The following is a 72,089-nucleotide window of genomic DNA, read 5'->3' as shown; positions in this document are numbered from 1 at the left end:
TCTGCTTTCAACTTTTGATCAGAGTAAACGCCTGTTTTCAATTTTGAGTTAGAAATGAAAGGTTTTTGCTCTTCAAGGATGCTAAATCCACACTTAGTTTGGCTGCATGATCTGTATATGTGGTTTTACATTCTTCATTTGTTTCTCACTCTGTGCAGTAAAATATTCATGATTTTGGTTGGCTGTACGATGCCGTAAGATGTCCCAGGGTGAGTGAGGGAAAAGAACCATGCACGGTTCTACCTTGTAAGATACGTCAGGGACAAATTTCTTTCTACTAATGCAAACTCGGATGCACACAGAGATAATGCTACCATTTTTGGACTTTCCACATTTTTAAGTTAATTGACTGTCTCTGGTAGTTAAGTTGTCTCTTGGTAAAGATGTGCCTTAGAAGATACAAGATGAGAAACTCAACTCTGTTGCTGACTTTGGAGCAAAACTGAGTTGGATTAGCATTAATGACTATATGTGAATTCTTTCTGACAGAATTGCCTGGTTCTTATGTAAATTGGTATATGTTGTTGGTGCCTGTGTACAGAAAGAAAAAAGAATAGAATCTAAGCCATAGCAATGAATGACAGAGATCTAGGGTTAAAAATCACTGATGGTTATAAAAGGAAGAAATTATTCTTTTTACTTGATGACCACAATGGAGGAAGACAAGACTTTTGAGTGGTGGGAATGGTTTTGCTAGAAGACTCTGAGCTAGCATGGGTGAAGCTCACGCGGCAGTATAGAGTGATGTGGGTCTCAGGTGCAGCATCTTACAGCCTTGTGTCCTGGATTAAAGCAATCAAAGTTCATCATGTGGTGTTGCATATTCAGCACCGTGCAAAATTACTGCTGTCTCCCATGGCACCAGATAACAGTAGTCTTCATCATATACAGGCTTATGAGGGAGCTTATCGGAAGTCAACTTCCAAGTTAAGATACCTTGGGAAACATTCTTATGGTATCGATTTCTTTGCATATTTTTAAGACTGGTGCTTCCACCACTCAGGAGAAATACTTTCATACCATAAGGTAGAACAAGAGTCATTAAGGCAGAATTGAAGTTCACCACTGAATAGGGGGTATGAGGTGAAGCTTGCCACTTTAAGTAATTGCAGAAGTCTCCAGATGAATGATATATTGCAGATAACAGATGTGTTTCTTCTTTGATGATTCCTGGTGAACTGGAAAGCTTCCAGAAGATTAGAAATAAGTAAAATACCCCACATTGAAAAGCAGGCAGAGAAATATAAATTATATATAGACAAGTATTTATACTAGATAAATATACTAGATAAATATACATATGTATATAAATATATATATGCATATTTCTAACAGCAAGACCTTAGAACAAATTATAGACTAGAGTCATGGGACCAGGGAGGTAAGGTTGTGTCACTGGCAGTCATCTTGTGCACATCAGATAATAAACAGTGACAAACTAACCTCATAGCACTTTTTGATAGTGTTTAATATACTGATAACTCCAATGGAACAACACAGACATCCTATTTTTATTTCAGCAAGGCTTGTGGGCATACCACAGATATGGAGGAAATCATAATCGATTGATCAGGAGGAGGATGCAATAGTGAAATTGGCTGTCTTGCAAAGTGCTGAACCTCCCGTCATTGAATGTAACCAAACAGATGCTAAATGAGAACGAGGGAAATCTCTTACTCTTCCTGTGTAGTGAGCTTTCGTACTGGAAGTTCCATAAAGGAAGGTATTTAACTAAGTTACTAGAATAGTTTGTGCACTCAACAAACATATTTGCTGAATAAACGAACATCAAGATTCAAGAAGGAATTGGATTTCAGCCTTTCCTAATGTTCAGATCTCAACTCTTAAATAACTTTGATTTCTATTGAATTAGATATTGTTTGCTTAATGTAAAAAATATTAAAGGCAAGATAATGGAGACAATAAAAAGATTAGTGGTTGCTGAGAGAAGTGGAAGTGTGGGAGATGAATGCACAGAGCACAGAGGATTTTAGGGCAGTGAAAATATTCTGTATGAGATTATAATGATAAGTACCTGTCATTACACATTTGTGCAAACCTATAGAACATAAGACACCAAGAGTGAACCCTAATGTAAACTATGGACTTTGGGTGATTGTGGTGTGTCAATATAGGTTCATCCTTGTTAAAAAAAAAAAAAAAAGTACCATTCTGGTGAGTGGTGTTGATAATGGGAGAGGCTACACATATGTGTGAGCAGGCTGTATATGGAAAATTTCTAGCTTCCTCTCAATTTTGTTGTAAACTTAAAACTAATTTAAAAATATAAAGTCTTTTGAAAAATATTCCGCATTTTTAATGAATATAATTACTTGTTCCCCAAAGTCTACCTTACATATTTTATCAATATAATAACCATGTAATGAAAGGAATCTAATTTTACTTGATACTGGGAAGTTTTGGTTGTTAATTTTCTTAACGTTTAAAACCTGATGTGTTGGAAGGAAGCTTAGGAATGTATTAGTAAATGAGCAACCAGGGCTCAGGATTTCTGCCATTTGAATTTGGGGTTCTATTACTAATGTCATCCAGTAAGAGTATTGCTAGTCTCAAGGTTATATTGTCTATATAACCTTCCCTTGAATGGAAAATAAGTAAGAGCACTGAGGAGAAAATGCTTGGAAATGTAAATGGTTTTTATAATATGGGTTTGAACCAAAGTTAAAATGTTTGCTATCTCAGTTAGCAGAATAATTTAGCTACTGATTAAGGCACTAACCACTACTCTATACTGCACCAATATTAAATGGCTAAAGTTTCTTAAATGGATTATACAAGATAAGTATCCCCCAGGGAATATTTGACAATATCTGGAAACCTTTTTGGTTGTCACAATTAGGGGGTGATGGTGGCATCTAATGGGTAGAGGCCAAGGATGTTTACAATTTTGCTGTTGAGCAATAGCATAAATGATGCATTTACAAAACCATCAGTAGATTAATTCGTTCAGCCTTCTGAAGAATGTATAGTTTTGACTAAATGAAAATATATATTTAGGGACTTTCCTGGCAGTCCAGTGGTTAAGACTCCATGCTTCAACTGCAGGGGGTGCAGATTCAATCCCTGTTTGGGGAACCAAGATCCTGCATGCCACAGCAAGGCCAAAAAAAAAACAAAACAAAATTAAAGATTAAAATATATATTTAATTTTACTAAGTACCCCTGAGAAACCTGAAGCAAATGCAATTTTTACAGAACAAAATGTTAACATGACTGGAGAAACCCTTTTCACTGCTCATGAATTTAGATAAAATGATGCCATTCAAAGTCCACAGCCATGAAGATAGGGATTCCACCTTGCTTCCTACTATGCTCTCACCAGCTGTGATTTTAAGGGAATTAAATGTTTATTAAGTGCCTTCTGTATACCAAGATGCTGGCTTATATGCTCTCCCATATGTTATCTAATATAATTTTTACAACAAATACATGAAATAGTAATTATTTTCCCGCTTTATAAATGAGGAAACAGTGGTGCTGAGAGATTAAGCCACTCCCTAAAAGTGCATCACTAGAAAAGGGTGGAAATAGAACCCTGTTCTGATGATTCCGACACACCCTGCTCCTCTGCCTCTACACCCACTGTAGACCCTAAGATGTATATGAGTATTTAGTCATTCTGATTCATTACTCAGAGGATAAACTGATGAATGGATACACAAATTCTATGCAAAGACTTTAGCAGAAGTGTTTTCCGAGTGGTTTGGAATCAAGATAAGGCTATATATATATATATATATATATATATATATATATATATATACATGATAGCTGATACTTACTGAATATGTATTGTTTTACTCTGTTCAGGCTGCTGTAACAAAGTACCATAGACTGATTGACCAGGTGGATGATAAACAACAGAAATTTGTTTCTCTAGAAGTTCTAGAAGCTGGAAGTCTAAGATCAGATTGGGTTCCCTCTTCCATGTTCCAGACTGCCAACTTCCCATAGTATCCTCACATGGTGAAAAGAGAGTGAAAGAGCTCTCTGGGAATTTTTTTATAACGGCACTAATCCCATTGATGAGGGCTCCATCCTCATAACTTAATCACCCCCAAAGGCCCCACCTCTTAATACCATCATATTGAGAGATAGGATCTCAACATATGAATTTGGGAAGACACGAACATTCAGTCCATAGCATTTACCATGCTTCAGATACTGTTCTTGGTGCTTTCTATGCATTTTCTCTTTTATTTTTCAAACAGCATAACAGAACTCACGAGGTGGATACTATTATTACCTCCATTTCGCAGGAGTGTAAACCGAGACTCAGAGGGGATAAATACCTTGCTCTAATCAGATAGCTGTTAAATAGTAAAGCCTAGATTTGTATCCAGATACTGAAACTCTAAAACAACTACAGTTGTCAACTGGGGGCTATTTTGTCCCCAGGAGATAGTTAGCAATATTTGGAAACCTTTTTGGTTGTCACAGCTATAGGGTGATACTGGCTTCTAGTGGATAGAGGCCAAGGATGTTTACAGTGCACAGAACAGCTCCCAGAAAAAGAAATTATCCAGCCCCAAATGTCAATAATGGCAAGGTTGGGAACCCTGCTGTAGGACCTACCTTCAGCATTTCTTTGTACTTTACTGCCATTGAATTGGGGCAGAATCATGGAAATAATGAATATGACATCTGACATAACTGATGATTAATTCTTACCTGTATTTAATCTTACACCACTTTTTCATGGCAATGTTGATTTTAATATATAACAGCATTATGTTATCTAAATTACATCAAAATTATCTTCGCATCTTCTGTAAAATAAAAATGTCTCGTCTCACATCCAAAACTTCCTACTAAATTGGTCTGCAGTAAATCTCCTGGGAATCAGATTTTTTTTTAAAGTTCCTCAAATGATTTTTAACATGCAGCCAAGTTGTTTTGAGAAACGTATAAAGAAAAATAGCAGAGATATTTAAAGTACGGAACACTTTCTAGTCTCCACTAAAGTAATACAGTAATGGCCCACAGTCACTGAATGCTTATTTTGTGCCTAGGACAGAGCTGAATACTTTACAGGAATTATCATACTTTAAATTCTTCAATACTTCTATCAGGTAGATGTTCTTATGGCCATTTTTACAAATGATGAAACTGAGGCATCAGAAGATTAAATAACTTGTCCAGAGCACACCAGCAGTATGTGACAGAGCTGCCAGTTAACTCTAGCTCCTCCTGATTGGAAAACCCACGCTGTAAACCAGTGGCTCTGAAACACGAGCGTGATCAGAGCCACCTGTAGGGCCGTGAGGACACAGATGGCTGGACCCCCTCCCACACACCCACATCAGAGGTTCTGAGTCAATACGTCTTGGGTGGGGTCTGAGAATTTGCATTTCTAACAAGTTCCCAGGTGATGCTGTTAATCCTGATGTTCTGGGGAACTATAATTTGAGAACCCCAGTGCTAAAGAGGGACAGTTTTTTATAAAATCAAGTTCTTTCTCTTTTATGACACATCTTTTGTTTAAGAAGCTTCATCTCTCATTTTTCCCCTGAATCATAGGGGATTTTTTTTTAAAGTACTTTTCTGTCCCACTAGCTTAATGTCTTTTCATACCAGGGACAGTCTAAGTACCACATTGGTATGACAAGTGTATAATAGTTGCTGCCTACAGTGGAGTGGGGTGAAGGGAGAGCCATCCAGGGGGAGAGATCAACACCCTCTCGCCTCCAGTGATAATACTCCTAACCAGAGAAAAAGAAATCCAAACAGGACAAAGAAGGGACCTAAACCAATGGGAGAAAACTCCCAAGTGGCAATTAAATGCCTGACATAGGGGATGAAGGGAAAGGTAGCAGATTAGAGGAGAACAGGAAATCAAGAGAAGTTTTTTGGTCCAACCTCCTTGTTCCTACACTAAGAACCAATTATGATTAAATAAAGGGCAAAAAGAGGTAAGAGATTTTTTTCTTAACCTGCTCTCATCTCTGCTAAGTAGCAGCAAGCAAATAAGTCAACATGCCCCAAAGATGAGCTATCAAAGTGAAACATGAGTTAAAGGCAATGGTGGGAGTAGGCGGTGAGAATTATATCTGGTCCCCCAGTGCCACAGTCAGTCAGCAGCAATACACTCACCCACTAACCGACTCCATACATTTTATTGAATCTCTACGAGACGTTGAGAGAAACACAAAGAGAGGGTTTTATCCCTAAGGAGCTTACAGTCAAGGTGAAAGGTGAACCTATAAACAGGATTAATGAAGAACACCAGGACCAAATGAGTGGCAGAGACATAGGAGGAGCCTAGGGTAATCACCATGATTGGAGTGGGCAGGGGATGCGTTGCAGAGGTGATGGGCGTTGAGCTGGGTCTTCAAGAATAGGTCAGATGTGGGTAGTTGGAGCACAGTGGAGAGAGGCCCTCAGCAGGGTCGAGGAGGAGAGAGGAGCGTCATGGAAAAGGCAGAGAAGTGAGGAATTTGGGGCCGACTTTCAAGGTAGATGGATGGATTTGGCCCTGGATCATAGGGTAAGTACCTGAAGACAGGGCTGACCCAGGCTGCAAAAAGCCAGACCAAAGAGGAGAATGGGTTTGTCTTGTGGACCCTGGAGGGCTGGAAAGTTTTTGATAAGGAGAGCGTTGTGATAACACTATAACTCTAGGTAAATTCCAACCATTTCTTCCTTTCCTTCCTGACCATACACCCCGTATTCAGGCTGGATTCCCCCCTCGTGCACATGCTTCTATCTCCAATCCTGCCCTTTGTTTGTGGGGCATGGGCATGCTCTGTGCATCAAGGTGCCATTGAGTCTGTTTCAGTGTTCTTTGGTACCAATTTCCTGGCTCTCCAGAGCAGGAGCTGGATTTTTTTTCAAGGCTCAGGAGGCATGAGGAGGTATAAGTTTCTAACCCAGGATTTGGCTTCCAGCATCATACGAATTGTGCCTATAAATTTCGTTCCACGCAAGGTAGCGTTTACTAACCTTTAAGTAGTTCACAGAGAACAATTCAGCCTTCCCATTCAAATGGTAACACATGAAACATTTGGTATCCCCCAAGTCTGTTTACTTTCTGACTTAAAAAAAAATGGTTTTAAATAGCTTTCTTACCTATCCTCATTACCAACAGGTCTTCTAAAAGTATTATTCCTGCTATTATATAGAAAATGACAATTATAATGGAAGAATTTAAGTAGGATTAAATCCAAGGTTGTTTTTTGTTGTTGTTCTTTCCTTTCTCTTTTTTTTTTTTTGGCCACACCATGTGGCATGTGGGATCTTAGTTTCCCACCAGGGATCAAACCCATGCCTGCTGCACTGGGAGCGTGGAGTCTTAACCACTGGACTGCCAGGGAAGACCCTAAATTCATAGGTTTTAAATACACACTGGAGTGCAAACTCCATCTTATTTGTTTCCCAGTGTCTAGTACAAATAATATTAATTATTAATTAATATGTATTGGCTAAATGAACAAATAATAACCAGAGTCAACAGCCAAAATGCATACCTCGGAGATAAGCAAAGACAAGAAGATTCATTTTCAAGTATATTTGCTGAATTTCCAATATGTACCAGACACGGTGCTAAGGGCTTTCACATTTCCTCCTCATACAACTCAAGTGGGCAGATGTTATGATCTTATGTTAGAGATATGTAACCTGAGGCACAGAAAAAGTTTAGTAACTTACCCAAGAATCCCAAACCAGGTGTTCTAATTCAAATCTAATTCAAACTCCAAGCTTCTGTCCTTGAGTTTTTCCCAGATTTATCTAATTATAGCAAATACCTGAGTGCTTATTACTCTCGCTTCTCACTTCAAGCTCTCCTCAGAAGATTCTGACTCAGTAGTTGGTGGGGGTCAGGAATCTATGGCTCTGGTGATTCTGAGAAACATTTCAGGGGTCTTCAGTCCCAGCTGCCCATTGGAATCATGTTGGCAACGTTTAAATACTCCACATGCCTTGGCCCTGCTCTAAACAAATCAACGGGAAGTAAGAGAGAAATCCCTAGGCCTCGGTATTTTTTAATTCTCCAGATCATTCCAGTGGGCATCCAGAGCTGAGAACCACTGGGCTCAGCTCTACTATACTGACAATAATATTTAAGGGGTTTACCCAGCCTCCTCTAAGCACCTCTCCACCCCTTGCCTTTCTTCCCATACAGTGTGGGCCAGGAAAAAGCCAAGATACTTAAATGAAAAGAGGAACAGAAGGGAAGGAGATCAAGAAACCATTTGTGACAAGTGATTAGGGAAAAAAAATGAGAGCTGTCGAAAGTGGTAGGGGGAGGTGAGGGGTGAAGAGAAAGGTTTGAGATTCATCACTGAAACAATTTACTAACTCTAAGTGGAAGTTACATAAAGCTGACACTCACGTGAGCATATTGCTCTCAAGTAAAGATCATGCACTTTTCTGTGGAAGTCAAAGCAATTTTTACAAACTCATATATTTATCCTTCCTTGTGACAAGGCTTGAAGATCAGAAATTCTGTCTGGGGACTTCCCTGGTGGCGCAGTCATTAAGAATCCTCCTGCCAATGCAGGGGACACGGGTTCGATCCCTGGTCGGGGAAGATCCCACATGCCGCGGAGCAACTAAGCCCGTGTGCTACAACTACTGAGCCTGCGCTCTAGAGCCCACAAGCCACAACTACTGAGCCCATGCACCACAACTATGGAAGCCCACACACTCTAGGTCCTGCGTGCCACAACTACTGAGCCTGCATGCTGCAGCTACTGAAGCCTGTGCACCTAGAGCCCGCTCGCCACAACTAGAGAAAGCCCATGCGCAGCCAAAAAGAAAAGTTAAAAAAATACAAAGAAATTCTGTCTGTGTCTTCATCGTTCTTATTTTACAAGTGGGAGTACTGAGGCATGCTGGGAGAATGAAGTCCCCAGACTGGTTCCCAGGCTTTGTTGCCACCTCTGCTGTAAGGGGTGCATATTTTCTCTGCCTGTAAAATACTCATGGGCATAGACAACTACAATGCGATATTTGGGAAAATAGAAATGTGGAATACCTTTATGCCATCCTTCCTCCCAAACAACTGGAGGGTCCAAAACAATTGGAGCAAGTTAATATGATGGAAATTTATGTTATACTTTGATAATCAGAAATAACTTCAGTTACGTGGCATATGCCTATTGGATCTGTTTCCAAAGGGATGAAAACAAAGGAGAAGTGAAGTGCAGAAATTGAAGGTATCTATACACTTCTGGTGGGAGAAAATGACCTTTTAAAACTGCTGATTGTGATCTAGCAAGTGCTGCATTCCTTTGTATCAAAAAGAAAAACCAGGGCTTCCCTGGTGGCGCAGTGGTTGAGAGTCCGCCTGCCGATGCAGGGGACACGGGTTCGTGCCCCGGTCCGGGAAGATCCCACATGCCGCGGAGCGGCTGGACCCGTGAGCCATGGCCGCTGAGCCTGCGCGTCTGGAGCCTGTGCTCCGCAACGCGAGAGGCCACAACAGTGAGAGGCCCGGGTACCGCAAAAAAAAAAAAAAAAGAAAGAAAGAAAGAAAAGAAAGAAAAACCAGTGTTCTCCCTCCTGCCTTCCTCGCCTGGGCAGTCCTTCACCCTCACTTAATGAAACGGAACAGGTGATGCCTTTAACTCCTCTTTCATTTAATCTCATTAATGCAGTCTGTTGGGATTCTCATTGTAGGGTAACATAGGGACAGTCGCGTTAGACCTCTAATGAAAAGTGCAATATTTTTCGATTAGACTTTTAATTGCTACGTGAAAATGTGTGAGGATGAGCTCAAAACCAAAGCTGAGGCCACTGGTGAGTTTTGCATTTTCTTCTTTCTTCTGACACTTAGCTGTACGAACTATCCTTCGGGCAAGACAGTAAGCGTTTATAAGCTCTCGGCAAAATAAAGTGATGGCTAAGTGCGGGAACAATAAAATATTTTCTGACTTGAGCATGTATGTAATAAATAAGTCACTCAGGCTTTATTTTACACTGGAGAACATATTTATATATAAATATTATTATATCCTAGAGCAAATTATCAAACATATAAGTTTTGAGACTGAATTCATGTGGTCATCTGCCCATTTCACTAACATGAGGTTAACAGTGTGAACATCCATGTCACAATTTTGTTGCTTTGATTTTAGCCATTGTCATTACTATTGTTAAGATCATTTTACTTTTCTAATTTTTTAAATTTTTTTTTTTTAAATTGGTTTATCAATATATTATGGCAGGTACTTTCTCATATGTAAGAAATCTGTTTTCAAAAAAATTCTATTTGGTTGAATGATTATTAACAGGTGAATTATGTTTGAGTTTTTCTTCTAAATTTTTTGTAAGTAAAGTAGTACATAGTTCCCTAAACACACATTATCTCATAGCATAGAGAGATTTTTGAGCATTCACTTTAAAAATATTTCAGGTCAAGATGGTGCATGATTTTTTTTGTTAGTACTAGAACAACAGTTGGAAATATTAACATGTAAATTGATATAATTGTTCGTTTCAAATCATATAAGCCTAAAAATTGTTCAAAAAAAGTTACTAAGCAAATTAAAACTCCTAAAATATTATATTAACTCAGAAGTACATTTTTCCACAATGCTAGAGCTTCCTAGTGCCTGTATTTTTAGAAAAGAATAGCTATTGTTTCAAGGCAATTATTCACTGATTCCAGAATATATATATTTAAAGACTTTATTCATGAAATAAGCCATTACCAGCAGATTGCAGTTCTGACATCAATGGTATCTTTAAACAACGATTTATCCTTCCTATTGACAGATTTACTCAGGATATTGTTGTATTGTTGTTTAGAAATTAATAACACTGGACGAATTAATGTCTATGTACTTAATCCTCTTTGGGTCTGAATTACAATTAGCACAGGCTGACAGGTAAACTTAAATGTTCCTTTCTCCCTTGATTTGGTGTTAAAAAAACAAACAAACATGAATATGTCTTCTATTGTAAAGTTACATAGAACACTTTAATTTTAGGAGCTTATACGTGTGTGTGCGCATACACACACACACCCCTCATTTTTTAAATGAACTGTATGAACAAATGTGCCTTTACATTTTAAAGACAACCAGATATTTTACTTTCCTCTTAAATTTTAGTGGAATTAAAAGGAATATTCCAGATTAAAGCTGCAGCTTTTTTTCAAGTTACTACGGTAGAAATTTTAGTGTTGTGCTTAGCAACTGGCTTTCACCAGTCTTTTTCCTCTGTTATTTCCCCCAAAATAAATATTTCTGCTGCTTTGAAGTAATTCAAGCCTCTAAAGAAAATACTCAGAAAAGCTCCACTTTTTCCTACCAACTTAGACCACCTGGTAGCATCAAAATGCCTTTGGTAGAAATTAATGTATAAGAAACACAGCTAACGAATGGAGCAGCCATAAACATCTCCATGCAAATGTTGTTATAAACTATCAAGCAATGATTATGAATTTGCTGCTTGTAGAAAAACAGTTCAGACGAAACTTGTGAAAATGAAATTTGAAAATCAGGGTATCTTTTCTTAGTACTTGGTCATCGTTGTTCACAGAACTCCCTCACCAGCTTACGTAAACACTGAATAAAGCTGTTAGGGATTACGTGCAGCATGATGGATCTGATGAGCTCAAAAATAAGATAGCTTGGGTCCTATAATATTTAGGATTATGCTGGTAATCTCTTTAGGGAAAGTGTGCAGTATCAGCAGAAAGGCACTTTAGTCTTCAAGGGAGCTAGGCACTCATAATTCTATATTTGTTGAGTGGCTAAGCCTTTGCCTACCTTGATATAGGGCCTGTGTGATGTTTGGAATAGGGTGAAATTATAAGAAGGGGCTTACTGGAGTGACATCCCAAGTTATCATTTTACCCCTAAAATAATTTCTGGTGCTGCATACAGGTGAGAATACATTCGTTTAAATTATAAGTGTCTCCTTTTTTGAAAAAGGCTGTCTATATAAGGATGAACTAAACCCAAACGTGTCTTTCTCCAACCTCTGAACTTGTTCTTGTCTCTAGAGATGAAATAAAAATTACGATTGTTTTTTTCAATTCTATAATTTCTTTTCAAAATTCAATTCAGAAACAATGGAGACTGAGTTGCAAGTTTGCTAGAACATAAATGATATAGAAATGTAATTCTCAATGCAGAAACTTACAATATATTTTTCTATTGTAGCATTGTCTATGTTAAAAACAAAACCAAATCTCTTGCAGTTAATCCAAAAAATGAGTTCCTAAAATCTGAGTTCTTATAGAATGATCACTGGTATCCAGGTGTTCTCCCATAAGTGAAAGATCCCTCATGTCATGTTGGAGTGCCCATTCAAATGAATTTTTCCCTACGTCAACCCTCTGATGGCAAAGAAAGTCTTTGGGGCTAATGGTAGTGACTGTTCTTTTTCCATTTCATTCTCTCTCTCTCTCTCTCTCTCTCTGCCACACACAAAACTAGTGTAAATATCTCACCTATGTTCTAAAGTTTGTTTATGTAGTTATTTGCTGCATCCATGGCTAAGGGCATGTTTAAAAAAAAACATAAGTGTTTGTAAATATGTAAGAGGGATAAATTATAATACTGTTCAGTTTTTGACCATCCAAGCAGACTGTAGGAGATTATGAGCCAGTTAAATCAAGCTCTTATTACATTAGGAAGAAAAATGTTAATATGGTGCCAACATTCTGATCTTATATAGATGTTGTCCTCATGTGGGACAAGAATCCACCAAGTATCTCATGCAAAGATGAGATGCCACGTTTATTTCACAAGGTTTCTCTTTTCAAGAACGAAGGCATTGAAATTGGATTCTGATCACTGTATTTTAGACTATGTCCTCACCTTTGCCCCTGTAGTCTTGGTTTGTCTCTTTTTTAACACACTTCAAGAGATTTGGTCTTTCTTTACCACTAAGCAGGAAGAAACTTTTTTTTCTTCTTATTTTCAAGTTCTCTGAAAAACTTCTGAGAACTTCAGGAATGGTCTCTACCACATCTATCAATGGAAAGAGTGGGAAATAGTACTGTGTCCTTTCCACCCCACACTTCAGTTGCTTAGGGTTTTCTTGGTGTGTATGGGAGACGGAGGAGTGTTAATTAGTCTTCCTGTTTCAACCTTTGAATTGTTTACCTTCAAATATATAATTTAGTGGCTTTATTTTTATGTTTCTTAGCCATGGCCCTGTTAATTGGCCTTTTCAAGTATTCTTGAAAAGAATGTAATATAGGAACCACTTCTTAGAGCAGAGTGAACAGTGAAACTGGGTTGAACCACATGAAATCACCAACGTTGACTATCTCCTTGCACAAAAGAGTGGCAAATTCATATGGTTCAATATGATATATGTGACTACAGATAAAAGCATGATTGTTTGATAACTCTAAAAGAATTCTGCTATTTATTTTTCATTTAACCCCATTAACTACCCTGTTTACTTTCTAAGACCCAGCTCAAAAGCCACCTCGTCCATCAAATCTTGCCAGCTTTCCCTAGTTGAAATCAATGTACTTCTTCCAGGTTTAGCTTAGCATTCATCTCAGTCTGCCCTGTGTTGACGTTATGTAGACCTGTGTGGGGTTGTACAATCATTGTATTCACTTTGGAGACAGAAACTTGGTTTTGCATATATCTGTGGCCTAAAAGAAACAAATGCTTGCTCAATTGCCTTTGCTGGGGCTGTCTCAGAGGATTTTCACTACCTCCATCAAAAGAAGCACTTTGAGTAATTCAATTATTTCTAATAGTTAATAGAATTTTTAGTACAGTGTTAGATTTACAGAATAATTGAGCAGAGTTCCGTATATCCACCCACCCTCTCACCTACAACTTCCTCTATTATTAATAGCTTGCATTAGTGTGATATATTAATGAACCAATTAATTAGTGAACCAATACTGACACATTATTATTTACTATAGTCCATAGTTTACATTAAGGTTCACTCTTTGTGTGGTACTGCTCTGTGGATTTCTATGAGTTTCGACAAATGCATAGACATGTATCCATCATTACAGTATCATACAGCACAGTTTCACTACCCTAACAATTCTCTGTGTTTCACCTATTTATCCCCCAAACCTGGGACAACCACTGTTTTTTTTTACTGACTCCAGAGTTTTGCCGTTTCCAGACTGTGCTATAGTTGGAATCATACCGTGTGTAGACTGTTCAGACTGTCTTCTTTCACTTAGCAACATATATATAAGGTTCCTCCATATCTTGTCATGGCTTGATAGCCCATTTCTTTTCAGCACTGAATAATATCCCATTGTCTGGATGTGCCATAGTGGGTTTAGCCACTCACTTATTGAAGGATGTCTTGTTTGTTTCCAGTTTGGGGTGATTATGAATAAACTTGCCATAAACATCCATTTGCAGGTTTTTGTGTAGACATAAGTTTTCAGCTCACTTGGTAAATACGTAGCAGCACAATTGCCGAGTCATATGGTAACACCATGTGGCTGTGTAAGAAACTGCTAAACTGTCTTCCAAAGGGGCTGTACTATTTTGCATTCCCACCAGCAACGAATTCCCTTTGTTCTGCATCCTCGCCAGCATTTGGTATTGTCAGTTTTTTTTAGATTTCAGTCATTCTAACAAGTGTGTTGTTTTAATTTGTAATTCCCTAATATAATATGACATTGAGCATCTTTTCATATGCTTATTTTCTGTCCGTATATCTTCTTTGGTGAGGTGTCAGTTTTGATCTTTTGCCCAGTTTTTGAAGTCTAAGAGCTCTTTGAATATTTTGCATAGAAGTCCTTTATCAGATACGTGTTTTACAATATTTTCTCTCAGTCTGTGACTTGTCTCTTCATTCTCTTAATGCAATTAGATTTTTAACATAGAAAAGCTGTATTTTTTCATCTTCTAAAAAGAGGCTTTTTTGCTCTTTTGATTTTTTTCTCCAGAGAATTAACTCTGCCTGGTCACTCTGAATCATCTGTGTGACCTGGTGTGTGGAGTTTCTCCATCCCTGCCCTCCTTCAGTGAAGGTGGTGCTGCATAAACTTGAATTTCCTATTGAAGTTTTCAGCTAAATGGAGACTAGAGAAAGGGGTTCAGAAACAAATTAAGGAACTAAAGAGAGACAAGTTTTTTCACTGCAGCACAACAACTGCTGTTTTCTTCTTTTTATAACTGGAAGGATTAGCTATCAAAGAGGATGCATGTCTTTTTTTCTTATATAAAGTTGTCTTCACAGAGAGTTGGAGCTTGAGGGCAGGTACCCTGAGAGTTAAATTGTAGAAGGTCTTTCCTTTCTCTCTTCCAGAACTTCTCAAATTTTACTCTGCATCACAGAGGTTCTCTTACAGTGCAGATTCTGATTATGTTGGTCTAGGGTAGGACCTAAGTGCCCACATTTCTATCAAGCACCGAAGCCATGTCAGTGTGATGGTCAGGGACCACACTTTGAGTAGCAGATCTCAAGACAGCACTATGATAGAGGAGAGGAATGTGATGAGTATCCATCATGACTATTGAACTCTATGTTAACTAATCGGCTTCCGCGAGACGGGGCAGCATTCCAAATGTTTCATTTCCAGAATTACCATGGCTAGCTGAAATGAGTTCATTTCTGTTTCAAACACTGTTTGACCTTCTTAGATTTAACAAAAGAAGAAAACTTGGTGCAATTCCATTTCTAAAATAGAAAAACTGTTTTTTAATCTTCTGAAGAGAGGCTTTTTCACACTGAGGATCCAGAGAGTGAGCTAGCATCCAGAACCCCAAGAGGGAGTCCACAGAAGAGGGGGGACACACTGCCATGCAGTGTTGTAACATGAAGAAGATGTAGGCACAGCTGACAGCCATTAAATCTGCAAAGGAAACCGGTACACTGGATGTTCATTACAGTAACGCAAGATGTTTCTGGGAATACCCTGGCTTCTCTTTCTTCTGCCTTGGCAATTAATGACCAGAGTTTTTTTTATAACTAACCCTTCAATTGTCTTACTGCCTTTTGAACAAAAGAGAAATGCCTAAAAGACAATAGCAGAATCTGCTTTTCCAGAATCCTGTAAAGTTTTTTATTTCCAGCGAAATTAAAAATTCCATCAATTCTCATTGATGCCAGCGAAATTAAAAATTCCATCAATTCTCATAGTAGCTAAAACTGTAATTACCTGGACATCATAGAACATTTCTTATCAAATTTGAATACTGCCCTGGGAGCTTGTTTCAAAGCAAATTCTGATGCAGTTGGCTTGGGCAAGTCTTGATAGTCTGCATTTCTAACATGCTCACAGGTCCTGCCGATGCAACTGGTCTACAGACCACACTGTGAGTGGTCATGGGAGACATTAACTGCTTTCAACCTGAATGATGTCAGGTCCTACACACACATTATCTCATTATAATTAACACTTTGACAGGACAAGATGTACTTAATGGGAATTAATTCAAAAATTATGAGTTTAAAACCACCACGACTTACAAAAGTGATTTGCTTTGCTTCCAAGGGGGATATTTAACTTATTATCAGTAATGCTACTAATGATAATACTAATTTCTGTCCTTGTTCTCTGTTGGTCTTCGTTGGTCTCATTCTCTGTTGTTTCACTCTTCTGGGGAGTCAGAGTAAGCAAGCAACTCTTTAGGGGTAAATGCTAATATGCAAAAGATAAATCAACTCCCTTCATGATAATCCTACCAATTATGCCTTTGGAAAAAATCATTTTTTGCCATTATCTTATGATAGTAATTTTTTTTTTCTTACTGTAGTTTCCAATGATATACAGTGTAGGGAATTATAGTGATATAAAAATAAGTGGTATCTTTAGATCATTCAGAAGCTGTCTATCAACTGAATAGAACAGAAAGTTCACACAGACCACCACCCTGAATACTACAGAGAAGAGCTTGAGAAGAAAGAGTGACCCCAAATACTGATAGATGTGAGGGCATTCCAGTAGGAATTAGAGTACACTGAATTTCATGCACTATATTTGGTATTTAAGCAGGATGCTGGGATTAAGATACTCTGTGCCCTGATGAGATAAACGAGAACACAAATCTGATCCAATATCTGGAATCTTTTCAAATTAACCACATAACATGGTACAAGGGCAAAGGCTCAAAGACTTTTACTTTTTTCCTGAGGGTCTCATTTTTCCACACTTTCATCCCACCCCAATCTTGGAGCCATTTTCTGATAAAGTTACAGTGGAACCAGATTTCAGGAATACCTGCTTCATCTTTTGGGGCTCTTGCTATGTGATATCATAAAGTTTTGTACCTAATAGAGGTAGATACTTAATCTGCCAATGAGAGAGGAAAAGAGTACAAACAGGGATTTTAATTCAGATTTGCCACAAATGATACATGAGATACAATCTAAGTAGGAGATACAACTTGGGCTACTGAGACCATCTGCAAAAAGATTTTTAACCAAAATAGTCATCTGTATTGGAAACTTTTACATATGCAAATTGTGCTTCACTCAGACATTAAGAGTTCTTCCCGCACTGCCCACTTTTAGCATAACTGTAAAATTCTGGGAAGGAGGAACTGGCAGGCAAACCCAGTGTCCAGGAATGGGAGTTATCCTGGTTATGGGTAGATGCTTCATATTTCCCTTAAGAAAACAAAAGATGCTGCAAGTATAGCCCCCAAACAAAAGCCAGGAAATATAGAGAGAACTACTGGTCACTCCTTAGTATTTTCAGATTCTGGCCTTATCCCAGGATCTTATTTCCTTTGCAGGTGGCTTACGTGCTACAGAGAATTCCTTGTTAATAATTTGATTCATTTAATTCTCAATGCGAGCCTTTTATCATATCAGGATCACCAGGGGGCCTTTTTCAAAATACATATCCACTCCAGTCTCGAGATTTTGATTTCTTCTCCTCACCCCAAATATGGAAAATCAGTATTACTTAAAGCCTCTTTCATAAAAGGGAGTGTCAAATCTTTTGGTTTTACTGAAAGAAAAAAAATTAGGACTGTTGCTTTAAGGAGTTATAAGAATTCTCTTTCAGGCTCCATAGAAAATATTTTAAAAGAAGTATGACCTGGACTCTGTCCTCAATGGATTTAAAATGGCCAGAATATAAAAATGACCGGGTTGAGGTATAAGAGTTGGAATGGTAAGAAAGGAGAGCCACAGGAGCTCACACAGTCAAAAATGTTTCCACCAACCAGAAAGTACGTAAAAGGTCCATTATTACTACCATTCCTTACGGATGCTTTTAACAGTTAAGGTATTTTGATGAATCAAAGTGATTCATTTTCTAGTTAACGCATTAGCCCGGATTAGTTTATTTAACCTTGATACCTGGTGTCACAGCTGGGGCTTCTGAAGGAGTAGAACTAAAGATATGTATATTTTGAGAAGCAGGGAGAATGAAAAGCATGGTGGCTTTGTGCGATGCTGTGTTAAGGGCCCCTCAGCAAGGAAGGGCCTTCAGGAGTACTCCAGGGTGAGAACTGCCGTCTTCAAAGAGGGAGACAAATTTGGATTACTACCCTGCAATCGTTGAATAGGACCTGCCTGCCAAATCAGGGGATATTAAGTTAGTTGTGCTTCATGAATTATTCTAATATGAAGTAAAACATCAAATTATTTTAAATCTTCCCTGACACTCTTTGATGCTATAAGAATATCATTTCCAAATAAGCAATATATGATTGCTTTTATAAACAAAAAAATTTAATTGGTAAATAAAAATTAACTACAGTCTCCACAAAGGCTTACCAATAGAAAAATGTAAGAGAAAGGACAATATAAGAAATTGAAAACCTGATAAATGAGCACATCTCAAGCCATCTCTCAGGGCACTGCAGCCCATTTAAATTCGTCTCACGGAGGCTATTGTTGAATTAATCTATGAGTCCAGCAAAAGTATGGAAGTTGAACTCCCTCCTCAGCCTCTAGCACCTTCATTGTCACAGCTGGTGAGGTCCAAGCCACCAAATCCTCCCTAGATGTTCAGTTTGAAACCACGATAAATAGCTTGTCTCTAGATCTGCAGTCACCGAAAGACAATCGCACAGGAAACAATGACTGGTGTAATGGCAAGACATTTAGAAATGGCAAACATTGGAGCAATAATGTGATGTGTTGTCGTAATTAGTGTCTGAAATACCCTGCCTTGAAGATGTGCTTTATAAAATACATAGTGTGAACTGTGAATCTGTAGCTCAGAAGCAGTTTATTTTAAATGAGAGAAAAGGAAAAGGATTCGTACTTTAAATTATTTAAATTTATATTCACCTATAATAAACCTCAGATGATCTATTCTGCCATAGTAGGTAAAAATGGTCATAGATTTTCCAAACTGATAACCCCTTCCCACACAACAGGCTTACACATACACACTTTTAAGTGACTTCTTTCTCTTTAAAGACACCGTTAAAATGTTTATGGTTCTTCAGGATTACATGTTGAGCTAGAATTATAAATATGTATAAATATGCAGATGCTCTATCGAATCATTCCTTATCCCATTTGTATTTCCGAAGTTGTGTAAGATAACCTTTGTGGCTTTCCAGAACATCTTCTCACACCCCAGGGGGCAAATTACCTCTATTTTCATTTCCTTTAGACTTAGATCATTTTATAATTAAGAACTTATTGAAGCAGATTCTCCCCATGTGTAAGTTACTCCCTGGGGAGTAATTTATGCAAAGAGCACCTCTGACTTAATATCATATAAACCTAACAACTGTACAATGGATACCTGGGATTTTTAGTCAATTTTGCAATCATTGTAAAAAATCCACAGTTGGAAAGGTTACACTGGAAAAAAAAAAAAAAAAGACAAAACCTGGTACAAAAAGCTTATAGTGTCATTTGTTTGGGTTTTTTAATGATTAGATTTTTTAATAAAGGAATAATAATGTGGCTTGTCATATTTTTTGTCCAAAAACATCAAAAATAATGATGTTTTTGATGGTGATGATGAAGATTGACATTTTGTAGCTCTTTACTCTTTTCAGGGTACTTCCACATAAAATATCTCATTTAATCCTCACACCTCTATGAAGTTTGTCAGCTAAGCTTTACAAACCAGAAAACAAGATTAGAGATTTTTTTCTTGGTCATGGGCCCAATCATTAACAGATTAGGTACTGGAATCCAGGGTGACAGAACAGAATAGAGTGACATCAAATCTCACATTTTTTTCATATCCCACAATTTTGAAGACAAATCCTAGTTCATACATAAAATCAGAAGCAAATAGAAACACTTATTCTAATAAGTATTTTAGTTGAATTTGTCTCTTCTCCTGATATTTTTATCATTATCTCTTTAACTGGTGCTATTGGAATAATATAGGAATTCAAAATTGTATTTGTATTTTATCTTTGTGAGAAGCAGAGAAACGGTTACTGAATGAAAGCTCAGGAAAATCAGCTAATTTCCCGTCATCATTTCCCGAGTCACCTCAAAGGCGTCATTAACCACCTGTATCCTCAGTTTTCTCATATGAAAAATAGGGACATAACTGAATTTTTTGCTTATAAAGATGATTTGAACTTACTGCAAAATATTTAATTTAAACAAAATTTAATGTGCTCCCCTAAAGCTAAGTATTATTTTTTTAATGAAAACAATAAAAAGAGGGTTATGTCTTGCATTTATTTGTTTTGTATATTCAAGGGTGAGAAACTGTAGAAAAGCATCCAAGTGGCAGATTGATGTATAAAGCATTTTGAAGCATATTTTGCATAATTATTTTAAATTGGGAGAAGGAATAGCAGATCTTCCTACTGTGTATAATTTTAACAACACTGAGAATACTATCAGTGACGTAGAAATTACTACATTCTAAATAAAGTTTATATCATGGATTCATCCATAACCTCAAAGCTGATGGCTTAAAATCATCTTTCCAAGAGATTCTATACACGGGTGTCTACAAGACATGACACCAAATTGCACACGTGCAAAATGGAAATCCTGTGCCTCACCATATTCCACAAAGGAGTTAGCTTACCAACCAACCATGTATGTCAAACCTACTATTTAATCTTACACCCAAGGCTGGGAAGCTAGAAGTCACCTTTGATTCTTCATCAATTTCCACCTCTGTATCCTTTCTTTCTTTTATCTTCTCACCTCTTCCATTGAGCTGTCTTTCTGTTTGCTTCTTCCTCTCCATTGATCCTGCCACCGATGTAACTCACACCTTCAGCTCCTAACACCCAGGTTAGGAATAGTCTTTTAGTTAGTTTCCATTTGTGTCTGGTTAACCTGCCAAACTCACCTTTCTAAATTACCCAAACCATCACTTTCATCATTTCTTCATTCACTTCTTTGATTCCTTATGGCCAGTGATGTCAGGTGAAAATTCCTCTGCCTAACTCCCAAGATCTTGATAATCTGACATCATTCCCTCTATCCAACCACATGGCCCAAGTTTCCATTAGAACCAAGTTGCTTGTCTCAGCGATCACAAGCCACAATCATCCAGGGCCTCCTTCATTCCATTCTGCTTGCAGAAATGCCTTTTGCCTTGTACTTCCTACACAATATTCAAAATCAGAATGTCTTCATCTCCAATGAAGTTATTTCAGTTCCTATTGAAGTAATAGTACCCATATGCTTTATTATTTTTCCCCTGATATCGCCATGTATTCATTTAGTTTTATTAAATTATTAGTGTCATTAGTATATCTTATCTTGTGTCAACAACCTTTATTATTTTAGTGGATATATAGATGCTTAATAAATATTGAACTGATTCATCATTGCCATTTTCACAAGTAATCATCCAACCACTTAATGTATAAAGTCACCTCCACCCCTTCCAGTTTCCCTTATTTACTTATGTAAAATAATATTGAAATAAGGCAATGTGATCATTCTCAGTGACTTAATGTTTGAAGTGCAAAATAAGGAAACCAAAGCCACAGGTTCAAGGGATTTTTAAGTCACACTACATGAAGGTCAAGTTCAAAAAAAGGAGAAAACAGTGAAAGCCAAAGTTTAGAAAGCTTCTGGTCCCTGGGTATATTTTTTAGTTTGAGGAAAATAAAACAAACAATGGTAAATGGATGCCCTTTACTTAGAAGAAGCAGCTGGGGGCCGTTCAAATAGAAGTGGGTGATCTCACAGCCCCACCCCCATCCTAGTGTCTTCAAACACTGAGCCATGGCGGGGAGAGGTGGGAAGGGAGATCGGAGGGCGAAAAGAAAACAACTCCGTAAGCTCAAAAATGTCTGTTTTCCCCTTTCAGCACAAATTGAAGTGATACCATGCAAAATTTGTGGCGATAAATCCTCTGGGATCCACTACGGAGTCATCACGTGTGAAGGCTGCAAGGTATGGGACTTTAACTCAGTACTGCCAACAGCATCCGCGTTTGCCTCAGGCATCTGTGTACTTCACAGTGCAAGAGGTGACACCTTTTGAAAGGCCTGCTAAAGGATTCTTGTGCCTGCTGCTGACACCCAGGAATTCTTGCTTGGTGGGTGGGTGGGTTGATTTTCTGTTCTTTGGCCTTTTACGTTTTTGCCATTGTCTAACTCATCAGCAGGTGCTTAAAAATGGATTAACATTTAAAAGCTTCAATTATTCACATTTACAGAGCTATAAATACTGATTTACTGTTTTAACAGTTTTGTGTCCAGTAAACTCCATCACATTTATATCAATATGAAAGGTTAAAATAAAGATTATAAGCTAATGGCCATGTATTTATTTATTTGCTTGAGAAAGCCGTCGAGATAGCAGTTGCAATATGCATGTGACCATCCTTTATTCTCATGTTCCAGAAAAATAAAAGAAAACTGGAAGCATGGAATGTTAAAAGTGGAGCAGATAATCTCTGATCAGTTAACAATCATCTGCCCCAACTTCATCAATGAGATCCTGAGGTCTAAACGAGATTATGTCATATGGCCAATGTCACTAATCTAGTTAGTGAAAGAACATGGCCAAAAGCATGTTTCTTTCTCTGTTTTTCATTCTCAGTCTAGTGTTCTCCTCCACAACAAATCCAACCAATTCTTCCAAAGACAAACTAATTCCTATGAGCAAGTTGATTTTTAAAACACAAAGCTGGAGGAATAGCAGTTAACATAGACTTAATCTGAAATAAGAGAAATTTGAAACTTAAGAGTAAATGTTTAAATTTAATCCTTAGAAGGAAAGAAAGGGTGAGAGACTAAATATCAAGGGGGAAATGAAAACAGTTCTGCAATTTTAAAGGGCAGTATGTAACCAGAACAAATGAAATGCAGACATAGTCCAGGAGGGGAAAGTGATAGACTGGCAAAGTTATTGGCAAAAGCAATTATATTTTTGATCAAAGATGCAAACAAAGTGAATCATTAATTTAAGGTCAGTAAACTGAAGGAGATGCGGCACAATCAAAAATTCTAAGAACCAACTTTAATCTTATAAGACATTCAGATATAAATGAAACAAAACGTACTGTAACTCAGATAGTCATGCTATGTGAAAAATTGGCAGTGTCTTCATAATAGTCTCAAAAATTATGATTCCTGGAATTGAAACTGGAGGGAAGAAAAGAAAAAGGACTAAATGAGAATAAAGTAGAGGAGGGATGCAGAGGGGGCAGAATAACATGAAATGTCCTAACCCATCAACATACTGACTGGCTTTAGAGGTGATTAGCAGTAACCCGTCTTTGAACATCATGAGATGTGCCTTGTATTCTGTTCTTCTGCAGACCTATAATTAAGAATTGCATGTTATTCACCTTAATGCAATTTTTTCAACTTACCACAAGACATGTTAAAGCAAAATTACGAATCAGCAATTTTTTACCCTTCTAGAATAAGTTATTACTTCCTCTGGGCAGATAGACAAACAGTTTTCTTCATAAACACTAATAATTTTGTTTTCTTTTTCTTAACTCATTTTTTATTTTTTTGGCCATGCCACGTGGCGTGCAGGATTTATTCCCCCAACCAGGGATTGAACCCATGCCCCCTGCAGTGGAAACACAGAGTCTTAACAACTGGACCATCAGGGAATTCCCCTAAATACTAATAATTTTGGAATCAGACACCTCTCCAGTGAAATCACTTCCACCATGTTGGTTTATTATGCAATTTTAAGAGCTCTGGTCTAGTTTACACAGTACCCATGAAAAAATGTTTTGTAGCTCAGTGTCAAAGTGGAAATGTTTTGTGTTTCATTGGATAAAGCCGTATTTAGAAAATGTCTGTTTTCAAAATATGAGGCTATGGTCATGTTAAGGAACTAAACATTTTAAGCAGTGATTTCCAAAAAAGATTTAACTACTGAACAAATATATTCCAACAGGTCAATAGTCAAGAACGAGTATTTAGGCTCCTGTCATCTTTTCTATTTAAAGAAGCAATCCAGGATCAAAGAACTTATGCTGTCATTTTGAAGCATATTCTGAGGTTTTAGTCAAAATGATACTGTACACCACACAACTTCTTTTTATTTCATGGAAAAAACCCACATTTGTAAATATGCTACATTTTTCTCCAAATAGCAAACTCAAGAAATTCTGCTCAGACTAAGATATCAATGTCAGCACATTTAGTATCAACCTCTGAATTTTCATAATACTGTTTTCAGATCAACATAAACCACCCATTTTAAATAACATCATTTCCGCTTGTGCACTTATTCAAGTTCCTTTTCATCCAATAAAAATTTAAAACGAAATCTCTTCTTCATGCCAGAAACCTCATTTGCAGTAATGAGCAACAGATAAGCAAGAAATGTCTCACAATTAATGTCAAATTGGCCTTAAATTAGGGCTGTAGCTGTGACTTCAAAAAAGTCTCTTCTGTCAACTCCTTTGCTAAGTGGCACTTAAGAGTATCCATAGGTAAAAACCACACAATTCTCTTGTAAAATGTAAATTCCAAGTCATCTTCAATCAAGACCGATGAGCTGAGGTTATGCCTTCTGACAGCTTTCACAGTATATGAAGTACATAATTTCAACCTCTGGGGGCTTAGATGGGATCTCTTGTTTAAGGGCTCCATGAGTTCATACAAACTGGCCAATTGGATATCTTATTTTGCCACCACTGGTTCATTAAATAAATAATACACATGGATCTGTGGGGGCAAAACTAGCTCTTGTTGTTGAATGGCTTGAGGATTACAGCCACAAAACCAATTGGCACTCCTCTCTAAGGAGGTACTTGGCCACTCATCCCTTTCTGAGGCTTTTCATAAGGTTGGCCAAGCTCTCTGTTACAGTGCCTTGCCAAGCCATATGGAAGCCTGAGGCAAAAGGAAAATTGATAATTTTAATTCTGTTTTTATGTAAACTTTTGGGGAGTTTGCATTAATGTTGATTTGTAACATGTAAAATCAGTGTTAAAATGTTTATCCTGAGTACCACATCTTTTGGCAACCCTTAAATGTGTGACCAATGTGATTGCCTCACCCGTCTCACCCTAGTCCCAGCCCTGCACTATCCTCCCACTGATAGTTGAGGAAACTGTTTGACAGAAGTCAAGTGACCTCTTCCAGGCCTCTCAGCGAGATGGGCATTGCGTGACCATCCTGGACCTTTTCTAGGCTTCCTCCTTCCAAGAGATGATAGTACAGGATATCTTTTCCTAAAATTTCTCTTGGTAAATCTATTTGTAGATCACTGCTTTGTTTGTAGCACTTTGCGCTTTTGCTGTATTGTAATTCAAGGACAAGGAGTGATGAGGGAAACTAATTAAATAGGTGAATGAATGGGTGAAGGATACTTTCATATCTCTGGAGAAAATGTTTATTTACCCCAGTAGGATTTTTGGTAAGAGAACTAAGGTGGGCGGTATCCAAAGAATTAAAAAAATAATCGACTCAGCTGTGGGTTTATTTATAAGGGTGATGTATGGTCCAAGGCAGTTCATTTTGTACCAGAAGGACCTAACCGTACTTGCATGAAGACCTCCTAGATCGCTACAGCCTGAGGCCAAGCAGAGAGCATTCATTCAGCTTTTACTTATTGTCTGTTTTCTACTGAGCAGTTTTTATACCATATTTCCTTTATTCAAAGATGTGGTTGACTCTAAGGTACATCACTGCTTAGAAAAACAACCTTCCAGATACATTCTGGCCAAATACAAAAATTTCCAAATGGATAAAAATGCATCTTCGAAACTAGGAAGATAGTGGCGCATATGGAACCCACACTACTCAGTACCCAGAGTTTCTCACTCCCACAGCACTTGACACACTCCTGTGTTATTGTCCCCATGAAGTTTTGTCATACGTGACACTCTCCTCTGCCACTCCCTTCCCACTGCTCTCTGGGGGCAGGAACTCTATTCTATTTTACTTTGCATAGAACATCACAGATGTCTTTAGTACACATTGATTGAATGAATGAATGAATGATACCTTCATATCTCTGCAGAGAGTCCAAATTTTCCCCAGTAGAAACATCTGTAAGCAGTCCAAGGAGAGGTAGCCAAAGAATTTTAAAAAGCGAACTCAGTTAACGACGTTCACTGTAGAAAATGTAGCTATCATCTCTGTTAATGGTCGCTTCTTATAAATTTATCTCCCTCCCATTCTCTTTCTCCCTCTAGGGATTCTTTAGAAGGAGCCAGCAGAACAATGCCTCTTACTCCTGCCCGAGGCAGAGAAACTGTTTAATTGACAGAACCAACAGAAACCGTTGCCAACACTGCCGACTGCAGAAGTGTCTTGCCCTAGGAATGTCGAGAGATGGTAAGGCATCGCCTTCCTACTTCTTACTTAAAGGCTTTCAAAATAGAGAGCTAGTGGGAAGCAGCCGCATAGCATGGGGAGATCAGCTCAGTGCTTTGTGACCACCTAGAGGGGTGGGATAAGGAGGGTGGGAGGGAGATGCAAGAGGGAGGAGATATGAGGATATATGTATACGTATAGCTGATTCACTTTGTTATAAAGCAGAAACTAACACAACATTGTAAAGCAATTATACTCCAGTAAAGATGTAAAAGAAAAAAGAAGGCTTTCAAATGTATGCTTTTCTTTTTTTCATTCAAAATTATTTAATTACAAGGCTGGATAACTGAAAAAGAATTTTCCATTAAAAACAATTTCAGAGCCAGAAAGTATAAATAATATACTGGCTAACACGTATATGTCACTCTAGGGCAGTGACATGATTAAACAGAAATGGCTTGAATCTTACGGATGCATCAAATGGATGCTTTGCTGGAGTCTGTTTAAGCTGCTGGAAGAATTCTAGACAAAGGGATAAGAAGAAAAGAAAACCACATGCTGGCAGTGTATTAAGAGGAAAAGTAAGAGCAAATAAATATATAGTATTGCCTATAACATAGGAAGAAAGGAAAGACTTTTCTGTAGCTCATGGAGCAACCTGTGCTAACTAGGTTAGATGAAAGCCACATGGTCCTAGATCTAAAGGTGACCACTTGTCCAAGTTTGCCTGTGAATGAGAGACTTCCTGGGATGTGAGATTTTCTGAGCTACAACTGGAAAGTCCCAGGCAGACCTGGACCACTTGGTCACTGGGTAAGTCTGACTGGTGCACAGGTTGCTTGGTAGGTGGAGATGCTAAGGAACAGACCTTGCTTCTGTAGGAAGCCCAGAAGCTCCATTAGTGGATGTGGACTATTCAGAGGCATGATGAAGATCAGAAAGGCTGTAGCAGAGCTCCACGTCTTAGAAGGGTTCTGTAGATGGTGTCCTTTTCAGAATAGACTCAAGTGTGTACTCCACCTCACGCCCAATCCAAATGGGTGGCTTGGCACCCCAACTGAACTTCTTAGATTAATGAAAGAGGACAAATAAACTCACACAAAGAATTTCATTTAGCTTTGTGTCCATTTTTAAGTTTTCACCTAAACGGATTCTTTCCCCACTGACGTTGGCCTTAGCACTCCTGTACTGGGTTATGAGCAGCCCTGTGTCCTGGGGCCGTTTCTGTCTTGTTCCCACTGTCCCCTCAGGGTCTGGTTAAAAGCAGACACCTAAGTGTTTGTTGAATGAATCATGGAATTCTCTTTTACCTAGAGCCTGAGACACAGACAAAGCCCCTGATACTCATTCTCTTTACGTGAATCACTGTGGATTCTGTGTCTCTGGTCACACTCCCTGGAATGAAGTTCAAGGCAGTGTGGACCAAAAAAGAAAAAGAAAAAAAAAAAAAGAAATACTTCTAGATTTTAAAGAAATATAGATAATTGGCATGCACTATCTCTTGGTATAAAGGGATTTTATGAGTTATTGAATTAAATGCGGGCCTTTTAGTCATTTGGATAAATTTAGCTCTGCATAGATGGTATCTAAACATATACACTGTTTACTTCTTAGCTTGCATTCTCCAGATAGTTGCATCTTGAATTTCTGTTTACCATTTCTCTAATTTCCAACCCACATATACTTGTCTTGCACAAAAGTATACCAATGAGATATATTTAACCCCCAAAATAAAAAGAATCTGACGTTGAGCCTTCCAGTTTATAGATAGCTTCTAAAGCTACAAGATGTAGGTTTCCAAAACTTTTCTATGTATTAGCTGATTTTGTTTGTTTGTTTTTCTAGATTTGCTAATCACATATATTTACTCGTAGGGTAAATTTGTAGCCCTGTGTACTTGCACATAACTAAAGTGAAGAAATTGGAGGGTGGAGATTAAATGGTTTTCAGAATTTCTTTAGTGAAATTCTGTGGGAATTCGAGTTGATAATTTTGCACTTCATTTCTGTAATATGGAGGCAGCATAATAATCGACAGTATCTGAAAAGTTTCATTAATAATTCTACAGAGAGACTAAGCCATTGAGTATTTGCCTTTGTTGCTTCTTCCTACAATAAAAGGAAGTATCTATTTGGAAAGAGAGATCACGTGGGTCTGTGCTGGTGAACAGAATCATGAGCAAGGGATGGGCATATGGTCCAAGGCAGATTCTGTGACGTCAGCCCACAAAATCTAAGAGGTTGTCTGAATCTCATGACATAAAAGAAATATATTGTCGGGGCGGGGGTGGGGACGTGGGGATGGTTTATGGATAGAGCCACAGTCTATTCTCAAGGGGGAAAAAATTTACTACAGCATAAACTTCTGTGCAAGAAAAAGCAAGATAGTATCTAAGGATGCTGAGGATTAAGGATAATGATCCATCTTAATTTTAGGTCCAGAGACAATCTTGAGGCTTCCAGGGACATCTTTCAAAATGCCTCCTAAGCATGGCTTGTGTCAGATTAATGGCAAGGAGCAATGCTCGGGAGTGATAGTAGTGGCTGGGAATGAGGAGAAGAGGCTTCAACAGAAGAAAAACATGATTCTGTCTATGGGAAAACAAATTCTTCTTTACTCTTTATATAGAGGAAGTTTGTTATAAGCCTTGAATATATAGGGTACTTTAAACTAAATAAGTCACACTAATACCTGGGAAGCTAAACAGGTTTTATCTCCTATTGATAAGTAATGCCTAGTATGTGGTATCAAAGGATTATGAAGCCCTGAGGTTATGGTTAATTAGCTATGTCTAGTAAGGGCTCAAGAATAAGAGGTAGTATGTGTCCTGCCACTAATTTATTATACCTACCTTCTACTGATGAAGCAGATATTTTCAAAGTGCTTTAGCAGTAGTACCAGTAGCCAAGGTAAGATGCCCTCACACCTAACTTCTATATATACACCACCCAGCTTCCCTCAGACATAAAGTAGCATCTTCATTTTAATATTTGCATTTGTTTTCTGTCAGTTATGCCTGGCTCCAAGAATATTTACTTCACCATATCTGGTCACTAAAACAATATGACTGCTAGTAGATGACTTGATATAACTGTTGGCTCCGCTGGACTTTCATTCTGTCCTGAATTTCAGCTTCTATAGTGGCGTATTAGTCATGGGAGATATATGAGTAGACAACAAACTCAGCAGTAACAAATTTGTTCGAATTTAGCATTGGCAAAGAATCAAAAGTCAAATCCACTTGGAATACATACACATGTGTTTATGTGTATAAAAAGGTGAAGGTATTACAAGTATACGTGTGTGTGAAGTGACGGCATACATATGTGCACTGAATCTTCTCCACCATTGTATTTATTTCTTTTTTTAACTGGACCCTTCACAAATGTTAGTTGCCGGAATCTTCAGTGTCAGGTGTATTAGCACTACCAAAAAAAAAAAACCAGAAAATATTTTGGCATCAATAGGAAGATATTGCACCCCAAAGAAAAAGCATTATACTCACCTTGCAATAATGAAGTGTGTGTCCTCCTAAGTGACATGCCTCTATGAAAAAATGGAAGCTGCCCTACACGGGCAGGTGTCACAGATTTAGCTTCTTGTTATCCAGAATGTCATGGTCCAGTGTGGTATCCACATGTTGCTATTTAAATTTAAGTTTAGATTTATTACAATTCAATAAAATTTAAAATTTAGTTCTTCAGTCACACTAGCTATATTTCAAGTGCTCAAAGCCACATGTGCCTTGTGGCTACCATATTGGAAAGTGCAGGGAACATTCCATAATCACAGGAAGTTCTGTTGGAGAAGTGAAGGGGAAGAGAGAGAATGTTTTAAAATTATGAATAGGGTTGGGTAGACTGAATCCGATTTTTTTCTATAAATCTTAAAGCACTATAAAAAGGCATAGCCTTGAAATTTTAAAGTTAAATTAAGACTAGTTTCCTTGATAAGTAGTGAGATATAAACATAAAGCATTTCACAGCCAAAGATAGTAAGATAAAATAATTTCCAAAAGGACTATGGAAAGTCATAGATGATAGTTCTACAACGGGGTTCCTCTTGATACCAAAAACATGTGTCTAGTTGTCATGTGGTAGGAAGCAGAAATCTTTGAAGAAGCATCATCTTTGCTGTATAGTTACTCCAAAAACTTCCATTCCATTTAGAATCCCACAATTCATATAGATATGAAACGATTTCCAATACTTTTGCGTAAAATGGTTCTTTGCTAGTGTGGGATCAAAATGAGGGTTAAGAGCATATCATGAGCAAATACTATCATCACTGAATATTTATAAAGCACTTGCAATGTATACAAATTGTGCTAGTTTCTTTGAGAGCTAGCAGTTTAACAAGAGGCTGTCTCCGTACTCAAGTGAATCTCATTAACAGAATAATTCAAGTTTGAGAGGGTCAAACACGTAAACTATGTGCCATTCTGATTAATGGGTAGTGGTAAGAAGAATGCAAATACTTGAAAATATAATAGTAATATAGCCTTTGTTAAAATAGGCCCATGAAGTCATTTGTAGAGACGTGGATGGACCTAGAGACTGTCATACAGAATGAAGTTAAGTCAGAAAGAGAAAAACGAATATCACATATTAACGCATATATGTGGAATCTAGAAAAATGGTACAGATGAACCGGTTTGCAAGGTAGAAATAGAGACACAGATGTAGAGAACAAACGTGTGGACACCAAGGGGGGAAAGCGGGGGTGGGGGCTGGGATGAACTGGGAGATTGGGATTGACATGTATACACTAACGTGTGTAAAATAGATAAGTAATAAGAACCTGCTGTATAATAAACAAATTAAATTAAATGAAATTGAAAACATAGGCCCATGAATACAATAAATGTATTTACAAATAGTGACAAGAAATTATTTTTATATCAGGAAAGTTCAGTAGCTTTATTTTGCCAAGTACTATAATTTTTTTTCCCAAATATGTCACCACTTTTATTACAGGAAGGGGCATAAAACTGAAACACTGGCTCATCAGTGTTTCTGAAATGAATGGAAAATTGATTCTAAAATAGTATTATAGCCATTGTCAGCAAAGTCCTTGATTTAGGATGAAGCCTGATAATTCCAAAATGCTGTGGAACTTTAAGTTTTTTCTTTGAAAATATTTAAATTGCTCAGTGACTTGATAAGTCAATTTTTTTTGGAAGAGGCCTAACTATTCACCATTGAGTGGGTTTTCGGGTGTTTACAGGGCAAAGAGCTTGGCAGCATACTTATTTGACACTGTTAGCTTTGATTGTGAGGTCTTATGGTTAACAGCAGAATTCTGAACCTAAAATTGTTCAGTATAGGGTCTTGACTGGGCTCGTTTCTGTATCTGCTGTCAGCTACAGGTCAATTCTACAGCTCTCCTGTTTGTAGTTGGCCTTGCCTGAGATGGTTCTGCTCTGTTTCACATATCTTATCCTTCAGCAAACTAGTGTAGGCATGTCCTTTTCATGGTGGGGCACTCAATCACACAAGCACTTTTTAAGCCTCTGTTTGTGTCACATATGTCAATATCCCATTGCTGCAGAGCAGATCACATGACCCTGAGTCAAGGGGATGGAGCAGGATGCCGGCACAGAATGAAAGGGCACTGCAAGTTTACATGGGGTAGAGCAGGCAAATAGGCAAGAAGCATCAGGGTTACTAACGCAGTCAACCTGCTACAATGTGTATTTCACCTAAAGTGTATAGAAATCTAAAGCAAGGTTTAGGTTTGGAAAAAGGTTTAAAAAGAGCCACTACATTTTTGTCTCCATGTCAGAAGAGTTCCTCGTTCTTAATTTTTTCTCCCTATAAATTTTAAATGAATAAATGCAAAACTATTCTACTAAAGTAAGGCAGAAAGTAGGTCTACTCCAGCCAAAACAAAAATCTTAACCTACAGCAGTAGACATAAATTTTGGATTCACCTCTCTATCTCTGTCACAAAGAGCTGTTCCAAATCTACAGGAATGCAAAGGGGGTGAGCGAATGGAGAAGCATGTGACATTTCTTGGGGGGAAAAAGTTTTTTCTGAATCAAAACTTACCATGATTTAGTTTTTTCGTATACTAAAAGGGTTTTTTTCCCCCTAGAGAATGATATAGAGTAAATTATTTGGAATGATAAAGATAGAAAGCTTTCTCTAAAAGCAACTACAGAATTCTGTCCATGGACAAGCTGAAAATACCACTGCAGTTAGGAAGCAAATATATTTGTCTCTGAGAAACAGAATTTAATGCCCTGTCTCTACAAAGTTAAACACAATGATTCAAAACCCTATAAATTCCATACATATGTGTTAGCATAGGTATTTGTTTTTCTCTTTCTGACTTACTTCACTCTGTATGACAGACTCTAGGTCCATCCACCTCACTACAAATAACTCAATTTCATTTCTTTTTATAGCTGAGTTATATTCCATTCTATATATGTGCCACATCTTCTTTATCCATAGCCACATAGCACAGGGAGATCAGCTCGGTGCTTTGTGTCCACCTAGAGGGGTGGGATAGGGACAGTGGGAGGGAGACGCAAGAGGGAAGAGATATGGGTATATATGTATATGTATAGCTGCTTCGCTTTATTATAAAGCAGAAACTGACACACCATTGTAAAGCAATTATACTCCAATAAAGATGTTAAAAAAATAGAAAAAAAAAGAAATGAACAAAATCATTTTAAAAAATACCTATAAAAATGACAGCTGAGGTGGCATGGGGAGTTTGGTCTGGATTAACCCGATTACTTGTCTTTATTCAGAAAAATTAGTGGATAATCGCCACTTGGTTTTCCTACTTAGGCAGTGTCAGAAAACCAGAACACAGGTTTTTCAAGATTAAGGAGATAGGAAGAGTTTGGGCTGCTCTAAATCCATCCCTCACATCGACAATCCAGCAGGCAGAAAGGAGAATGGCGAGCCTCAGGACACACACCTGTATGCAGCGCTTCCATTTACTCCCTGTTATCCAGAACTTCATCACAGAGACACATCTGGCAGTGAGGGAGGTTGGGAAATGTGGTCTCCATTCTGAACAGCCTATGCTCAGATAAACTTTGGTAGCTCTATAACCACTGGAAAGAGAAAATAAATATTGGAGGAATATCGGGGGGTAAAATGGCAGCTGTTTCACAACAAGAATCTCTTCTGTGGGCCCTTGGTGCTGGAGAGTTCTTAAGCACTTCACCATTTAGTCATTCTCAGAAGTTATTCTCATCAACTCTACTGACTGAATCCAGAAATTGGACCTATTTCTACTCTCCATTCTCTTCTTCCCACATTCTCTGAGCTCCCACCACCAGCCGGTGATGGGAACAGTGTCACAAAAGAAAAGAAAGCAGAATCTCAAAAGGGAACCTCTAAGTTTACCATAGTCCCTACCATTAACATGAGCCGAACGGCATCATGCTTGATGATTCAGATAAGGTGGCCCCTCGACTCCGGACGTTCACAGCCTTAAACGGGAGTTGACAGCATGTGAGGAAAAATGTCTCGATCCACAACAGTTCAGGAGGTTAAGCTCTATAAGAAACAATGAATTCAGATCAAAGCATCTTTGTACTACTCTATGACCACTGACAGAGCCTCTTTCTCCTTCTTCCTCAGGATGGTTAAGGATTTTTCCAGAAGAGGGGGGCAGTATAAAACTTGGGGACGGTAGAATAAGAAAGGAAGGGTTACTGTTGTCTCACTTGCTGGGTATCGTATTCACGAAATTGCTATTTTCCAAAGATTGTTTTCATTTGATCCCCAAATCCAATCGAAGGTAAATGATGTGGTTTCCTTGAAATTGTGTTTCTCACCCTGCTTCACATCCTTGGTCTTACCCAACGTGCTATTTAGAAAATAGTGAAATAATAGGGTCCTATCTGGCAATCTAGAAACCGTAATGCTCAGGAGGGAAGCTAATAATGAGTGTTGGTCTACATTTGAATAGGTACTATGTGGTAGTTTTGGGTTTTTGTGAATTCTTTTTTTTTCCCTGCAAGTAAGAAAGAATGAGGAAATATGCCTTCTAACTTCGTGTCAATGAGAAATACATCTATAAGTTTGTACCTTTCTTCCTAGCTTAGATTTAGTTCTCACTATGCACATAAACCAGTACAGACACCCGTGAGTATAACCTTTTATCAAATGTGGAGTGCAAGCGAATGGACTCTTGGGCTGTGGTACTGGGACTTGGTGCATTTTATGTTGAGGGGACAGCCATCCATGAGCCCTTGGACTTAAGGTGGTTAATGCGAATGAGAACCTCAAGTGCTGTTTTCTGCTTTTGTCTCCCACCCAGCTGTGAAGTTTGGGAGGATGTCCAAGAAGCAGAGGGACAGCCTGTATGCTGAGGTGCAGAAGCACCAGCAGCGGCTGCAGGAGCAGCGGCAGCAGCAGAGTGGGGAGGCGGAAGCCCTCGCCAGGGTGTACAGCAGCAGCATCAGCAATGGCCTCAGCAACCTGAGCAATGAGGCCAGTGGCACTTACGCCAACGGACACGTCATGGACCTGCCCAAGTCCGAGGGTTATTACAACGTGGATTCCGGCCAGCCGTCCCCTGATCAGTCAGGACTTGACGTGACTGGAATCAAACAGATAAAGCAAGAACCTATCTATGACCTCACATCCGTACCCAACTTGTTTACCTATAGTTCTTTCAACAACGGGCAGTTAGCACCAGGGATAACCATGACTGAAATCGGTAAGTGGAAATCTCCTTCCGGCTCATTTTTGGAAATTCTACTTTGAAATCGCCTTGGTCCTGTTTAGTAAGATCATTTTCTTAGGTCTAAGTTGAATTACTTGCATTTATGGCTTCTAGTGAGGAAACTAATGGATTTTAAAATATAGTCTAATAACTGTCACTGTTCCCATGGCCCATACAAGTTTATTTCAAGCAAAGGAAGAAGGAAAAAAGTCATGAATAGAAAGATGCGATCTGTAAGGAACAGATGCTATCTGTTGAATTTGGGTTCATCACTGAAGGAAAAATGTTATTGGTATAAACAAGAAAATTTCAGCAAGTGTTCAAAGTGATGCTATTAAAAGTGAAATAGCTAAGGGATATAGAAGCAGTATGTAGTAACTGAATGAACAGGGCTCCAACTCTCCATCTAAGATAACTGGGGACAAACCTCAGTTTCCTTCTGTGTAAAGGCAGAGGGGTAGACCAGAAGACCTCTAAGCCTCTTGTAAATCTGAATTCAAGAATTCTACGTGGGAATAGAGTCTGAATTACTGGCAGTAAAATAAGTGTAGTCTGGAATATTACAGAAGGGCAACAAATAAGCCCCTCTGAGCAGGGCAAGTCCCAGGCACGGTTGCATCGGTTGCAGACCCTCCTGCTTCTGCAACATCCTTCTTTAAGGAGTGGTCTTCAAGAGTGCACTCTCTCTTCTGACCTGTCGCCGCTTAGTTTTACCCTGTTAAGCTTAGGAGTCTGTTAACCGTCTAATCAGTTGATTTTATTAACTAATTGCCATAAAAATATGGATGTAGGTTTAACGCATTACCCTCCTGGGTAACAGAGCTGTATGTTAACAGTAGCCCGGAGGAGCTCGCAGGCAGTGGCTACAGCAGGCTTCACGCAGTACTCAGTGCACAGGGAAAGCAGCGTGGAGCTCGGGAGTCTTTGAGACTGCCATCTTGCCCTGAGAGGTGGCAGAAAAGAGTGGTTACGCACCAGGCTACCTGAATTCAAATCCTGGATCCGTCGCCTGTTATTTGAGCTGAAGCAAGTCTCTCAATCCTGGTTTGCTCATCCTGTTTTTTGGTGTTTTTTTTTTTTTTCTCATAAAACGTTAGCTCACAGATCACACCGTTGTTGTAAGAATTAAATGAGTCAATACTTGTAAAACAGAGCCATGTTTGGCACTCCGCAAGTGCTCAGTAACTCTGAGCTGTTCTCACTTGCCCACCACGTGTTCAATCACCTTCTCTGTCTAAACTGTGAGTAGGAGCCTAAAGCCTACGAGTGTTTTAAATAAAGTTGATGTGAACACATAACGAAGGACACGCCATATGTATCTTGGCTACTTCTACCATCTGGTTGAGGAAGAAGTGACGTGACACAGTTATAAAACCTGAAACGCTATTTTTCTCTCTTAGCAATTCAGCCTGTGGCAGGGAGTAAAGAAGTGGTTGACATAGCACCTGTGACGACATCCACAACTGAGAGACGTAGAAAACTACACATCAGCTCTAATAACAAAAATATTCATTATGTTGCTCTCCTTAACCTGTGACTGTGTCACAGGCACTTCACACACATTTAATTTTCACAAGCATCTTATATGATAAGTAAGACTATTACTCCCATTTTACAGATGTGGAAACAGAGGCTCAGAGATGTCTCATGACCTGCCCAGGGTCCTTTGGTTACTAAATGATAGAGGCAACTTCCATTCCAGGCTGTCTGATTCTGGAGTCCTTGTGCTTATCCATTATCCTGCTACTTGCTATGGGCTTAATATTCACAAACTGCATTGTCAATCAATAGGGGACAATCTGTTTAAGTGGAGTCACTAGGTCTTTCCAAAGGGACATGTTAAAAGGAAAAGGAAATAGGCACCATTTTTTGCTTTTATCCTACTTAGTATCTAAGTTCCTGAGTTTGCTATTGATTGGGAACACATGTTTAAAACATACTGAAACAAAAACAATTGTTGGATGATCTGATCCATACCCAAAAAGGAAAGACTTCTAAGAATGCAGAAATCACAATTTCTTTGTGATTTAGAATCAGTAGGAGGTATTACAGAAAGAAAACTACAGCCAGAAACATGAAGTTCAAGTAACCCTACCCAGGTCATTCTCCTCCTGGCCTTGAGTCTATTCCTCTATGAACTAGAGAAACTCCAAATTCATCCAGATTTTCTACACAGACAGTGACCCCAAAATGAACTAGCATTTATTTTTCTTACTTATTTCAAGATACTATTAGTCTTTAGAGATCTCTAGATCTGCCTTAAATTTTGGAGATTTCTTCCATCAGACTTTTAGGGATGCAATTAGGTTGTTTTCCTAGTGCTCTCAAATTTAGCAGGCTCCTAAGCCTAAGTATTGCCTTGGTTCCCATTTCGTTAAAATGGCAATGCCATCTAGTGGACACAAACTCCTTCGAGTGTCGAATGGAGGTACTTACAAGAGCCGCAACAATGTGATGCACTATGCTTTCCTGCACGATCCAAAAAACTGCCACTCATTTCACTAAAGCACTGAATCCATAACAGTCTAATTGGGCAGGAGGGCATCAGTGGTGTAGTACAGCAGTTAAGAACTTTGGTTCTGGAGTCGGACTGCCTGAGTTCAAAACCTCATTGTTCCTTTTCCCTCAGGCAGTTTACCCAACCTGAGTCTCAGTTGTAAACCTGAGATAATAATAATCCCTACCTGTGTGTGTGGATTAAATGAGTTAATATTTGAAAATTCTTAGAACAGCTTCTGTCATGCATAAGCCTCATCATTATTATTTTTATCAATATAATTGATATTATAATGGTATTAATCTCATTATTACTTAATAACATTCTTGGTCATTACCTAATTACCTGTTATTGAGCCCCTAATGGTGCCTAGCAATATTCAACTCTTATAACAACCCTATTATGCCTGTTATGTAATTATTCGTATATCCATTTTACATTGAGGCTCAGAAGTTACAAAACTTGTTAAAAGCAAAGTAAGCATGTGAACCCAGGTCAAAGTAACATCAAAACTATATTAGTTAAAATAGTTAAAAACTATTTTAACGATGTTTCTTCCCATCAAACACAGGGAGCCCCTCCCAAGTTAATGGCATTCCCACAAGAAGACTTGCTTGGTGTTTGCTGCCTACCTGACGTCCTACTGGGCGCTACAAAGGAGCTTACAGAGGGTGCACGCTGACATTTTGACTTGAGTTGATTAACAAGGATCTATACTAATCTGGCTGGTGACAAGTTGTCATAGAAAGAAGCCTGTGCTGACAAATATAGAAAATGTGGGGAATTCCCTGGTAGTCAGTGGTTAGCACTTGGTGCTTTCTCTGCCAGAGCCCAGGTTCAATCCCTGGTCAGGGAACTAAGATCCCGCAAGCCACACTGTGTGACCAAAAAATAAAATATAAAACCTTTTAAAAAAGAAAATGTGATTTTAGCCACATTCTGACTGCGTGAATTGAGGCTATATCACACGAGAGATTTTTTTAACATCACTCTTGGCTGCTAGAAGTACTGATCTGCTTCCTCTCGTTTCTGAGAGAACAATGAAATTGTACAACCAGATCATGATTCTGATTGGGCCATTGTAAAAGCAGATTAAAAAAACCAAAAAAACACAGTTTTTGGATTAGCCCATACAGAATACAGTCTTACAGTTTTGAAATTTTAACAAAAATGCATGTTTAAGAACCGTAAAACAATACTAGCAACAGCATGCAGATCCCGAAAAGTCAATTAGTTGAGTGTTATGAGTCAGGAATATTCCTCCTGAAAAACCATTGTCTTTCTAAAAGTGCACCAAAGGAACTACAGACTTCTAGGTTCAGGAACCCTAATAATAATACCTTATGGATAGACAGAAACAGAAAAATGCCTTCATGCACATTAGCCAATTTAAGCCTCCTACCAGTGCCTTCAGGTGGGAAGGGAAGAAATCATCCCATTGCACAGATGAAGAAATTAAGGGTCAGAAAGAGTGAGTGACTTTCCCAGGCACAGAGTTAGTTATGTGGTAAAGCTTAAGTTCTTACGTAGCTCATTCTACTACTCTACACTTCCAGGCATTCTTTCAAAAACATATTCTTTTTTTTTTTTAACATGTTTATTGGAGTATAATTGCTTTACAATGGTGTGTTAGTTTCTGCTTTGTAACAAAGTGAATCAGCTTTACGTATACATATATCCCCATATCTCCTCCCTCTTGCGTCTCCCTCCCACTGTCCCTATCCCACCCCTCTAGGTGGTCACAAAGCACCGAGCTGATCTCCCTGTGCTATGCGGCTGCTTCCCACTAGCTGGCTATTTTACGTTTGGTAGTGTGTGCCAGGCACTCAAGGCAAGGAGAACACGGTTCCTGTCCTCACCGTCTAGGAGGCAGGCATGAAAATAAATAACTGCAGTTCAACGCCATGTATTCTAAATCCCGAGCATGACGATACCACAAACTCTCCTGCAGGTGAAGAAGATGGGGGGTATTGCTTACTCTGTGCCACAGCTCTTTTCAGGAATGTTTTATTCCCATAGTCTTGGGACTTGAAAAGAAAATGTGGGTAAGCAAGGAGGAAAGCATGAAACATTTCCAGAATAATATGCTTGGGTTTCTCAAAATCCCATAGGACAAAACACCATAAAATAAGAGAAGGGCAAAAGTAAGCTGCAAATTAATATTTAGGCATCAGGTTTAACTGGGTTTAGCAGGAATTTTACTTCAAGCTGGCATGGTGGAGGTGTTATATCTTTGCAAATAAAATTTTGCAGTGGTTGGTGGCAGGGAAAGGAAGCTGGCTATAGGAAGACTGGCAAACAAGCAGAGAGAGAAAATGGACGGTCGTGTTTTTGCTCCCCCACTATAGCCCTCAGATGGGTTGGAGGATTCTGCAGGACTAATACTCTTAATGAAAGCTTATTTAAGCTCAAAGATGATTGACAGTGTATCCATGAGGTACCAGACAACAAGACAATTCAAACAGCCAAACAACATGCTTTTAAAAACAGGGAAAAAATCCATCAAATTAGTTTCAGTGCTAAGGGGATAGATTGCCTTTTACAAACATTATCTGAGTTTGCTGTTCAGTAATTTTCTCTCCAGATAAAGACAATGAAATCAATGAATTCATTGATCCCTCCTGTGTAATCTTCAATGTAGATTTACTTTCATATTCCTTTTGTGGTCTATTTATGGAGCCTGGAATTTTAAACATCAAAAATAGAAATAAACCTCTTTTTTTTTTTTAGCAAATTCATCTATTACAGAAGCTGAGTATTAATAGAGGAGATTACAAAAAGGGATTGGCCTAAAGGTGATCTAATCCCTGTAATGTACTATTTTTTTCATCAAGGCTACATGGACACATAGAAGGTATTTCTAGTGATGTTTTATTGGGGGAAATTCTGTAAAAGTTGATGGTATTTCAGTTGTTATTTTTTAAGAACCCCAAGCAGGTGCTATGGTCATAAGACAGCAGCTTCAATGATATAGGCTTTTACAGGTAAATATTTTACAACTGCCTAAACCTATTAAGCATATTCAACTACTCATTCAGAAATGGTACAGAGAATAGAATTTAACTCCAGCTGTGTACTTCCTATGTCCTCTGGTGGCACCTTTATCAAATACAGGTAGGCATTCAATTTAGGAGCAAGTACCTAGTAAGTCATTAAAATGAACGAAAGTAGACTAAACTAATGAGACAAAGCATTCAGGCAGTAAGGGACATGAAAATCCAGTGTCTTAGTTCTTTCTTTCTTGCCTTGAGGGAAGACATCTTGTGAACTTCCATTGTCATCTGACACTCCTGTCACCTTCACCCAAACACAGGTCCTATGCAGGCAGTTTAGGGAAGGGACATTGACATTGGGACTCCTGATGGCTAGTTCACATACTAGCCACGTGAACTTGTTCAAAATTAGTTCAGCTTTCTGGAGCTCTGTCTCTTCATCTGAAAAATAAGGCAGATGGGCTCAGTGACTTTGAAGGATTATGGTTCTCCCAACTCCTGGTGGGAGCTTTGGCCATGTGCACAAATATTCCCTTTGTTCCAGCCACTTCCCAAGGAGAAGGGTGGGGTAGTGGAGAGGAGGGGAGGGGACTTACAGGCAACTAGGCAATCCTGACCAATGCCGAAACAGCTGTCTCAAGGAGTAGGACCACACTCGGGAATTTCCATGGGGTGGAATGACCCTGTCAACTATAAAGTTAATAACCACAGTCACATCAGAAGTGTGCACCAGCCTCTTCTCTTCATCCACACTCCTAAAAAAAAAAAAAAATGAACATCAAGGACAGCCAGGAGCTGATCAATGAGAGGCTGGTGGCCAATCTCAAACCATCCCTAGTTCATGTACAAAGTAAAGAGTGAGCCGCTGTATGGATACTTCAGGGCAAATCGACCTGTCCTCTCTGGCCCACTTCAACCTGACCACCTCCCCAAACCCCTCTTGAAAGAAAAAGGGGGACAAAACAATAAAGATATGGTCTTGACTGAGCCCCAGGCCTACCCACATCACCTTGGTCACTTGAGAGGGATTTACCTGACTCCTCTGAAATTTTCATACTACCTTGTTCTCTGCTTTCCATAGACTACATCCCAAGAGGCTGCTTATTTCCAGAATCCTGTCTTCTATCTCAAAAAAAAAAAGATCTTTACCATGGTCACAACTATAGTATTAACTAGTCCATGGCCATGAATTACTCTGGAGCATCCTGGGACAGAGGACACTATAGTTCTTCCCTAGAGTCATTCAAATCTGTATCTTGCTAGATATCCTTTAACAACCTGAAAAAGATGTCTTAACTCACCTAGTAATATGTTGTAGGTACTCTACTGTCATGCTCAGTGCAATGATTCTCCACAACTGGAATAAATGGCATAATGTATACAAAAGTACTTTGTGACCAGCAAGGCTCTAAACATATATAAACATGATTTACACTATAAGTAATACACACATATATGCTCAGCTGAAGTACTTATAAACCTGCGTATCTATTTATAGTACCTGTATGCAGATTAACCACTATATACTTGTACCTCTGTCAGTACAGCTTTCCTTATGTGCTAGCATTCACTGGATTAGGTAAATCTTTTAAATCACCTTTTCTATTTTGAGTTGAAATTATGCAAAACTGATCTTCCTCAGTAGACTTCCCCTGGAGATACTAGTTTGGGATTAATTTTTGACTCAGAATTCAGAACTTCCTAAGAAGATTCTAAAATCCACCAACCAAAAAAAAAAAAAAAAAGCTATTGGGAAGCTATTGGAAAACCAATTCCAATTTATGCACTCAGTTTCAAAAGCCATAGTAGATATGAAATATTCTGCAGTAAGGAAGAGGGAAGGAGATTTCATGAGGTTCTACCTATGACTTATTGAAGGAAGGAATGTTTATGCTTATAAGACAATCTCTGAAACAGCCCCCACTGTTGACTAGTATTTCCCGCATTGCAAGCTTGACACTTAACTCTTAGAAATAGCTCTGAATCACTTTTCCCCTGCCTGGGGTGAATAGGTACTGCTTTAGCCACATTTTCAAGCACCTATTTTGGGAAGAGCTGGGTGGGGTTAAAATGCCACATAGGCTATGGGACACAGAAATGTCAATTGATGGCCAGGTTGATGGAACTTGATACACTTTGGTTTTCATTACCATGGTATACAACCAACTTAACAGGCTCTCTCTGCCAACCAGTACAGGATTTATTTCTGTGATATTTACAGATGTGGGGAAACCTGTTGGAAATGTTTCTAGCTGGCAAGACTTTTTGTTTATTTTATTTTAGGATGTAAGCTATAGATAAGGATATATGACGATATATCCTTACTACTGAGAAGAAATTTATTATTTAAATCTGAGCCCTATTTATGCAGACTATTGTGGAACTGCTGTTTGGTTTTCAGACAGGTTTGCTCGAGGAACATTTGGTGCTAGACTATTTAGAAAACACTTATTTTAAAGCATTAGTCAATTAAATGTATTATTTAAGCAATCATTACTTTTAAAAATTTAGACTAAATGTTTGAAAATGTAAAAATTGCCTCCAAAGATTTCTCCTGAATTAGTTCTTCCTAAAGGTCAGAATTATATTGGCTACATTTCCAAAGGGGGGTAAGGTTGGGGAGGGATTGCTTCTGTTTAAATTAACGGTCAATCCATATGTCAACAAAATCCAAATAGTAAAGGTCAGTCCTAATGATGGCCGTGAGCAATATCCGTAATTAGGTTTTCATCATCTGTGACCCGCTAAGTGTCCTTTGGGTAATGTGTGGAGGTGTACTTTTTATTTTTATTTTATTTATTTATTTATTTTTTGCGGTACACGGGCCTCTCACTGTCGTGGCCTCTCCCGTTGCGGAGCACAGGCTCCGGACGCTCAGGCTCCGGACGCGCAGGCTCGGCGGCCATGGCTCACGGGCCCAGCCGCTCCGCGGCATGTCGGATCTTCCCCAACCGGGGCACGAACCCGTGTCCCCTGCATCGGCAGACGGACTCTCAACCACTGCGCCACCAGGGAAGCCCAAGGAGGTGTACTTTTTAAAAGAGAGTAGGGAAATATTTTCATGGGCTCTAGATTATCTTGTTTTTGTTTGTTCTAAGACACTTCAAGTACTTTTAAGACTGTGAGCTGTACTCCCACCTTCTGTAACTCTGCAAGACTTCTCCCTCGTGAGTCAAAAGAAAGAGAAATTCCTATTTAGCCCCTTAGACTCAAGTCGCCATGCTTTTACACAACCCTTAGAAAATATCACTGCTGCCAAATCTTTCTATGGATAGAAAATCAAACCCAAAGAAACTAAGACTTTAAAATGTTAAGTGACTTCCCAAAGGGCGTGAAATAAAAGGCTCAATGGAGTCATATTGGCTTCCTCCATCCTACAAGCTGCTTTCCTTAAAACTCACCAATTCTAGGGCGTTGATGTACGTTGATCTTTTCTGATTGTTCTGTGAAGGAGGTCTTTTACTATGAAAGTTAGCTTCAAAAGGTAATGTTTTTATACTATATTCTTAATTTTCTTAGCTAGTTTGAAGAAAGGCAACTGTAATTTCCCCAAAACTAGACATGCAGTATTGCAATGAAACAAAACACTTGTGATCCAAGACAGCTTTCCATTATTAAATTATTAAGAAGGCACCCTCGTAGGTAGTTAATTTGTTTTGCTGTGTATGATGTTTTTTCCTTTGGATATACTCTGCTTAAATACAAATGCCCTATGGTTTCTTTCAGTTTTTCTTTCTGCTTTAGTTTCAGTTTTCTTACTTCCTATTACAGTACTCTCACCTGAACTTCCTGAAATTTGATAAAATTTTAACCATTTTATTTATTAATCTGTTCATTCAGTCCTTTCCCAGATATTATTACTTGTAGTATTAATCTGATTTTTTTCACTGTTTTTCTCTGTGTTCATATTTTATTGAGTTGTGTTTTATCACATTTTCATCATTTTTATAGTTAGTAACAATCTTATATTTTGTTAATATATTTTTCTGAAGCACTTTAACAACATTTTGGTTCAGATCTACATGAAGTGAAACTCAGTTATGCCATTCTCTGATGTAATAATTGGCAATAGAATTTGTTTGAAAAGGAGATCAGAAGCTTTCCTAATTCACTGGTAAAAGAGTAATGAGTGGTTGGACATTGAAACTGAGCCAACAAATAAGTTATGGGTTATTTATGCCCCTAAATTCTTCTTTAAAAAATTTGAAGAACTTAAATGCTGAAAATATTACCTCCCTATTGAGGCTATGGATAACTAATAGATGGCTGTTTTAAGCTTAAATATTGATGTTTTTATGCTGGTAGCACAATTCTATTTATGCCCCCAAAATCATCATCTCTAAATAGAGATTAGAAAAATCAGAAAGGTCTCGAAAGTAACATTGTCCTCTCTGACAGTCATCTGTTACACACTAACCAGCAGACTTGTTCTATTTAAGGACCAAAAACGTATAAAACTGATAGTGTGTTGTCAAAAAGACAAAACGCACACTTGGTTAAATGTTTCACCTTTAAACCAATTGTTCTAATATATTAGAGTTACTGCCTCAGAGTGTGGATTCTGAGGAATCTTGATATTCTGAAAACCTAATGCAGGCACTTAAAACTTGCCTTGAGCAAGTCCATAGAGATATCCTGCCATTAATTCAAAGCGAATCCCCTAAGAATTTCCCTTTCACACTAGTAGTATAAACTAAACAGAGAATTGAGCAGTTCTCTAGATCCTTAAGGCAAGTGATAAATTTAAAATTCATTAATCATTTTGATTGAGGCTGAGATATAGTATTATAAGAAGAATACTTCCAAGTTTTAAAAAAAAAATCCCTTATGGAGGAAAATGAATAGGGGGTATAGTTCACCAAGAAGAAACCGTCCTTTCTCATGAAGAAAAAAAAAAAAAAGGAGGGGGAGGAGAAAGAATTAGGGACTTCAGATGCAGCCCCCTCTAGTGCTATATATAGCTTTGAGTCTCAGCTTTCTCGCCTTGATACAGTTGGGCCACGGGTGCTCTTGGTAATAACACTGAAAGCAGCAGTTTTTAAAGATATACTCAACTTTCCCCGCTCCCAGGATGTGGGATTCTAATGAAACCACCCGTGCAATCCGTGTCTGAGACACTGTAGCCTTTGGAGAGCGCCATTTGCTGAAATGTCTAGTGAGAGCTAAAATAAGCCCCTTTGGTGGAAAAAACCCGCTGAGTGGTTGAAATCAGAGCTGCAGAAGGTCACTTGCTATTTTAGTAGCTGCAAGCTGGTCCACATTTTATAACATTACAGTTATAAACAAGAAATTGTCACCTTACTTGTCAGTTTACTTACTTTTCACCAAAATAAGCAGATGTAGCCTTTTTTCTACATAGTACTAGGCAATTTAGATGACTTCTTTCCAGACTTTGCTTTTCTATATGAATTAATACTTAACAAAATTTATTTTTCATTTATTTCTTTAATATTACTTCAAAATATTATTTTTACACAACTAATTTACACAAAATATTATTAATATTTACACATATCATGCACATCTCAACCACCTGTAAATACCTTAAGGAGGGACTTCCTTCCTACTTCTTTGATTTATTCCACAGATCACAGTGATGATTTGATGAATCACAGTGTGGGGAGGGAGCCAAAGTTGCAGAGAGAGACAGGAGACCCAACTAATTTCTGGAATTATTTAGATACAGTCCATTTGGAAATGAAGGAAGGAGGTTAGTTCCAGCCCCAGGGTTCTACAATTTTGGCACACACTATTGAGAATTACCATCAATTTTATTCTAGTTTTCCCTTCAAAAATTTAATTTCTCTCTTCTTATTGCCTGTCATAAGTGGATTTAAGACTACCCCTAAAGCTTCTAGGGAAGTGTAACAATTTTAACAATATTTTTCAATATTTTTCATCAAAAATGATAAAGTATATTTGCCTATATCAATTATTTTTTAAACCTCTTTATTGAGATATAATCGACATACAAAAATCTGTCTGTATTTAATGTCTACAACTTAATGGGTTTGGAGATAAGTATACACTCATGAAACCATCACCACAACCTATGCCAAAAACATATCTCTATATCAATTATTTTAAAGATTTCTAGGATTATTCTTTCATTTGAATCACATGTTGTCATTTCTATCTCATAAAGTTACTTAATACATGAAGTTACAAATTCTATTAATTAGTTATAAGTCTTGGGCTCCAATAAGCCTTCCTTCAAGAATAGTATAAGGGTCAAAGTCTAAAAATAAAACAGCAATTTTATGGGGAAAAAAAGAGATGCAAGACAAAGTGAGAGCAGGATATTTTTCATGAAATTAACAAATAGAAAATGAGGATCATGGACTTACTCTTAACCTATAATTACACACCCAGTTTTCCCTTGCCAGCATCAGTGTTTACATTTCCCCTCATCATGACTGAAAAGGAATGACTGGACTGAGCATATAAAAGTGTTCTTCTCATTCCTTGTTGTTGTTTTATTAACTATCAAACAGCCCACATACTCTTAGTGAAATGGACAAAGCTCTGTCTCACTGATACATACGGAATCTTAACTACTGAGAAGATAATAGCTGCATTTTCAGGTCCACTTAAGAAATCTCTAGCCTCATCCCTGGTCTCAGGAAAAGGAGAGTGTAGAGTCCATGGGCATCACCTCTGAAGGTGGTAGAATCTCCCATCATTCAGTCATTATTCAGTCATATTTCTGTTGCACCCATTATCCCAGCACAGCGCGTGCTGACTCCTTCTTCAACATGTGCTTTCTGCAGCCCAAGCTGGTTAAAGGATCCGAAACTGGGCTCTGAGAAGCAACAGCAATCCAAATCAGGGAAACGGATGACGGGTGTGCGATTGCCCAGAAAGATTCCAGATCCCCTGCTCTTTTACCTCAGTCTTTTTGTCTGGACTTTCTCATGTGGTTGGTCCCTAGAGATGACAGCGTTTACTATTACCTTTTCTATTTTTCCAGGCAAGGACTCTTGAAAGTGCCTTTGGCTCCCAGCAGGAACTCTGCATACTGTATTCATTGTCTCTCCCTTTTGTCCCTTCTTTTTAAATCCTTCTCCCCTTTTCACAACTGCAGACTCTCAGTCCAAGCAGACCATCTCCTCTGATGTTCATGCATCTTTCTAATCGACAGAATGAGCCTTCAGGCCTCGCTCCCAAGGGACCAAGTCTAGCTTTACCGTGTGGTTTATTGACACCCCCCCCCCTCCAGCCTGAGCCTTGAGAGGGTAAAGCCGGTTTTTGCACGTGGCTCACCTTTGCACTGCAGACCCGTGAAAGGAAGTGGAGAAGGATCGCTCCTGCTACTGCTGCGGCTGTGTCTTAGCTTTCATTGATATATGTCTTATGTCAAAAAGAGATTTGCCTTTTACTTCTCACCACAAGGGTATGGGAAATAATTGCCCATGTTTAATGTTAAAGCCATCATGAGTGCTTAGGCTTTAAGATCATCAAACAAAGGGTCAGTCTTAGCTTTCTAAAATCCTTTGTCAAATAAAGCAGAAAACGAGGGGACGAATGGATGGATGGATATTTTCAGCATTATCTTTACTAACTCAACATTGGCTGAGTACCTACTATATTTAATTCTCACACACACACACACACACACACACACACACACACACACACACACACACACACACTCCCTCCCTCCCTCCCTCCCTCTGCTGGTCCTATGCATCCTCCTTCAGAATTGTCCTGAATCTAGCCCCTCCACTCTGACTCTGTCATTCTCACCTGTTCTAGAAGCTTCTCATATCTTGTCTGTATTTTTCACAACAGCCTGATTAATCTCACTTACTCCTTAATGCCATCTCATCTGCTTTGCCATGGCCAGTATCACCCTTTTAAAACAAAAAACTGACCATGTCACTCTCCTGCTTCGCAGCTTCCACTAGCCCTTAATCACCTACAAGGTAAAATCCAAACTCCATGGCCATGCTTATGCAGCTGTTCCATCTCCAGGCACAGTGTCTATCCCCAGTCTCTTTGTCCCCATCTCTTCAATGCACTCTGTATTGCAAACACTACAGACTTTTTGCTGGGAAAGACAGAGATGATTTCAACGCCATTTGTTAGCTCTGTAAAAATGGGTCTAAAGTCACTCACTCTTTCTGAACCTCACTTTTTTCCTCAAAGGGAAATTGTTTGTAAAAGGTAAGGATTGTAAAGATGTACAGTTTAATGTCAGCAGTTATCTAGCTCAGAGCTAGTTTTCTCTCTGTGCCTTTCCATCATCCCCTCTACCTGATGTCCGTCTTTCTCTTCATGTGACAAATTCCTGCTCAGACCCAGGTCAACAGGTATCTTCTCTGTGGATAGTTTTCTGCCTCCCTCTGACTGAGTTAGTTACTTTCTTCTTTGGGCTTCCACAGTAACTCAGGGCATTTGTTACGTCATGATATGACATGATATTATTATTAGATCCTGTTAAAAAAAGAGAATGTCCTTTTTTAAACTCTGTACCTTAACTTGGTATATAATAGCTTCTCAAAAAGTATTTGTGAACATGTGAATGAATATATGAAGGCACTGTGCTGGGTTCTGCAGTCCATCTCTTGAAGAACTCACAATCTTGAAGGGTATAGAAACATCCATTCAAATAAGCACAGTGGGAGTCTGACTGGAATAAAGGTTCAGCTGGGGGGTGGAATTAAAGTGTAATGGCAGCTGGCCCTTCTACGTGGGACACTGGGAAGCAGAGAAACCTTCTCGAGGAATGGCCATCTGAGCTGAGTCCTAAAGCATCCATGTGGATTTAACTTTCAATTTTGCTTAATCTGCCCACATGTTTATTATGCCCACTCCTCATACCCCAAAGAACCCTAAACTTTGGTGGCAGAAGGCCAGGGAATTCTTAAACCTTGGCCAGCAATTCTCAGGAGATATTGTAAAGGAACAGGTAAAAAGTTTTTCATAGTGCAATTTTGAGTGAAATTATAATTTTGCTTATAAACCCTGAAGCCTGTAAATTACTGACAAATCGGTATATCTTTGAAAATGAAAACAGACTACACCAAGAAGATAAAGGTTTGAAAACTATAGAGCCATAAAAATCTTATGTTTTCATTATATACCTACTGAGGAACAGATATGTTCTTTTAAGAGTCTAAGTAATTATTAGACTGCCCAAATGAAATTGAAAAATGATGAACCATGACATACCAATCTATTTTAATATGATGTATAGAATATTTCCTGCCCTTTTTTACAACATAGGAGGACGTTCAATAAATTTTTGAATATAGGATTTTTTAAAGAAAGGATTTTTATAGCATGATAAGCAATGAAAGTCTAGAAATACTCAATGCTGAATCCAATAGAGCATAGCCATAATCATAAGTTAGCATTTTGTAGCATCTTCTACATCCATCAGTTTATAGTTCTGATTGAACAACGTTAATAAATATCGAAATATCTTCCTTCAGTAGCACTGATTCCAAAATTAAATAGCTCCGTTTCATCTCCACTGGGTGGTCAGATTCCTTCCCTGATGAAAAACTATGTAGAATGTCCTAATAATGACAATCGTGGCTACCATTTATTCAGTGTTTATAATGTGCCAGGCAGTGGATATATGAGATTTTTTTATTTCGAAGGTGCATTAGAAGCTTACGCTTACATTTTTTATTCTCTACGTTACTAAAACTCAATTTATTTCACTCCATATATATCAGAAGCTTAGCAAGGTAAAAAAAGAAAACGGGACCTGAGTACTGCTTTGAGAATTACCCTGGAGAAATGAAATATTGCTATTTAGAAAGGACAGAAATTGCATTTAAACTGGCACCACCTGAAACACAAGAAAAACTCCATTTCTATATGAGCCAAGAACAGTTACCAGGCAGAAAATTTGGTCATCTTCATTCTACTCATATCCCACTTACAGAATTCCGAAGTACAGAATTCCAAGATGTCACCTTCACATGTTCAAATAGCAGAGGGGGGATTATGAGGGGACCTTCTGCCAGCTCTATCCCATTTTGGGGGACTCCCTGCAGGTTGTTAAGGAGAGCTCTTATGTCTGGTTCTATTACTCAACTTCCATACCTCGAAACCCAAAATAATCGAAATTTAAGATACAATACTAAATACAACGCATTTGGAATAAATGGCCCCCCAAAATTGATTGTGTTTATTTCTACTTTTTTAATGAGTAAAACCATTTCCTCTTTTTTAACTTTTTCAGGGAAAAATTTTATCTTATGAAAAATTTGAAAGAAGAATATAAGGGCCCTCATGACCCAGCTTCAAAATTATCACCTCATGAGTCCATATCATTTCATCTCCCTCTCACATTATTTATGGAAGATATCTACGTGGTTCCAAAGTAACATCTACAAAAACAATACCATCAGAGAAGTCTGGCTTCTATGCCTGTGCCCCCATTCTCTTCTCTTTCCTCTATAGAAAACTATTTTTTTAGATTATTGTTTAATCCTCCCTTTTTAAAATACAAGCAAAACATTTATATTTCAATTCCTCCTTTCTGAGATAAACACTGGGGATCTAGTGATTTTCCAAATATTTTAAAGTTTTGGGAGTTAACACTGACTGTTACAGTGTGACAAGTGTTACAAGACTGTGAGTGGACTTTCAGGCCAAAAATCAAGAAACATGGTACATGGTAATTTGTATTTATTTTTAAAATAAATATCTATTTGAACACTTTAAAACTTTAAGACCCCAGTTTTGTGACCAAAAAGAGGAGGAAAAGGCAGTTAATTTTGATAAAAAGACTGAAAATTGAAAAAAAGCAGTAAAGAGTTTGTCTGGAGATTTTTAAATAGATAGTAATGTTAAAGACATGCTCATACAATTGGAGTATCTCCAAAAGGCATTCCTACAGGAAACACATTAACAGCAGGTTTCTTTCCGCAGAGTGGGATTTTATTCACAAACCCTCAAACTGATATTCTTTCTCATAGATCGAATTGCGCAGAACATCATTAAGTCCCATCTGGAGACATGTCAATACACCATGGAAGAGCTACACCAGCTGGCATGGCAGATCCACACATATGAAGAAATTAAAGCGTATCAAAGCAAGGTACTCTGGGAAACTACAGGAAAGTTTTTCTGTGATTTCTCTGTTTCTGGCTTTTTCAACCTCTGCACTGTTGCCATTTCAGACTGGACAATTCTTTGCTGTAAGGATTGTCCTGCACATTGTAGGATGTTTAGCATCATCCTTGGTCTCTACCCACTAGGTGCCAGTAGCATCCCCTCACCCATAGTTGTGACAACCCAAATGTCTCCAGATGTTGCCAAATGTTCCCTGGGGGGCAAAACGACCCCGATTGAAAACCACTGCCCTATTTGAGTGACTGGGGAGACTGTGCCCACATCAGGTGATTTTAGGACATCTCATAGTGGTTTCTTGCAGCCAGGCAAGGAATAGGAGCAATTGAAAAAGTCATAGCAGGAATAATAGCTGCAAACTTACACTACAAAGATATGCAACAAAGCATTTTGAATGTTTTTTCTTACCCTACATGTTTAAAAAGGACCAAAGGAAAAAGGGACAACTCACCCTACATTTTTACTGTTATTATTATTATTTTGATTATTTTTGTGTCCATTAGAGGTTTTAAGAGAAGAAATTTGTTGCTGTTTTTGTTGTTGTTTTGACTCACATTAATTTTCTACAGGATTGAGATCCATAATCACAAAACCTACTGGTAAATGAAATTTTAATAAAATATATAAATGTGTCTATATATAAATATATGACTACAACATACTGATTTTTCTCCAGTGGAATAATTAAATCTTACCACTTTTATATAAATAAGGAGACAAAAGCATAGGTATTGTTATGGTCAATAAAAAACAGAATTAACACGTAACTTGGATTTATGTTTCCCATTCCAAAGAAAATAACCCAAGGATCAAAATACATTTCCGGAGTTCTATATTACTTGAGAGAGTGATTTGATTTGATGTCTTTTCCCTTGAATTTTTTTTTTTGCGGTACGCAGGCCTCTCACTGCTGTGGCCTCTCCCGTTGCGGAGCACAGGCTCCGGACGCGCAGGCTCCGGACGCGCAGGCTCGGCGGCCATGGCTCACGGGCCCAGCCGCTCCGCGGCATGTCAGATCTTCCTGGACCGGGGCACGAACCCGCGTCCCCTGCATCGGCAGGCGGACTCTCAACCACTGCGCCACCAGGGAAGCCCCCTTGAATTTTTTTTGGTACCAAAAAGCAGCCTCCATAAGCTCTGGGAAAAGAACACAACATAAAAATATTACAGACTTAGTGTCTGTCAGGTACACGTGGAAATAATTTTTTGGAAGCCTGTGAATGAAATTGCTATTCCTCAGTGTAAGAGTTTGACTTTACAAAATAGACTAAGAGCTTGAGTTTGTTTAGGTGAGGAGGAGGCAAAATAATAAAGAAACTATAAATGCCTATCTTTTTGTACTATTGCAATATTTCCATTATTTTAGCCTCATTACTTTATAATTGTGGTGTATCAAGGTTCAAAGAGGTCAAAGCAGTATCTTAGAAAATACTGCCTCTCTTCTAAAGGTGGGTAAATTCCTACCATGGACCCCAAGTGACAGGTAAGCGCCAGTTAGGGCAACCTTGAGTATTTCACTGAGTCTCCAAGTTGTTCTTTGCTCCATGTACATTCTGTGTTTTCTCTCTTGAAGTCCAGGGAAGCACTGTGGCAGCAATGTGCCATCCAGATCACTCACGCCATCCAATATGTGGTAGAGTTTGCAAAGCGAATAACAGGCTTCATGGAACTCTGTCAAAATGATCAAATCCTACTTCTGAAGTCAGGTAAGCAAGAAAATTCATGGGGGGCGTACTTTAGACCTGGATGTGGTAGACCCTTAGCTTGCTGTTAGTTCTAGAAAAGCCTCCATCCGATATGTAGCTCATTTTTACCACCCACGCTGTCAGCCAACTCCCAAAGGAAACTCTCAATAATAAAAATGCCCTGATAGTCATTCAGTTCCCCTTTGAAGTCAAATACAATTTTGCTTATTGAAAGTGGAGCTATTAATTGTGGAGGTTGAGATACCCAGCTTGACAGGCAGTGCTAGTAATTAGCGTGTCAAGGTGGCTGAATTGCTGAGCTGGCTCTAAAATGTACTACTTGCCTTCTGTTGGGGGGAAAAAAATCCAGGCTAGCTGAGCTCTGCCTCTGTGGTCATTTCCAGTCATTTTAATGAGGATAGCCTGCAGCCAGAATACACCGGGAGAAACTCACTCTGCTCTAATCCTTCCTCCCACTTCTCCCTCACACTCTCTGACACACACACACTGTCACTTAGGAAGCAACTCAGGAAACTTTGCACATGATTGACTTTGCAGCTGCCATTATCCAAACAGGAAAAAAATGTATTTGTCTTTTTTGGCCCCCTTTGAAAATAGAAAATAAGAACCACTATGGTGTTCATGTGAACCTTCATGGTCCTGGGCTATAGCAAATAATAATAACATAATTTATATATATGCAATAACATATATATATATATGTTTATGTTTACCTGTGACATCTCTTAATCTCGTGTGCTCAGTAATTATTTCCATCGTATAGAAGAGGAAGCAAAGATTCAGGGACGTGAAGGGCTGTGTTCAATACCACATAGCCAGTATCTGGCAAAGCTGGCTTATTTTTTTTTAATTAATTTTTATTGGAGTATAGTTGCTTTACAATGTTGTGTTAGTCTCTACTGTACAAAAAGAGGTGTGGAGAAAAGCTGCCTTTTGAAATTGAGCCAAATAAAAGAATTATTCTAAGTTGCTGCTGCTTCGGTACCAAATGATTAAGGTTGGTGCAAATCTTGGCTCAAACATGAACTTGCTGTATTAGTTGCTGGATAAAAACAATCCCAAAATTTAGTTCACACAACGATAATCATTTATTTTGCTTCCAAAGCTACAGGTTGAGCGGGGCTTAGTGAGGGACGGCTTGTGGTGTTCACTGAGGCAGCCTGACTGCGGGCAGGCGGACCCACTTGCATACTGGCTCGTGTTCATGGCTCGCAGTTTGTGCTGGTTGACAGCCCGGAGTTCAGTCAGGGCTTGGGCTCAGGGGGGCCTCAGTTCCTACCCTGCACAGACTGCTTGGATGTTCTCACAGCATGGTGGCTAGGTTTCGAAAGTTAGCATTTCAAGAGAGCAAGGCAGAAGTGTGTAGCATTTTTCTGACTTAGCTTCAGAAGTCCCATAGGGTTACTTCCACTGCACCTGTTAGTCAAAGCAGTCATGTAGGCCCACCTGGGTTTAAGGGTAGGAGACATGGAATGTAGAAGAATGTAAGGGGTCAAGCGACGTGCCTTCCATATTGTAGATAGTGAATAAATGGTACCTATTATTGTTTTTCTCAGAAAAGCATTATTGCAATTAATATTTGCAGATTCCTTCTTATGCATAAGCCCCTATGCTAAGGTGACATATGAGAGAAAGCAGATACATCAGCAGAACAAAGAAATAAAACACAGACATAAATGTACATGGTAGCAGTAAGAAAGGCACCAGGGGTACAGTTGGGTACAACATGGGTGTAGCCAAACCATCTATATGATGTTCTCATGCAAATTTCTGACTTCTGAGCCTGGGTGTCACCTTCCAACACACTGTGGGGCAAAAGCCCATTTCTCCAAAATGTGGAGAAACTTTGCAGTACTTGCTCAGGATGTCAGTAAGTGTTCAGAGGGAAAAACAAAGGTAGTGAACTAATTCATTTAATAAATATTTATTAAGCACCTACTATGTGCCAGGTACTTTTCTAGGTGATGGAGATATAACAGTGAATACAATAACCACAACTGCCTATGGCTGCAGATGAAGGTCCTGGCACCATTGGGCTAACAGAGAACTCAGAAATGTTAGGTCCATCAGGGTTGAACAAACTCCTTCATGTTGGGACTTCAACAGCCTTTGACCTGTGAATGTTGCTTATAACTCCCTGGAGTGGATAATGTTCAGCCTTTTGCCAAAACTTATTTGACCAAGAAACCCTCATTTCAAAGATACCAGGACATAAATGGTACCCTCAAGAAACATCCTGAAGGTGTCCCTATTGAAGTCATCGTATGCAGAAATATACATGGAGTGTGTTAAAAACTGAAGCAGAGAACAGGTTTCCCCAACAGCAAAACTTCTACAAAAGTTAACAGACTGAACTTGCCTGCTGCAAATCTCCTTTCTGGGCCACTTATGATCACTGGTGAATTCAAGAGTTGAAACTAACTTCATTATCAGTCAAAAATAGGGGGGAAAAATGTATGCTTCTGAAGAAAATGTTTTTGCCCTTCATTTTAGTCACCTTTAAAGTGTATTTTATCTTTAATTCCTCACATAGACTTCAAGAGAGCTTTATTTCTAACATAGTTCTTTTTTACTTGGCAAGGAATCTTGAGGTGTTTCTGAATGTGTGTGTCTATGTGTTTATGTGTGTGTTTTAAAGTTTTTTAAAGTCTCTTGACCTATATGCAGTAGTAACCTCTTTATATATATATATACACATTTGAAATTTTTTTCTCATAGGTTGCTTGGAAGTGGTTTTAGTGAGAATGTGCCGTGCCTTCAACCCATTAAACAACACTGTTCTGTTTGAAGGAAAATATGGAGGAATGCAAATGTTCAAGGCCTTAGGTGAGTTCACCTTTGATGATGACACAATTTTATTAACTACCATCAGTTTCTCCACTAAAAGAAATGCCTTGATTCTCTAACATGACTTAGTATCTCATTATTCAATAAGGGTTGGACTAGGGGAGCCTCCAGTGTTTCATCTAACTCCTCTGATTTTACAGTTGTGCCTCCAAATGTAAAAGGAAGGAAAGAAACGTGGACCCTGTTGACACGAACATGCTTCATTCAGAAATCAACAAAAACTGATTGTGAAGAACTGGGATGCATTCTAGGCCTTCTTTGTAGGATCAGTTTTTCTTTTACCTTCTAGCTTACTGCTTCACACAGTATATTATGTAGACCACTGGTGGTCCATGGGTAACCTCTTAAGTGTCTCATGCAAATTTATAATCATTAGTTAAGATGCTTAAAAGAGGAGCTCTTTCATTTGTTTCAAACCCAGGGTAGTGACTTTCTCCCTGTTAATTCATGAAGTTCTGGGAGCACAGATAGCATGGCTGCCAACCAGCCCAAAATGATCCCCAGACCATTCTTGTGGGAGGGCAGGACAGAGCCAGTCTCTGCAAGTGTGTCATTCACATCCAGTCATCAGTGCACGGCATGGATAAGAACGTTAGCAAAGATGGGCTGGTGCCAGGAAAGGTTTTAACAATTGACAATGCCATTTGTTCCATATCCTGCCCACGGACATCAAAGAAGGCCACTGCCCTTTCACCTTTTGTGCTGTCAGTTGATATGGTAGCCAGTGGCAAACCCATCGGGGCCGGCAGTGTTTCCCTCCTGCAGCTGATATACATCCATGGCATCTCCAAGGCTAGATTTTCAAGAAAGGAGGGAAAACCTTGGCAAGCAACTTGGGTATATTTCCAGCTTCATAAAATAAACATTTACCAAGGATCCGTGTAGGGATGAAGCATTATTTTGCCAGAATTCACAGTGGCTAAGCAACTGACCTGCGAGTCATTCATTAGAAGGTAAACATAAACGAATGTTTGCTTCTCAATCGAATTTCCAGGAAATTACCAAATTGAAAGTCACTTCATCTCCATTCGCTTAGCTTGAGGCCCCTGGACATCCTACATTGCCAGTGACATCCTATAAGTGCCACTAAGACTGACAGCCCATGGCCCATTATACATGTTTTAGGTTTTCTATGAATGCTATGTCTGTGCTAAAGGATCCCCAAATCACTAATTTAAAATTTTTTAGTTGGAGCTAATTTCAACCTTACAAGATTAGATTGGGGTTATATATTCCCAGTTGGATATTACAATGGGTGCAAACCATTTCTATCTGCCCCTCATTGGTAATGTTGACTTTCTTTACCTGGTCAAGATGTTGCCCAATTTTCTCATTCTATAATTACCACTAAATCATTTGTTATGGTCAGGAACTTAGAAATATTTTTTCTGTGTGCCTAGTATGCAAATCCTTGAATAACTTCTTGATTATGGGACTTTTCTTACTATTGTCCCATTCTGTTCAAGTATTTTCATTTAATTTGCCTTCTTTTATAGGTTCTGATGACCTAGTGAATGAAGCATTTGACTTTGCAAAGAATTTGTGTTCCTTGCAGCTGACTGAAGAAGAGATTGCTTTGTTCTCATCTGCTGTTCTGATATCTCCAGGTAGGGAGGTCTGAGGTCCTTACCTTTTTTAAAAAAAAAAAAAACTGTTTTGCTATCTTTAACATGAATTGCATCTACCTAAGCCAAGGTGCTCTGAAGAAACTTTAAAAGAACTATATTTTCTTTAGCAAGTTGTGATATTTTTGGACAATTCAAAGAAAAGTAGCCTCAGGTTAATTTAAATATCAGTTTTGTCCCAAATGCAAGAGTAGGATGTGTGGTAAGGGTGACTCCAGATTCAGAAAAGCATGATCATTTCTTAACAGATAAATGAAGACAAATAGTGGCCTGAGTTATAACTAAGTTCTATTTTGATTTTAAGAATAAAGGACATAGACAAAAATGTCCAGTTAGGTGAGACTTAGTAGAAATATACCTGAATGAACAAGCCAGCATAGAGCCTAAAAAAAAGTAAAACATACATTTTCTCCTCTTTAAATATCTCTTTCGTCGGCTTTTCTATCCAAATTAATGTTGGCGTTCTCACTTCAGGCAAATGCCTCTTCTTTTTTTATGCAATATTAGAAGCTTTAAAAGGAGGTAAGGACAGCAGAGGGAAAAAATGGCTCTTACTAAAGACTGGTAAAGGAAGAATCTCCGATGTGGTGGTAGACATTCTAGGACAGGCTCTGTCACCAGGTATGTGTGTGACCTTAAACACTTGACCCCTCAGAGCCTCAGTTTCCTCACCTGTAAAGTAAGAGGGTTGAGCTTCATAATAATAAACAAACACCTCGTCTAGCTCTGAAATGCAGTAAACAGCAAACAGTTTTCAAAGAAGGTATGGTATGACATTCATAGATCAAATAGCACTATAGCCATTAAAATTCTTTTTAAAAGTATATGCTGGCTTGAAAATGTATGGAATCCTAATAAATGCATGGCTCAGCCAGAATGAAAAGTCAGAGTTGCTCATTCAGTCATCTGTTCAGTTAGATTTGGGGTCAAGGAATAGCAGTTTTATTGACAGTTCTCTATGAAAAGAAAGACACATTCCTGGTCATTTTTATGGTCAAGAGACTCATTCCTTCTATAACCCGTTTATCTCTAGAGACTTGATCTTTCTTATACCTAACATATTTTTCAGTGAGGCTGGAAGAAATTAATCTTCCCTGTGATGGGCCCTGTTGACCTGTCACTCTAGCTATGTCTACCCATAATACGGCCTTTACACTTTGTATCTGTTAGGCTTTATTTACTTATTTTATGAGGATTTTTATGAGGATAAATTTTATGAGGATTTTTAAAATCTGCTTCTGTTTTTTATTTAACTACTTTATCAAGAATGGAAATTAGTTATCAATTGGCATATCATTACTAACAGTTTCTTTTGTGGCTCTGTCTAAGATCAAGCTGTTCCTCCAGGCTTTTTCCTTTTTCTTTTCTTTTTTTTTTTTTAAACCCTAGAAAGTTTCCCAGACTTGGCAGCACAAAGCTAAATGGAAGAAGTGACAAGCAATATTTATTTCTGGTAGCAACCACTTGCCAAATAATTTTCCTCCTACCGTTTTCTCATTGCATTTGATTGCTCCCATTGATTATAGTTCAGGTGATGATTAGTTCTAAGCCTTTGAGTCCACGATGAGGGAGCTGGTTTCACTCCGGTTCCTGCTTAATTAAAGGAGGCATTACAAAAGTCACTGTCCTCGTAGGTATGCGTGTGACAAGTCAGTAGATTCCCAGCAGCAAATATTTAAGACATGGCATATCAAATCTAAACAATCCATGAAGATAACTGCCCCAGTTGGAAGGCAAGCCTGCTGCTTATGAGTTAGAAATCAGCTGAACTATGAGCCTTTTTCTAGGAAGAAATGCTAAAGCCATCAAACTCCACGAAGTTTGGAAGCATGTTATTTAGCTTATTCTACCCAGCGGGGAATCTTCCAGCCCCAGTCACAGACCCACACTCAGAGGCTTCTGCAACTCCAAGATACCTTGTTTGCCACCCTGGCTTAGTGCCATATTCAAAAAGGGAGGAAAGACAGTATTCCAGCCTGTGTAGGCTCCATCGCATGCCAGACCCCACCCTTCCGCCCAAGTTCTTGCCATAATAGTTACTGTCTATTCAGCTCCAGATAGTTTAGGGAAGGGAGAGGCAGGGGAACTTAATGTATTCTGATTGACAATTGTCACTGAAGGCTTTTGTGCTCACTTACGTAAGGGTTTGCTTAACTGTTGGCTAGACTTGTCCTGGCCCTGTCTAGGATTACAGAATCGAGTTTCTCACCTGACCTGAACTGTGTTCAGAAGGATCATGTCCAAGTTCTTTTCCATGAGTATTTGTTCAGAATTTGGAGACTCTAGGTGTCTCTTCACTGAAGTTTCAACCTTAGGCGTTGACACTGGGCTGAATTTTGTCACCATGGTATAAAGCGTCTAGGAAGAAAGGAAGGACGGAAGCAGGGAACAAAGAGAGGGAGGGAGGGAGGAAAGAAAAAAGAAAGGAAAGTGGGAAAGGCTAAAGGAAAGGAGGGATTATCCTATCTATTAAATTCAATATAGAAAAAGAGGACTCAGGATTAAATTTTTTAATTGATTTATGTTGATGCTATATAAATTATAACTTAGCTTATAAAAGGGAAGGGAGATTCTGAATTCCAAAAACACTCCTTTACAATAGGTTTTCTTCACTTCTATAATTCATTTCTTCACAAATCATTAACATAAACTTTGAAAGAAAATCTAAGCGTATGTCCAGAGAAAAAGTAAGAGATGTAAATTGTCACAGACAATAAGACACATGGAGTTTCTCTGAACCATTGTGTCTTTACCTCCACCCTGATTCTGTATGTCAATGTTACTGTCATCATAGAATTTCTTATAAAATATTTGTTTTAGAAAAATAATGACATGTCTTCAGAAGCAATTTGGAACTAATTTGGAATGGGTCTGGTACTCAGCACTTATATGTATGTAGGTGAAATACAACAAAGCTTACATTCTGTCCGCTCCTTACCCATTCTTTCCCTTTGTCAGACCGAGCCTGGCTGATAGAACCAAGGAAGGTCCAGAAGCTTCAGGAAAAAATTTATTTTGCACTTCAACATGTGATTCAGAAGAATCACCTGGATGATGAGACCTTGGCAAAGGTAGGTCCTCAGACCCAATGTCACTGAAAGAGCCCAGTGAGCTGAAGAGGGCTAGTCACATAAAGCAGGGGACATTTCTGGGCTAGTCACATAAAGCAGGGGACATTTCTGGGCTAGTCACATAAAGCAGGGGACATTTCTCAGCAGCAGCAATTTCTGAAGATTACCAAAGGTTGCATGAATTTTGAGGTGCACATTTTAAAAGGGAGACTGGGAAATTATAATAGATTGAAAGGACAATGGCTTTCATAGGGAAGGACGATACTGATGGATCTGAACCACAGGTAGAGGAAGACAAATCAATGATACTGATGGATCTGAACCACAGGTAGAGGAAGACAAATCAAAGGACAAATCAAAGACAAATCTTTTGTTTGGAAGAACAAAAGCCTGAAGCAAGGAAACAAGTCCTCAAAAATCATATATGAAGAAAGAGGAGACTTTGTGTCACTTGGGAGTCAGGTCCAGGCAAAAGAATGGGTAGATTTTTATTCAAAATGAGGAAGAACTATAAAGTGACGAGAATTGGGGAACAGAGGGTAGACCACTGTGTGAAGGAGTGAGGTCCCTGTCATTGGTCGTATTCTTATAGATACTGCCTGGTTTCCTTTCAGGTATGTTGTAAATGACAGTCCTACCCAGAATCAAAGATTAGACTGATGTCTTGTAAATTTCCCTTCAACTCTAATCTCTTCAACTCTACTCTAGGATTCTTTCAAAATGAAGTATCTCAGGGGCAAAAAGCATGTACCATGCTATCCATTTCGTGATTCAACTTAATTAAAAATAGTGATCTTTAAGAAGAATACTGAGAAAAGTTGTTTACCAAAGTAAAATGATCATAAGAGGACAAAGGAATTTTCTAATGATATTCAGTGTTATTTTAGATTCTAAAGTATCTTAAATTTCTTAAGAATTGGAATTTTTTTTTAGAGGTTAAACAACTAGGAAATAGAGCCTATCCTTAGTTAAAGATGATAGGAATCCTACTCTTTATATTTTTATCATTAAAACCCTCCCACTCTGCTCTTGAAGTTCTTTATTTTAAAAAAGGGGGGAAGACTCTGTTAGAGATACTATCAGATTTTACTTTGCACATACAGAGTACTGCTATAAAAAACCTCCATGAGTTAAATATGCTGCTTCATTATGGTAACATTTTGTTAAAATTAACACATCACTAGGAAGAACATTTCTACACTGTAGAGTGATAGTTCTTTTTGGTGCAACTTTTCACTTACCATGTGGGCAAGGACAAATCTCCTGCTCTTCACACCTCAGTTTTCTCCCAGGTAAGAGCAAAACTTCTACATACATAAGCAAAACTTCAGATACACTGGGCAGAAAAGACAGTAATGTGGATATACGCATCTGTCTCTGTAATGGCTCCACAGCATATAGGCATAAATACATCTGGTTAGTTAATGTGGGCAGGGAGGAAGTTTCCTGCATTTGGGCTCTCCCAAAGACTTTGGTCCCCATATTTACCACCCTAAAATTAAGAACTTAATAAAATCCAGAGTTAGACAAAAGTTGTTGCTATTCTGCTTAAGGGATCATCTTCTTGTCAGAAAACTGGTTTCATCATCTCTAAAATGAAGATCATAATTTCTTACTGCTATAGAGATGTGTAGGTTCAAATGAAATATTTCCACTGCATAAATTCTAACACACTGACATGGTGATTATTACATCCCAAGAGAGCAACCCTCATGCTTATACCATTTTCTACTACCTGGTATCCTGGTGGTGGTCTGAGGTATTTGGGGTAGAAAGGAGACAGAGAAATTGAAGATGAAAGATATTTAATAGCAAGAAAAAAAATTAAAACACCAAGTGAAGTCAGCTTAACTCTCTTTTCTCCATCCTTAGTGGGAAAAGTATACAATTATTTTCTTTAAGTTTTTTTTAAGTATAATTAACATACAACATTATATTAGCCTTAGGTGTACAGCATAATGATTCAATATTTGTATATATTGTGAAATGAACACCACAGTAAGTCTAGTTAACATCCATTCAATTCTTTTCTTATAGAAAGAATGTTGCAAAGCTGGGAATCAGAGAAAGCATTAGAGAGGATTATTTCTTACATAAAATTCACTGGAGCCAGATGACAAAGCATTGCTTCCACTGATCAAGTGTGGATATTGAGTTTTTGTGGGGACCCTTCGCTGTAACAGTCATCATTTTGATAGGATGTTCTGTGAACTAATGTGGAGGGACCATGAAAAGAAATGAGAACTGGATTCTCATTTATCCCAGCTCTGGACCGTGTGGTTTTGCATAAGTCACTCCATTTGTCTAAGTCTCAGATTCAACTGTCGAGTCCTGGGGAAGGGAAGAGGGTGAGACAAGTCTCCTGAGTTCTGACTGCTTTAATACTTTAAGGACAATGGTGCCATTGACATATAGGGACACCCTCTCATCAAACCCACACTCCCCAGAAGGAATAAATAGCTTTATTTAAACCTAAGAAAAACTATTCTACCCTCCCACAGATTCTTCTCATCTTTTCAGAAATTCCTTCTTTTCCTTCATAGTCATGGAGCTCTTCTGCCTCCACAACACCTCTAAAACAGTGACCCCTCTGGGGAATCTGGCAAACATCATGAAACTTATCTCTAGAAAAATGTGCACATACCCAACTGTTGTATTCAAGTCCAGCGGTTCAGGTTACATCCCCAGTAGGTGGGGTAGATCTGCCTTCTGTGCCGTGTGCAAAGACTGTTCATGCCACCAACCAGTTTCACCCTGAACAGGTGGAGCAGACTTAGGTGAGGTGCAGGGTTCAGACATAGTCATTAGATTTCATCCTAAAAAAACTGTCTTCCATACACTTTCTGCATGCCCACTTCCTGAAATTAAAGTTCAAGTAGCAATGCCTTATACTTTTGACCAAACCTGGACCTAGGGAAGATTTGAAATTCAGGAATTCTTATCCATTAACTAGAAGGAAGGTCTCAACCCCTATATGTTAATCAGTTTGTTTGTTTGTTTGGGGTAAAAAAAAAAAAAAACCCTATTAAAGAGTCTAGTTTCCTCTCCTCATGACCATAATAATAACATGTAGCATATTTATAATAAACCATCAGAACCACTGGCTGCTTAGTCACCTTGGACAAGGGACTTAACCTCTCTGTGCCTCAGTTTCCTCATTTGTAAAATGTGATAAAAGATAGTATCAATGTCACATGGTTATTTTAAGGACTAAATGAGATCAAATATAAACAAGCTGCATGGTTCATCACAGATAGTACGTAAGTGCTGTTGGAGTTGCTGTGGACAGAAGAAATTCTGTTTTGGCACGGAAATGTTTATCCAAGAAATGGGTATATTTGAGCTAATCAACTGATGAATGATAACTATTTCAAAAGATGGAAGTTAGGGGTTTAGGGAGGGGGAGTATGACATTCCAAGAGATGGGGGCAATGATACAGACGTAAGAAAGTATAAGGTATACGCAGGCTATGAATAATAGTTAGATTTGGCTGGATCCTGGATTTGAGAAGTGAGGAAATGAGGTCACACTGGTCACTTTCACTAAAGCTCGTGGAAAAAAATACATATACATGTAATATGTATAGAATGTATGTGTATATGTATATGCATGTATACATATATATTTTTAAGCCATATGACTGGGGGAGGCAGCCCATCTGTTTTCTGGGCTTCAGTTTTCTTGTCTCTGAAATGAGGAGGTGGGACTGGCTGGTCGTTAAGTTCCCTTCAGTATAATATTCTTTGACTCTAAAAGAGAAAAACAAAGGTTCCTTCTGATGTCTTCTGCCTTCCATTGCTCTGTCCCGTGCGACAGTTTTAAGGACTCTTTAGATGTTCTGCCGCTACTCTAAGTGAATAAATAGATGGATTTCTACAAGTCTTGCAGATTCAATTAGTTCTATGGCAATTGAATTTAGGGTGATATTCCAATCCCAAAGCTGTGAAGCATACACTGTTGATAAAGCCTGCATCCAGGGGTCAGCATTCCCATCAGGCTTTGCGTTTCTAGCATAACGATAACAAAACTGCATCATCAACAAGGGGAATTTGTCTTTCTACTGTAACAGTACCAGGTTACTAAATAAAAGCTTAGAAGAGGGGGCTTCCCTGGTGGCGCAGTGGTTGAGAGTCCGCCTGCCGATGCAGGGCACACGGGTTCGTGCCCCAGTCTGGGAAGATCCCACATGCCGCGGAGCGGCTGGGCTCGTGAGCCATGGCCGCTGAACCTGCGCGTCCGGAGCCTGTGCTCCGCAACGGGAGGGGCCGCAGCAGTGAGGGGCCCGCGTAACGCCAAAAAAAAAAAAAAAAAAGCTTATAAGAGGGAAGGCTTACACAGCCCTATTTTACACGTTAATAATTGAAATATTACCTGAAAAATTACTCCTGGTCACTCTCACTTTACTAGTGCTATTAATATACAGATTTAGGGAAAAAAAAAAAAAAACAGCCATGTTGACTCATAGATAGGGTCTATGGAGCACAAGCACTGATTGAGAGATTAGTGAAAACTGCCAAGGGTCATTTACATTGATTTTCATTGTTTGCTCACTGAGATCTAAAGAGACTGTGTCATGATTAATGATAGGATGTTTATGCCTGAAGCCTGCTTATTCTTCGTTCAGGACACTAGGTGTCACATTAGAATTCCTAGTAGGTGGGCCTAGGGATTCATCAGTTTAATCTTAAACAACACAGTCTGTCCAGCCAGGACTTAAGGGGTCCTAGTTCAGATGATGTGGCTATGTGGGCTGAGCCTCCTTGTTCCCCTGCATATTTGGTTAGGAATTGGTTTTATATTTAAATTTTCTATACTTTCTTAAAGTATAACATACATGCTGGAAGTTCTTAAATCGTAAGTGTTTAGTTCAGTGAATCATCACAAAGTTAACATACCCATGTAACCACTGCCATGTAAAACTTGGCACTCCAGGAGCCCTGCTCAGGTTTCCTCACATGGTATATACACTGCAAAATAATGCAAGAGTCAAAATTATAAAAAACAGTTCAATAGATCATCCAAGTTTTTAAATTCCAAATCGATACTCAAGAAACATAGCTTTCTCATGGAATAGTTTTCTACTTCAACCTACATGTATATTGAGTATATACTGTATGCCAGATGCAAAGAAGGGAAAGGCAAATAACACATGGTCTTGGCCCTTTAGCAAGCGGTTTCCTTGAGGGATTCCTGTGAGAGACCAAATTATTGCAATCCATTTTAGCCATTTATAGTTTGCTGGCATACACTACAGGTCCAACACCCAGAAATGTCAAGGGTTGTCCATCGGGCTAATGGTCTATAATAAGAAGAGATGTTTTGATGTTTCTCCTCACTCATCAAGTTGCAAGTCAATGCATTAGTTAGGACTCTTGGGTTACACATAACAGGAACCAACCCACACCAGGTAAAGCAAAAAGAAAATAATAAACGAATGCAGAGAAATCTCATCTAAGGTAAAAAATTCAGCCCCCATTCAGGAAACACTAGAACAAGGAATTAGGAAGCCTTCAGAATTCTCCATCTCACAAGTTTATCTCTCTTTATGTATCTACTTTATTCTTCTCCCTCTCTGAACACCAGTTTTCTCTGCTTCCCTGAAGTATGGGTAGCTCTTAGCTCCTTAGGTCACTCATAGTTTCTGCTACAGTAACTTGCTGGCTCACCGTCTGATTCCAAATTCCAACCCCAGTTAAACCAAATGTCCACTTCCACTTTAGTCAGCCATTCCCTGAGAAAACATGCCATACAGCGTGGATGCCAGCATGGAGTAAGGATGGTGAGAGAGGGCTGTGACCTGAACTGATATCTCCAATTCAGTATTAGAAATCTAGGCCAAGTGTCTAGGTTTAGCTGAACAAAAACCCAAAAAAGAAGTGAGTGGGGAATTTCCTGGTGGTCCAGTGGTTAGGACTCTGTGCTTCCACTGCAGGGGTCACGGGTTCGACCCCTGGTCGGGGAGCTAAAATCCCGCATGCTGCACAGCCAAAAACAAACAAAGAAGTGAGTGGACAAGAGAAATAGATGTATGTAACCTCACTTAACGTGTCCTGTCTTTATCAGTGCTTCTGAAGTTTCTTCCACTTTGATCAAGCCATTGTTCACTTCCTGCTTCAGGTTGGAGGGCATCTTGATGGCCTGGAAGCCCACATGAACACAATCCTTAGTTTTCACCTCTGCATGTTCCATTCTTCCAACATCAAATGTACCAGCTCTCATAAAACCACCCTCTGGAAAGAAGCATAGGATTATTATCTCTTCTCCAACAGCTGCTTTTTAGTCTTGTAAGACCCCTGTAGGTATAAGCTAAAGCTTCCTTCTTGCAAGAAATGTTTGTCATAAGAGAGAGATGAGTGTGAAAATGCCTTTTTATAGACCGTCTGTCTACTCCTGCTATGGAGATTATAAACATGAAGACATTTCATGATTTGAAATCGACTACCCCCTCCATCTCCAAGTGCTTCTGGATCACCACCCCAGCTGTTTAAAAAGTTGTTGAGCCATTAACTGCTGCTGAGGTGAGCTCCCTTTGACTTGAGGGTCCTCCACCTGCAGTACATAATATTAATGAGCAGTAAGTGACTGCCTGATGCTTCCTCCAAGAGGCCCTTCTGGGCTCTGACAAGTGCTGCCGCTGCTTCCTCATGGCCTCCTGGCCCATGGTGCCTCCAGAGTGATGGATGCCCCTCTCAGCACTTCTGTTCCCACAGCTAATTGGATGCCTTGAAATCAGTCCCTCCTGAGAACACAGAGGTTGGCGAAGCTCTTTTGTCTTTTTCGGTGTTCTTTGCTCAAGTGGTCCCAATGCTCTATAAGAAAAAGCATTTGTCACCATTCAACCCATTCTACAGATGAGCAACAGGGACAGGATTGAAGTCCCCTAAAAGAGGGAACTAGATCCTGAACCAGACTTTCTTAAACCTAGTTTTGGGAAGGAAAGAAGCAGGAGTCCATATTTACTTTCCCAAACCAAACCCGTGGTTAAATATTTCCAATAAATGAACTATGGAATGATTTTGGCCATCCTCATACATTTAATTTTTCAACCACCCATTCTCTAAAGGAGCAGAAAACTGCTTTAAGAATTGTAATACATAGAATTCTACTTTATGAATCACAGTTTACTAAATGAGCAACTTACTTTAATTGCTACAAGAAAATGAAAATCGATAATGATGTTGCTTTTCATTTCAATAAAAGTAAATGGCTGATTTTCCCCATGCACTAACCCACAATACACAGAGACTCAATTTTGGGTGCTTGGTTAGTGGCTAAGCTGGTTTCTTGCCCTCCATGTTATTTGGCTGAACAAGCATGACCTTGACTATTTCTCTCCTTGAGGGAAGCATTATGTGGGAATGACACATGACATCTAACACAGATATTGCCAGGATGGGCCAGGCACTCCACAGATAGTGTTGACTCATTTAACCCTTACAACAACCCTCTGAGATAGGGACTGTCATAATTGACATATGACAGATAAGGAAGCTGAGAGGTTAAGTGACTTGCCCAAGATCACACAGCTGTAAATAGCAAGTCTGGGAGTCAGACCCAGACAGTCAGGCTTGAAAGCCCATAGTTTTATCACTAGACTAATTCTCTTTATATAGTATTTGTGTCTCATAGGGAACTCAGGAAATTTCATTATTTGTCTCTCACCAAACTAACAGAACCAAGCAAATGAAACCTTCCCTCTCTTGATATGATAACTTTTTTTTTTTTTTTTGCGGTACCGGGCCTCTCACTGTTGTGGCCTCTCCCGTTGCGGAGCACAGGCTCCAGACGCGCAGGCTCAGCGGCCATGGCTCACGGGCCCAGCCGCTCCGCGGCATGTGGGATCTTCCCAGACCGGGGCACGAACCCGTGTCCCCTGCATCAGCAGGCGGACTCTCAACCACTGTGCCACCCGGGAAGCCTATGATAACTTTTTTATCGGCCTCCTGAAAAGAAGCTAACTTGACACCCCGTTACCGGGACTATTTCTAATATGATAAAGAATTTACTCGTCAAAGAATTTACTTTGAAAAACAGTTGTAAATTTATGAGATTCGAACCTCTTAAACAGTGTTTCTCAAAGTCTGTTCTATGGACCCAGTGCACCAGGATCCTCAGGATATTTGTTTCAAACATGAAATCTGAGCTCCACACCTAGATTTCGTGAAACAGAATCCCTAGGAGTGGATCCCGTAATCTGCATTTTTAGGAAGCACTCCGATGGTTCTGTGCACACCAAAGACTGACAAGCATTACAGAGTTGCATCTGGATGTTTTAGCAGCTCCACACATCATCAATTCAACTGCAGATGATTATAGAAAGCTTTCAAAGTCTCTCTGCCTTCAGTAGCTATTTCAGGGAGAATTGTAATGTGCAAGAAGTGTTCCGAAATTGTTGCAGTCTCCTTCTGTGTGAACCAGCTGGTTAAGAAAGCTTGAATAATTTCCCAAGGGACTCTAGTTAAAGTGGACACTTGTGCACCCTTTACCTATGAAAATATAGAAAAGACACGGCTTTCCACCCTGGACTCAAAGAGAATCTTTCAGAATGGGATTCTGATAATTTTTCTCAAAACCCTACGAAAGACCTTAGCAGAGACTATGAGACCTAGCATAACCTGACCAAGCAGCCTCCCCAGCTTTATCCTTGAACATGCTCACCCACGGCTCCAGCGACAATGAACTTCCTTCAGTTCTAATAGCACCGATGATCCTGGAACATATTATGTACCCCCAGCCCCAGCATCTAGTTAGCTCTCCCTCTCCCTTCAGAGCCCAGCTTAAATGGTCCTTTCTCAGAAGTGCCTGCTTGAAGCAGTCAGAGCATTCTATTATCTACCACTTGTCCTCGCATCATTCCTCCATGGCACTCACCAGTTTTTCGGTCTGCTTTTGACTATGTGGTCACTTTATTCATCTGTCTTCTCCCATAGTTTATAAGCAACAACAGTACTGTTGTGTGAATTCTGGTGTCTAGTAGAAGTGTCTGCTACCAGTTTAAATACCTCATAATGTTGGAGAGAAAGTCTTGATTCTCAGTCTAAAATTTAACATCCATTCTATAAAGATTTCATGATTTTGTTTTCATTTCTATCCCTATCATTAAATAGCAGTGGAACTAGAAAGTCTGAACTCCAGACTTCTTTATGTGTTCTAGATCCCTTTAATGAATATGTCAACAAGTCTAATCCTGATGCTATTTTTAAAGTTGCTTATAGTGTGGTTATATAGTCATTAGTTGTTAAAAGGAAAGTTAATAAAAGAGTGGAAATTTCTGATTTTGAAAAGCCACAAAGTAACTATTTATCTATTTCCTCCTTTACTTCAAAGGCTGAAATGGTTTCTTATTATTGAATAGGGTAGGGAGCACAGTGGGCCTAATTGGTGATTAGATGGGTTTTACTTAATCTTATCATCACTTTCAAGTGTACCCTTGGTCAGCTGTATGAACTATCAAGCTTATCGTTTGTAAAAGTATTATCTATATGAGAACATTTCTTATTCCCACAGTAATTTGATCACAATGACATTTGGTTTTAAGCAATTTTGACACTAAATGATGGATTCTAAGTGTTCCAAAATTATGTGTGTCAAAAGCTAGAATTGTTCAGAACCTAAGACCTAATAGCATTTAACAAACTGTGGATATTTTAAATTATTAAAACACTGTCTTCCAGGTATTTAAACTCAAAAAATTACATTCTACATGATACTTATATATCAAAACCTAACAATTATAAGTGGATATTCTCCCATGAGTTTTTGAAACACCTCCTTAAGGAAGGAAGCTGAGTGCCAGTGACTTCCCAAATTCTCCCTGGATTAAATATAGGTTTCATTTTACTCATTACGGTGGGAAAGGATTAGAGAGCTACCGGCAAGCTAGTGACCTTGACAGAAAAGCAGTCCAGATCGTTGTGAATTACACCTCATATGATTTAGGTTACACCTTCCTAACACTGTCACCTTCCAAAACTAAAAATTCTGATATTCACATCATAAAAAATCTATGGGAAATGATAGATAATAATATTAGCTAACAATTGTATTTCATGCCTACAGTATTCTTAACACTTTCATACAAACTTCCTCACTCAGTTTACACAACAACGCAATGAAGTACGTGCTATGAATAAGCCCATTTTACAAATGAGAAAACTGAGACATAGAGGATGGCACAGCCACACGGCCATTTAGCTATTTTAGAACCAGGATTCCGACTCAGTCAGCCTGCCGAGAGAGCACCCCTCCTAACGATTAAACTAAACTACCTCCCGTACCTACTTTATATAAGAACAGTGAATTAGGAAGCTTGGTCCTGCTTTCTTTCCTTCTCTTTATTTTCTCGTTAGAGAGTCAGGGAGGGAGGTGTTTTGTTTTGTTTTGTTCTAAAGGAGAAGCTGAAAGTGAGCCTTCTTTCTTTTTGAACATCTTTTTCCAAAGCCAGTTCCCTTCATCTGAGGCCAGGAAGGACACTGATTCAGGAGACAGAGCACTAATGAGCTTCCCCCTTTGTCTCCTTCCCTGTCTCTCCACTCTGCAGTTAATAGCCAAGATACCAACCATCACGGCAGTTTGCAACTTGCACGGGGAGAAACTGCAGGTATTTAAGCAATCGCATCCAGACATAGTGAATACACTCTTTCCTCCGTTATACAAGGAGCTCTTTAATCCTGACTGTGCCACCGTCTGCAAGTGAAGGTGACGAGCGAACTGTCTCATAGTCATGGAATGCAGCACCATTAAGACAAAAGCAATGTGTTCATGAAGACTTAAGGAAAATGTCACTACTGCAACATTAGGAATGTCCTGCACTTAATACAATTATTTTTCACCGCTACAGTTTGAAGAATGTAAATATGCACCTGAGTGGGGCTCTTTTATTTGTTTGTTTGTTTTTGAAATGACCATAAATATACAAATATAGGACACTGGGTGTTATCTTTTTTTTAATTTTATTCAGGTATGTTTGGGGAGACAACTGTTTATAGAATTTTAT

The 72,089-nt window shown here is 38.8% G+C and overlaps 1 protein-coding gene across 1 annotated transcript; it reads left to right on the top strand.

Moving 5' to 3' along the window:
* Nucleotides 1-22,050: 22,050 nt before the first annotated feature.
* RORB (RAR related orphan receptor B) lies at nucleotides 22,051-71,789 on the top strand. Its single transcript, XM_060153201.1, has 9 exons — nucleotides 22,051-22,221; nucleotides 26,444-26,585; nucleotides 34,855-35,256; nucleotides 51,690-51,811; nucleotides 53,417-53,549; nucleotides 56,268-56,375; nucleotides 57,893-58,003; nucleotides 60,980-61,092; nucleotides 71,634-71,789. The coding sequence occupies exons 1-9, from the start codon at nucleotides 22,051-22,053 to the stop codon at nucleotides 71,787-71,789; spliced, it is 1,458 nt and encodes a 485-aa protein (XP_060009184.1).
* Nucleotides 71,790-72,089: the final 300 nt, after the last annotated feature.

The sequence above is a fragment of the Lagenorhynchus albirostris genome, chromosome 7 (genome assembly GCF_949774975.1).
Source record: "Lagenorhynchus albirostris chromosome 7, mLagAlb1.1, whole genome shotgun sequence".
NCBI lineage: Eukaryota > Metazoa > Chordata > Mammalia > Artiodactyla > Delphinidae > Lagenorhynchus > Lagenorhynchus albirostris.
Note: the sequence above shows the minus strand (reverse complement) of the source record. Positions and strands in the feature narration are given on the sequence as shown.

Coding starts and splice junctions, on each gene's coding strand:
- RORB (XM_060153201.1), top strand. CDS start 22,051: ATGGCGGGGAGAGGTGGGAAGGGAGATCGGAGGGCGAAAAGAAAACAA. Junction 22,222..26,443: donor TCACGTGTGAAGGCTGCAAG/GTATGGGACTTT, acceptor TTCTCCCTCTAG/GGATTCTTTAGAAGGAGCCA. Junction 53,550..56,267: donor AATCCTACTTCTGAAGTCAG/GTAAGCAAGAAA, acceptor TTTTTCTCATAG/GTTGCTTGGAAGTGGTTTTA.